This window comes from Brachyhypopomus gauderio, unplaced genomic scaffold (assembly GCF_052324685.1).
Source record: "Brachyhypopomus gauderio isolate BG-103 unplaced genomic scaffold, BGAUD_0.2 sc67, whole genome shotgun sequence".
In the NCBI taxonomy this organism is placed as follows: Eukaryota; Metazoa; Chordata; class Actinopteri; order Gymnotiformes; family Hypopomidae; genus Brachyhypopomus; species Brachyhypopomus gauderio.
In genome coordinates, this window is record NW_027506888.1 from 1,547,351 (window position 1) to 1,611,192 (window position 63,842).

Consider the following 63,842-nt stretch of genomic DNA (forward strand, 5'->3'; position numbering starts at 1 on the left):
CTTCCTCGAGGCCGCGTCAGCGACCCAAGCGCGGTTCAGAGAGGAGGAAGTCCGTGGTTGGGGAAACAACGAAAAATAAAAATAAACACTGTCCAAATTTCCGAATATGGATTATTTCACAAATGTGTTAGTCTGCGGATTAAATTTCATCGACAGGAATTAAACGTAGCATTGTACATAGCCGAAGTGGGAGTGAACCCGCCACTGGTTTCAAACGTTGCTTTCTCACCCCTCGCCTTCGAGTTAGCTGTAGTTGCTAACAAGGCGAGTAAGGAGGGAGAGGGTGAAGGGGGTGAACGGGGTAAAAGGGACGAGGCCGAGGGGAAGTGTTGGCGCTGTCAGCGTGTATTAAGAAGATACACGCAGAAACAAGTGGAGTAAAAAAAAAAAACAAATAGCACAACTCCACTTGAGCTCAAACAGAAATAACTCAAGTTCTGGGAGGCTCTCGGCCTGTTCTGAGTTAGCTGGGAAAGTTCCTCGCCGCACACACACAGCGCAACACGGCCGAGGCCTACCGCACCGCCGGCGTGTCGCGTCGGGAACACACACGGCAAACATGTCGGCCCAGGCGCAGATGCGAGCCATGCTGGACCAGCTAATGGGCACGGGACGCGATGGTGAGTACCGTTTCACCGACACGGGGTCGTGGTCGAGTCCTGTAACGCCAAATCGAAACCACGACGTGTGAAGTAACTCTGCTTGGCTGTAGGGGCGGCTCACGTTAGCCTAGCGAGCACGTTTAGCTTAGCTTCTCAGCCAAGCTAAATTAAATTAGCTAGCTAACTAGCATCCTTTGGTAGGTACGGCCGAGCAGGCAAGTTGCAACTAACTAATTAGTTAAGTAGTTATTTAGCTACCTGTAACAAAGAGGGCCGGTCATTATAATAAATAATAAGTATAATAAATAAACTTTGGACTACGGAAACTCGTTTAACTTTGTTTTAAAGATGGCTAGCTACATTGTTCAATATTGTGATGGGTTTAAGTGAAACGTTTCTGCTGTGGTCCAAAAGATTTTTTCCACCCCTCAAGCAGGCATTTGATAAAAGTTAGGTAAAATAAATTACTAAACCGAGGCGCTCCTCTTCAGCATCAGGAAGCCCATGTTTTCTTACCATGTGCCGTTACAGGAGACACGATGCGCCAGAGGATCAAATTCACGGATGAGAGAGTGTGTAAAAGTCATCTGCTAGAGTCCTGCCCTCACGATATATTATCAGGGACGGTGAGTCTTTATAAAGTGGTTTAGTTATAGGGAGTTTCTGTATTTTAAGTTATACCGGTAGCGTGGTCATTTTGTTTAAATCTTTCATTATTTATTCGTTTTCTATATCATTCCATTTATCTATGATCATTAAACCTTCGTGTGTGTGTGTGTGTGTATGCTCAACCAGCGCATGGACTTGGGGGAGTGCTTGAAGGTTCATGACCTTGCTCTGAGGGCAGACTATGAGATCGCCTCTAAGCACCAGGAGTACTTTTTTGAACTTGACGTGAGTATGAGTGTTACACCGTGAAATCAGATTACTTCATGTGAGTACTGGTTGAGGATCACACTGACTACTGTTTCCTGGCTGTCATGGCAGGAGTTAATATTTGATGAGAAAGTTTTTTCAAAACTTTATTTTAAATGGGATTTTGTTTATTGTATTCTAGAGTTTAAAATCACACATAATATAGCATCAGCTCTGAATGGAGAGTTGCAACCAGACTGAATGGGTGAGAGTAGGTTTGGTATGTTTTGGTGTTGCTGACCAATCACATTGGGTTGTGTGTCCATGTTTTGGTGTTGCTGACCAATCACATTGGGTTGTGTGTCCATGTTTTGGTGTTGCTGACCAATCACATTGGGTTGTGTGTCCAGGCTGCAGAACATCTGCAGTCATTCATAGCAGACTGTGATCGAAGGACTGAGCTCGCCAAGAAGCGATTGGCTGAGACACAGGAAGAAATTAGTGCAGAGGTGGCTGCCAAGGTAACCTCCTTAGGGTCTTCCTCTCCTGTTCCCACCCTATTTTGTACTCACTCACACTCTCTCTCTCTCTCTCTCTCTCTCTCTCTCTCTCTCTCTCTCTCTCTCATACCAAAGATAAATATATGTTAGGAAATCCCCAGTCTTGCCTCTGAAACGTTATTTTTGGCCTAAGTGCATCTCTGTTCAAACGGACATTTGAACACCTGGCTTGTTGGCAGCGGTGGTGAGTTTGCCACAGCTGACAGGAAGCTCACACTTGTTCCGGCCGTGTGTGCGCGTGCAGGTGTTGTTCTTTGAATACGTTTCTGTGGAATTGTTCACACTTGTAAGCACATTGGTGTACATGGGTTTCATGTGCAGTTGGGGAATTTTCTTAAATTGGTATTTACCAAAACCTCAAAAAGGTTTTTTAACAATGGGATACTGAAATATGATGTGTGTGTGTGTGTGTGTGTGTGTGTGTGTGTGTGTGTGTGTGTGTGTGTGTGTGTGTGTGTGTGTGTGTGTGTGTGTGTGTGTGTGTGTGTGTGTGTGTGTGTGTGTGTGTGGGCAGGCGGAGAGGGTACATGAGCTGAACGAGGAGATCGGGAAACTGCTGGCGCGGGCGGAGCAGTTGGGTGGAGAAGGCAACGTTGAGGAGGCCCAGCAGCTGCTGGAGAAGGTGGAGAAGACGCGTGCCCTCAAAAAAGAGGCTGAGGTCAGTCTGGGGTCGGAGGTCATTCTCATGCTGCCCCTGAAACCTCTACGTTCAGTATTCCAACTGCGTTCTTGGTCTTTGCATGACACTGTGTGGTATTCTTCAGTGAGGAACGCAGATTCTCCACGCATTTAGATGTAGGAGTGTCTGGTGTAACATTAGTGCTTGCCTTTCAGTTTGATGTGTGTGCAGATAAAGAAACGTGAGTTTGTGTAGGATCGTGCGTGTGCATGATGTTTATTGGTAACAGTGAGTGTGGTGTAACAGGAAGACTGGTCATTTGGAGACAAAAGCTACAAGCTACTGAGTCATGCCTGTGATCGGAATAGTACCGTGTGTGTAGGATATATACAGGAACTCCATGCCGGCGTCCAGCTTCCAGCAGCAGAAGCTGCGAGTGTGCGAGGTTTGTTCCGCCTACCTCGGTCTCCATGACAACGACCGTCGCCTTGCCGACCACTTTGGAGGGAAGCTACACCTGGGCTTCATCGAGATCCGGGAGAAGCTGGAGAAGCTGAGGGTGAGGAGGGGGCGGGGCTCTCTGGCTCACCAGGCGACGCGGCCATGTGCAAGTCACGGCTAATTTCATCGTCTCGCAAACACGGCCGTGTATTTTGGCTTGGCTTGCGTTATTAGCACATGCGTAGTGGAGTCGTCCAGGTTTCCACATTAACCCACATTAATGACTTGGTGGATGATTTTTGACCTCTAACTGAAGTTGTCTGAGGAATATTCAAAGCACCAAAATCATTAGAGGGTCAATATGTGTTAAGAAAACGCATGGTGTGTAATTAAATATCACTGGTGTTTAATAGATACCTCAGATAAGATTAGCACTTATCATTTAAGCAGATCTCATGTCACTTAAATGAGGGTTAAAAGTTGTTTCTGTATTCAGTTGCTAAACTTGTTGACTGTAAATTGTACAACTATGGCACTTTAGAAGAAAGAAAATGTGAAACGTCTGTCTCCACAGAGACCACAGTGTCCACATTTTACCTCAAAACAAACTAAAGTGTCTTTTCTCTGTTTCTTAGAAAGCGGTGGTGGAGAAACAGGAGCGGATGCGCATGAGGAGGAGAGAAGAAAGGGAACGTGAGGAGGAGAGAGAGAGGGAGTGGGAGATGGAGAGAGAGAGGGAGCGTGAACGGGAGAGAGAGAGGGAGCGGGAGAGAGAGCGAGAGAGGGAGCGAGAGAGAGAGCGCAGAAGGTGAGTTGCTGCGACACACATTTCTGATCTCACCACACACACACACACACAGTATTTACTGATCCGGTCATTTGTTTATTCAGGTCCAGATCTCGAAGTGGGGACAGACACAGGTGAGGGGGACGGTGATGTGTACAGTAGTTCCTGTAGCGTGTCACTCACTCACACACTTTGTCCCAGTAAACATCTGGTCCCTGGCCTTTTTCATCTTTTCTATTTCTCTCACCAGTAAAGCATATATCCATTCATAGTGCATGTGTGAGCAGGAGAAATCTTTTTTTCCTGAGACTAAATTTAGTTTGAGTTTATTGTGTTTTCTATAAAATGAGTGGATGTCGGAAGCAAAAGCAGCTTGTCTCCCTCCCAGGGATGGAGGGAGCTCGTCGTCCCATCGGTCACGGCGACATCGATCATCTCGGTCACGGGAGCGGGAGAGGAAGCATAGACACAAGGAGCATCACCGCTCTCGCTCACACTCACACCGCAGGAAGAAGAAAAGGTATAACACACACCCACACACACACACACACCGCAGGAAGAAGAAAAGAACACACGCACAGCCACCCGGCGTTTATTTACACCGTTCTACTTGTTCCCAGATCTATTACCAGATCCTTAACTTGTGCCAGCTCAGTTCGGAATGTCCTGGTTCCATGATCAAATAAAATATTCTTTTAGAATACCAGGTACGCTCGTACCTGACATCTTAAAGTGAACAAGTCAAAGGGTTGGAGAAAGCCAAACTTGTGTGGTTTAGAAATGAAAGTGTAGTCTGGTATTGAGTTTTATTTTGGTGAGATTCATGCCACTTTCATGTTCTCTCTCTCTCTCTCTCTCTCTCTCTCTCTCTCTCTCTAGGTCCTCACACAACAGAGAGCGGGAACATTCGGAGTCACAGGAGCAGTGGAGGGAGTGCGGCGGAGACGAGCGGTGGAGGGAGGACGGGCGAAGGGGGGAGGTGGAGCGAGAGGTGGGGGCGCGAGAGTGCTCACCCACGACCCCAGAGATGGCCAGACTACGGGGCAGAGAGAGATCTGTCTCACTGGAGCGAGAGAATCGCTCCAGCTCTGAGGAGAGGGAGTCAGGAGAGATATAGACAGCAAGAGAGAGAAACGTCTGTATTCTTTTACATGGCTTCCTGTCCATGTTCTTCGTTTGTGCGTTGTGGCTGATCTGTCTGTGACTGGATGGGCTAGGTGCTGTCAGCTGTGTCCAGTCAAGTCTGAATTTATGTACATAAAGGCATCATAAGCAGGCAGACCCAAACGCCCCATCACTTCCCACATACTTAATTATACAAGTCTGATGTTTTCTTTCTAACATTAAAAAGTTCAAAGCTCCTGTCCAATCACGTGTTTTCAGTTTAATTTTGGACCTTATCCTCAGTCGCGCTTCAACACATCTCCAGTCTGGATTTTGATGTCCGTCCCAATTTGATTCAATTCTTATTCTCGACGTGTTGGTAGTTCCCATGACTTTACGGATCAGCTGAGGTGGGGTTAGGCCTGCGGGTGGGGTTAGGCCTGCGGGATGAACACGGGGCTCAGACTGACCTGGGTCTGTAACATTGTGCCCATCCAGTGAAGTGTTGATCAGCGGAAACGCGTTGAACGTGGAGGGGAAGCTCGTCAAAAGTTGGTGTGTGCGCGTTTGAGTGAGAGATTCGGAACACATTTGGTAAAGCGGTGCGTGGTCATCTAAAACGGTCAAAAAAGTTATACATTCAGAGATGGAGAAGATTAAGTACGAACCGTCGGCCAGCCAAAGGAAGCGGAGGGGACGGAGACGTGGCCCTGCTCCGGGTCACGGTGCAGCTCGAGGGCTCGAGCTCGTGCTGAGACCGCGTTTCACGAGCAGGTCCCGTCACGCCTTTTCTTTGCTTTTTTAAGTCAACATTGATAAGTGATTACTGTTGCTGCTTTACCGTGTTTTACGGCTACCATGATCCTGGATACACGTTTTAGCAAGATGAACATAAAATTTAAATTTATGTTAAAAACAACCAAAAGCTGTCAGTATTCGCCGGTGACAAAAGCTTGCTAGCATTGCTGTGTGTCGACTTCACAGACTGAATATTAATGTAAAGGCCTAATTTGTACCCCATTCACTTTTACTAGGAGACAAAACATGTTTGTTGGCAAAACTGCGTGATGAAAAATACTCACCAATCGCACGGCCTTGTTCAAAATTGCTGAATGCAAACTTGTATGAAGGGTTCATTTAGGTTCGCTTGTTAATCACGGGGTCCAGTTTCATGGTATAGTTTGGTTTACTTTGGAATTTGTCGGGTGCGACGAAAAACTTGAGTTTTGAATTTGTTACCTACATAATTGCACCTGTGAATGCAAATTTGTTTTGTTTTTGTTTGTTTGTTTCCGGAGACGATACCACTTCTTTTTGACGCATATTTGTACGTTTGGTTACATCGCAATCCAACCGTTTCTCAACGTGTGCATATTTTTCCTTTTTATTTTGCTGTGTTAGAAGGTCTGGGCTTTCCCATCAAATATTATAAAATGTAATAAAGGAACATGAAAATCCCATCTTAAAACTGCTTTTGTGTTGTTTTTTGTATAGTAATTGTTCCCATGATCTTGAATGTCTGAAGTCCCCAGGTGTTGCCCACACATGCCCAACACCAGGGGGCAGCACCGCGTACTCCACTGAACACTCGCGGCGCTAACGGCGGCGCCTTTGAAAAGAAGCGGCGGGATCTACGCGCGTATGTGGTGTAGATTTGGTGTAAACTTAAGTTAGAAACCAAAATATTTAATATGGCGTTACTAACACCTTACAACAAAATTCCTGAACTAAATACCGCCACGATTCTCGTGAGTAGTTAACCTGCTTATCCGCGTTTCCTGTGTATGTTAACGAATCCTAGCTACGTTGTTTATTTGGAGATGGCCGTCAGCTGTTTACGAGTCGACCACGCTGTGACTTTTGTGTTTATCATCATGGCAGTTGATTGAAAACGAGGAGCATTTTCAGACGAAACTGGCCGACGCCATAGTTCAACAAGAAAAAGACATCAACGTGAATGTGTGAGTTGAAAAGCTGGCCGTTTTTAATTACAGTCGTTCGCACTATAATCAGGTAATCATGTCAGTATTTTCCACCGCTTCCGTATCCCGGGATTTGCAGCCTTCACGTATCAGTTTACGAACTAACCCGGCTAACGTCTTAAAGGTGGAATAGCTTGTCTTTTACGAAGTGTTGGTGTATTGCTGACGCGCATTTAAGCTAAAACGTGCTAATCCAATATTAAACTCCTTTCGTTTCAGGCGACTAGCTCGAAAACTACCTCTTCCTCTTGAAAACGGGGACACTCGTCCACGTGTTGATCTCGTTGTGTTCGTTGCCAGTCTGCGGTCTGAACGCAGGTACCGTGGCTACGAATGCAGGTTTTACATGCTTGTTCACATTGGTGTAAACCAGTGAATAAACCTCTAAATTCATTGCTAAAGTCATCTATATGTATTAATACTTAGTGTACTATTCGAAATTATTAACAAGAACAATGTTAGATTTTTATTATTGATTATTTATTAAGAAATATATCTCACGTTGGTGACAAGTTCAGAATCAGAAATTGCATTCATAAAGTTTTACAGTGAAACAGTTGACCTTTCCGGCACACACAACCAAAACATGTCGCTTACTTGCACAATACAAAAGAAAGGAAAGAGAAATATGAGCGCCGTAAAACTGTTTATGATAATTGACCCAAAAAAAGAAAAGAAAACAAAGAGATGTTATATGGGCAGACCATATGGGTTGACACCTATGGGTCTGTTTGATAATCTTTCCCTCTATATTGTCATACAGGCTGTATCACAGTTTCTTATACCTGCGATAGCATTCTCATGTGTCTCTAGTCTGCAGGCAGTGAAGAGCTCTCTGAATTACCTGGCTTCGGATTACTACCTCGGGAAGGTGTGCTTTGTGGTTACCGATGGTAATTAATGCGTCTTATTGAAGTTAATGTTGTGTCTTATGAGAATGACACCTCTCCTGTCAGGTTTATATGATTTATTATAGGAGTGTGTTCTCTTCGCATTTCAGTGAGAGAGGGTGTTTGTTTGTGTGTGTGTGTGTGTGTGTGTGTGTGTGTGTGTGTGTGTGTGTGTGTGTGTGTGTTTTTTCCCCAAGCGCGTTGTGGCACTGTCTCTCAGGAGCGTCTGTCGAGTGTGCGGAGACTAGCTGCATTGCACCACTGCCCAGTGCTTTGCGCAGAGCACCAGGTACAGTAAAACAGTCTCATGTGGTGTGCAGGTGACCCAACCACCGTAAACACCAGATTCAAATCATTACACAGTGTGCGGAATATGCAGCACCACAACACAAAGTGGAAATGCACCTAGGCTGTGCCGACACATCTCATGCACGTTACGAGTGTTTGTTCTCAAATATGGGTTCATGGGTACAGTGACGTACAAAGCCTGTGTATTGGAAGAACTTAATTATGCCTTGTGTTTCTGACCCTGCTCAGTCCAGAGGTTGATCATTAGCTGACTAGTTAAACCAGGTGCATATTGGGGAAGGGGAGGCACTTATTAACAGACCTCGAGATTTGTAAAAGCAATATCTCTCTCCTCCCCTCACACTCAGACGGAGGAGGGTATTGCCATGGCAGCGACGAGACTTCTCGCCATTCTGAAAGTGTCAGCTGGTGCGTCTCCCATGGCGACCACAGCCCTGTACCTGTCTACGCTGACCCGCTGCACTGTGCCTTCTGACCTCGACCACGACTAACCTTCCACCTTCCGGCTCTTTTGCTTATACTCCCCTTTTCCGGATTTTTCTGGATTATTCCCTGTCCTGTCAGCATAGCAGGGGAATGACGTTATGAATTTAAGAAATGTTTTCACATGCCATGAATTGAAATCTAGCTCATTAGTTGAGCTTATCTGTGTAATCCAAACAAAGATATGAAATGGAGGTGACACACAGAATGTCACGTGGATGCTGACATCAGTTTGGTATTGTGTGGGTATGAAACCATCAGAGCCGTCAGTGTTTGCGCCGTGCGCTGGTCTTCATGCCAGCCTCAAAGTCCCAACAGTTAACTCATCTGGCTAACGTCTGTGTTAAACCTGCCCGTGTGATTGAAATCAAATGGAGCTGTGCTGCTTACAAACCGTTATACAGAAACATTGCGCTGAATTCTTCTATTAATCTGAATATGTCTGATTTGACAGAAGGACAATACACTGTACGAATTTGATAGTGAGCTAGTTTCATACCCAACTTGGTGGAAGCCAGAGGTCCAACCAGGTTGTCCAGCAGGGGCGCTCTTGCTCATATAATGACTAGTCAAATTTACGGCATTACAGAAAGCCTGGCAGAGCGCCCGTGCAGCTTGGGGAAAAATATAAAAGTGTATGGTGTTGAACTTCAACAAAAAAAAATGCCTAGTGGGGTTTTATTTTCAATGAATACTGGTGAGCTTTATACTTCTCCGTGTCAAATATCTGTAGTGACGAGACGAGATCCGTGATGCTGCTGACAGCACAGCTGTATCTCGAATAAGAGCAAAATATCAAAGGCATTGTGGAGAAATAATGGACCCATGCCCCAAATCCTGCCATCCAGTACGTTTGAAAAGTGTTTTAAAATAATTTTGAAGTTATGTGAATTACCAACCTCAATATGTAAAACAGCCTTACATTAAACGATTGAATCAAATGATGCATTTGTAATACTGATTATTTTAACCAGTGCAACGTTTTCCATTGGCTAGGAAAGAAAAGTATTAATCTGCAACCGTTCATTCAGTCTCTTGAAATGCCTTATTCAGCCAGCGAGTCAGGAGATCTTTTTCGTTTGTGTCAGCAATTCTCAGGAAAATAATTTTTCGTGGGTGGATCCAGTAATCAAGTTCTTTCTCAACTTGCTCATACACGAACTTTTTTTAACCGCACCTTTCTGTGTTAAGCAATGTTTTTGAGTTAATCACTAGTTAAGTGGGAATTGGCACCGGACGGACCAAAGCGGACCGAAAGCGGGAGTTCGCTCAAGTGTTTGAGGAGGCACAAGTTTCGGTTTTCAAAAATAAATAAATAAATCTCTGTGGCTATGGTAACGATGACGTTTATTTGAAATCGCACCCCGTTTTCTTGTCATCCTCTCTTCCATTTACCGGTTTTAGGGTTCTCAAACTGATTCACCATTTTATTATTCTCGCCACTCGTTGAATCGCAACAGTAGGCCCTATTATATATTTTTGGACTCCCTCCGGCACTAAAGCTGCGCGTTTACTTTCAGATCTGATATGGCAGATCTGGTAATGCATCTAAATGACTAAATGTGAAATATGTCGTTTGGCATGAAGCTAATAAGATTAGTCTATATTATTTTTATTGTGTTTTTACCCATCATTTGATCTTATACCTCTTAAAGTTGTAAAGTTGCCGAATTCAGCACTCCCGCCGTGAGATGTGTCCCCTTCTCGAGTAGGCCTACGGCTTTCTGGATGGAGTTATGTATGTGAATGCTGTCCCTGTTTCAGTCTGTTAGAAAACCTGTATTGACGAGTCCTGACAGCAGTGCATCCTGTTATGTTTAATATTGAGAGTATTATAATTCAGCATCTTCTGACATGCATATACAATTAATATTTAATTGTATGGTGTTGCATCAGTAAAACTGGCTGTTTCTGTCTATATGGCTAAAATGATTTTGAAGTAGGATCAGCAAAATTTAAACGAAAAGTTGCAAGGAGATGCTTTTTTTGTCAGACCACCTGCCGAGAAATAGACCATTCTTAAATGGCTTACATTCATGAAACTCATGGAGTCAACATGAATTGGTCCCAACTATAGGCTATACCTCTGATTTTGAGCTAGGGGATTTATCTCACGGCGGGGGTGTTGAATTCGACAAAACACCTGTTAACAAATCTCACGATGTTAATAAAACATGTTAAAATCGAATAGCCGATGGTGGATTTGACCGTACTTGACCAAACTATTAATATAAAATGTATTAGAAGACTCCTCAAAAACCCTGCAACAAGACAACCTAGGCCTAATATTCTCGACGTAGAAGTTGGTGGGTGGAATTTTTACTCATGTGCCTTTAGCCTACAATAAACTACCCACATAGCTGTCAGCGTTTCACAGATAATCTTTGATAGATTTGTTATTCATTTAAAGCAACCCACCTCCAGTCTTTGCACGTTATCAGTAACGGAACATCACTGTTCTCTCAAGTTATTTAATAGAGTTGATATAGCATATTAGAAATGAAACAATACATTTATACGGCGGCTAGGCCTACTATCTCGTAAAGACACTCCATTAGAAACCCTTTAGTAGTCAGCTCGGCAAAGGAAAACGGCTGAGCTTTCGGTCTTCTATCCTACGGATGGCACTCTGACAACATTTCTCGGTGTTAGTGGTGCAAATGGTTTTTAAGGGACTACAGAATCCGCCGATCGCTTATTTGTTCTGCTGAGCATTATCTTATTGCTCCTGGGTCGATCTCGTTTTATGTTGGAAAAGAAAGGTTAGTAAAGACACTCTTCACCACTACTGCAACAAGAATGTTCAGCTTAAAAAAACTTTAAAAGGCTCTTCTTCGGCAGCGCCTTTCCGGGTTGTGCTGATTACGATATAGCGCCACACCGGATGCCGCCAGGAAAGCATGAAGATTTCCTCTATCAGTCTGGATACAGGAAACGTTTACATGGCGTCGATAAGAGTCCTTTAATTACACTCCGCCTCTTTCTCTAGTGGCCACGGCCATTTTGTTCGTGAGTAACCTTGTGGTGAAAATTTGCGCTATATTTTGTTCACGGCAACGCCTCACCCTGTGGCAAATTACTTGTAAGCCAGAACGGTATCTCGTGGCATATACCCCAATAAAAGGTTTATTCATAACACTTTAGAAGAGTAATCAAATTCATAAGTTTGCGCCACTCTTTCAGTTCAAGATTTTTTTTCTTACATGACGAATTTACATTTGTGTTGTCATAGAATTACACCCATCCCACATGGAAATTAAAATAATGATCAAAGGCGGTGCATAGGATATATCTATAACAATAAGACAGAATGTTAATTATAATAAAAATGACAACCATATTAAAGACAATATTGGTTATTAGCCAATATAGGCAATGTATTTATTACTAGCATATATATGTAATAACTAAATAAATGTTTTATATATATGTAGGCCTACATATATAAAGTGGGTGCATGTATGTGTAGTTCGGGGGCACGTTCGTGTGCTCGCGTGTGTCTGTGGTGTTGGGACGTGCTCATTTACGTGTTTTTCTTTGTCTTTAGTTGTCTGGGCCCCACTTCCCAAAATAACCATAGTGTTAAGAACATCTTGAATGAGGAAGAGGTTTCGTTTAATGCTCGTTCAGCCATTTAAAGATGCTCTTTGTTTCACGGTGCTTTTGGGAAACCCTGCCTCTTTATCTCCAACGGAATCTACTTGGCCAAGTCAGTGTCCAGACATCCTTTCTCAACTTCCATAAATAGCCTATACACATATGCATATGATCGCACGACCTTGAAAGTTATGTGTTGCACAGGCAGTATAATGCACACACACATGGAGACACGCATCTATATTAGAAAAATCAGCGCGGCTTCCTTCAGTTCTATGTTTTTATTTATCAGGGCCTAGATAATTGTACGGACCTCACCAACTTCCATAAACAAAGAAATATCCCCATGTGACAACAAAAACCAGGTTTCAACAGGTTAAACATTTTTACAGACGGGAAAAAAATACACAAACCTTTCCAAATTTCACAATAATTAATAGACCAATTAACAGCCAGTTACAAACTAAATGCACGAGATTAAGATCATCATCATCAAGAAGTGTGACTACTTCTATTCAAGCAGAACGTTTGGAAGTTTAGTCTTGGGGCATATTCCAAGTGTTTGAGTTAACAAATCTCTGCTCGTTACTAAAGTTTGTGGAAACTCAGGATTTTGCGTTTCAGAACCCAAGCTCAGAATGCGTGGTTACCTGCAACGTCAGCGTACACCGTGAAACTAACGTCTGAAGCAGCTTTACTGGACAAAAATCAGTTAATCAGAATAGCTACCGATTGCGCACGAACATTCCTAACACTGTTATTACAGGATTATATCGATGTTGTCGCTCTCATTCATTGCAAGGAGTGATTAAATCAAATTATAAAACGTGATTAGACCTTCGTCTAAACATGTCCCTGATGTTCACTAACGTTTGCAGCCGAATCAGTCCTTTGAACATTCTTCACCATCGCATTACAGGATCATGGATGCTCCTTTCGTTTATAACTACTAATTGTATGCAACAAATTTTTATTACTTTAAGCTTTTAACAGGGGTTGTAACACATAACGTCCATGCATGTTGTTTAAAAAGTAGACCATTGATTTACTTAGAATACATGAATCTGATTATTAACGTTAAGATCCGAGCAGGACTCAACCATTTTAACTTCATTTAAAATTGTTTTGCCTTTATGTGACAAGGCCAGTATGATGTATTTTCTGCCAGGGCTATATATTTCTTATAGAAAATATAGGCCTATAACCTCTGTGTGCTCAACCCACGCGCATATCTCGTCATAAATGTACAGAGCTTCACGGTGACGGTGCCTAACTCTCCATTAAGGATTTGCCAAACATGCTCCTGCTTAGACCACAACACTAGAGTCCCAGCATGTTGTTTTTCGACGTATATTTGTTCACTTCCTTTGTTTTCTCCATGTGCGTTTATTTTATAGACATCCTGAATACTGTTATTCGCGCGCATCTCCATCCTCAGACGTCACAACTATGCAGATCCACGTTCCTGTTCCTCCTTCATGTGTCAATACAAATCTTTCCATACCATTAATGTCCAGGCAATGACAAAACATTCCCTCTAATTCAAAAGTTTATTTCATAATATACTTGCTTTTCTCCACCATCAGTAATAGTTAATAATAGTTGTAATTATGCAATAACTGTCATCGTAGAATAAAAATAGGTTACGTGATGCTAAATTGTCTAAAACAAGCGTGCACATGGTGTGTAACTTAATGTTTTATAATCGCACGTTCCCTTCCATGTGACTAAGACAGGCGGGTTCCTTCTTGGGAACAGAGACCCCTCCTCCTGGTTGTCCCTGCTGACACCACATCCTGGTCCTGCTCCACTCCCTCCTGCTGCAGGACTCGAGACGGGTCAGCCCTGAGAAGGCAGGACTCTTTATTGTGGTTTTTTGGTACTACCCACTCCCTGACAACCACCACACTGACCCAGAGGAAGAACTACAACCACGGTAGAGACTGTGAAGTCTTTAAGATACACCGCTGCATCCAATTACTTCACAGCAAATGACCAGAGCCATCACATTCCCCCGCATAACTGTGTCCCTGCATAAATGTTCCAAAATGGCAGTGTCTTTTTGAGATAGGAAGAAAAAAGGTTTGCAACGTTGTTTCATGTAATTCGGGTGTGTAATCTCCCTGCAAAAGATCTGTGAAAAATACGACCCACTCGCATATGACCTTGACTATGTGCGATTGGTTAAAATCACATATGACCCTGACAATTGGTTAAAATGACATATGACCTTAACTGTGTGTTATTGGTTAGAGTCACATATGACCCTGACTGCGTGTGACTGATTAAAATCATATATGACCCTGACTGTGTGTGACATTAAAATCACATATGACCCTGACTGTGTGTGACTGATCAAAATAACATATGACCCTGACTGTGTGCAATTGGTTAAAATCACATATGATCCTAACTGTGTGCAATTGGTTAAAATCACATATGACCCTAACTGTGTGTGACTGATTAAAATCACATATGATCCTGACTGTGTGTGATTGGTTAAAATCACATATGATCCTGACTGTGTGCAATTGGTTAAAATCACATATGACCCTAACTGTGTGTGACTGATTAAAATCACATATGATCCTGACTGTGTGTGATTGGTTAAAATCACATATGATCCTGACTGTGTGCGATTGGTTAAAATCATATATGACCCTAACTGTGTGTGACTGATTAAAATCACATATGATCCTGACTGTGTGTGATTGGTTAAAATCACATATGATCCTGACTGTGTGTGACTGGTTAAAATGACATAACTGTGATTGTGTGTTATTGGTTAGAATCACATATGACCCTGACTGTGTGTGACTGAATAAAATCACAAATGACCCTGACTGTGTGTGATTGGTTAAAATCACATATGATCCTGACTGTGTTATTTCTGTGTGACATTTTTTGTACATATGCTGCCTTTCATTTACTTGCACCTTTGGACACCTGTGGATTTTATTCTAAATAAACATGTTATTATTCTGAAATACCAATTACAATTTTATTAGGACATGTACAGGCTACCACATTTATTATCTGAAGTACTGTAGATAGTTTGAGATATTTATTTTTTATTGTAGACACTTGCTTGTCAAGACAGATCTTGTGAAGCTTCTTCCCATGCAGCTAGGATGAGGTAATGCAGATGTCTAGTTCAGCTTGAGGCTCTGATGGACTACATTTTATCATTTTTATTAGACATATTGTATGGTGTCAGGATAACTATGAAAAAAATCTTACTAGGTGAATGAAACCATGCACTGTTTTAGAGATTATGTCAAACAAGTTATTTATGGAAAACCAAATAATTAGTAAATGTCATGCACATTAGTAAATGTCATACACAAAGCTGATATTATCTCCTCATTCTCAACTTCTAATGAATACCAACTTGATGTACTCAAAATCATTATATGACAATTAGAAATTGGCCTCCTTCCTGTGAAGCTGAGAGGAAAGTTCAACTATAATACCCACAATACACTCTACGCTCGCACTACAAATATGAAGCAGTGATGTGTAATAGGCCCCTCCCCTTTCCCCTGGACCACATGGTATGGCCCACCATGTGGCTGTGTGTTCCTTTGTCTGATGTGTCTCCACGTGCCTGGGAAAGTGGTAGCTTACTGGTTAAGGCTCTTGAGTGAGGCCCTTAATCCATAGCTGTTGAAATTGTATTCACACATAACTGTTAGTTGCTCTGGATGAAAGTGTCACCTAAATGCCACAGATGTAAAACCCTGCATTCACTGCCTTCCTAGCGGGCGATGCCAGTGTAGCGTCTGCTCCCGTGAATGTAGGTTGATTGGTTGAAATTTTGGATTATATGTCCTTTTCTGTTCCAGGCCCTGCACCCTGACCTTTCCCCCCAGAAACAGAATGACCAGCCTGGCTAGGATGCAGTGGGTCTTGGTGGAAAAGCTGTTGGCCGAGATGAGGAACCGGACGGAACTCCTTCACCATACTGAGCAGGCGCACGAGGGGAGGAAACACGCAGGTTTACATGGTGGACCAGGAGGTAGGGAGGGACTGGCTGGGCAGATACCCGATACCTGCCTCCCCCTGCTCATGCCCTGGCCACGGAGTAATTAAAAGTTAACCTGACATGCCCCATCAGTCTCTCAAGGAGAAGAAAACCAGGCCCGAGTCTGGTCCTGAGCTGTAGACATCCTCTGTGACCTGGCCCTTATGTAAAGCCCACAGTGCTGCGCTCGATTAGTCGTCCTGAGTACTGCGGCCCTCCGCTGCATGCCAGCACCCGAGGCTCATCACTGGCGATTATCTGTTTCAGATATCCAGCTGGGCTCTTTGTTTTGTTCCTTTTTTCTGTGATGGAGAATAAAGACTTTCCTTTCACACACTCGTGTCTCTCTCCCTCTCTGCCTCTGTCACACTTTACATTTATTTTTGTTGGTGTGCACTTTGTGTATTATGTGTGTGTTCCGTTGTGTATTATCAGTGCCCAATTGATGATGCCTGTGAACAGGAACATGCATCAATTAATTAAATCCACTCAGAGTGGACTTACCTTGGTCTCTTGCTGGCTGTTCTGTAACCAATATCTCCAGGCATGCTGCATTGAGTTAGACAACTTGGACTACAAGGTCCAGTGTAAAGTTTGTTAAACCTGCTTTCTCAAAAGCCCCCGGGTCTAGGCTACTTGGGTGTGTGTCTTAACATACCTAGTAGAAAGGCCTGGAGACTTCACCTCAGAGAACCAGCTCTGTGCACATCTGAAAAAGGGTCATAAGGTCATCTTCAAACAATCTCAAATTCACCATTCAACAATGAGAAGAATTGTTCATGAGTGGCCAGACTTCTCGGCAGCCGCGAGGAGCAGACATCCCAGCAGACTCAGCTCTAGGACTGTTAGAGTCTCAGAGATAAAAACGAAACAACCAAGCACAACATCACATGCCCACCAGGCCTCTACCAGCACATTAAATGATGATGGCGCCATTAAGACAAGGCTGAACAAGTATGGCTGACATGGAGGTGTGGCTAGGACAAAGTCCTTCCTCTCTAAAAAAGAAAATGGAAGCATGATTTAGGTTTGCACAATTGCATCTAAACAAACTTCAGAAGTTTTGGAACAGAGAGACAGAGAGAGAGAAATTCCTGTAACTGCAGTGTATCACAGTTAAGTGAAGTTGTACTGGTAGAAGAATTTTCAGTGTATTACACAAGAGTTTCACAGAAATATTTACCTCTTCTGTATATAGAGAGCATCATGTCAGTACACAAAGTTTCCGGAGAAACAGGATGTTTCAGACAGAGGTCATTCAACAGATGTGCAAGTAAAGTGCTTCATATACAGAGCTGCAATTCTCATTTTTTTGTAATAAAGGTTTTGCTGTATTCATCCCTGTCATAATAATGAACTTAAGATCAGCTGATGTTAGGTAAATCAGTAACTTTTTGTCTTTTGCTTAAGTGAGGCTCCTCGAGACCTGATGTTGGTATCCATTCCACGCTCGAGCGCCACACCTCCACTCCACCGTCTCCCTGCAGACCCGCCTTTTGTCCTGTGGCACTGCCCACAGTGGATTCTGTTACGGGATAATGCTGTATGCGCGCGCGCGAGCTCGAGCGCATGTGTGCATGTGCTGACAGATTAGTTACGCAGGTTTATAGAGGATACGTTATAATACGCACGTACCACTTTTCACACACACCCCGCCCCCATTATGTAGGCTTTACGTGACTGCACGCAAGAGTTAGGTATGTGTGTGTTGTCGTGCGCAGTTATAAGATCGATTTGAATATATGTTCTTCCTTGTTCTACAAACAGAATGTCCCACGACTAGCGCACAGCCACTGTTTAACGCAACCAAATAACCTTCAGAAAACAAGCTGCATTTTCGTGACTTTCAATGCGCGCGATAATCTGGATGTTCATTTACATACGCCAGTATATGTAAACATTGAAAATCATGAGAAATGTGCAGATGGCATAATTGTATGTGTTTTCCTACTTTCCCGTCCGTTTCTGATCTGTTTGCTACGTGCTGTGTGCCACTTGCATGGTGCTGGAAATCGGCTTTCCATCCCGCGTGCGACAGACTTAAGTCCTTTCTGGTGACTTAACATGCCGTATTGTTTGACTCGTATGAATGCCTTGTTGTTTGATTCTTGAGAAGCATGAACCCAGTCCTGTTATTTTCTCATTCCTATGCAGATTTGTCCTGTGGCGGAGGAAATGAGCCCCCACAGTCCAACGTTTCAGCACATGCGCAGGCGCAGATCTCGCTTTTCCTCGCGAATTCGTAAGAAACAAGTTGGGTTTTTTCCATGAAAAGTAACAATGTTGGTTGATGTTACTTTTTACACTGCGCGATGCAGTTCGAGTGATACACAAAGGACAAGGCAGTTTATCTGTGATATGTGTAAAATGTGGTCTTTACAGAAAACAAACGAAAGCTAAATTTGATATCGAGACGAAGGGCGTACAGACTGTAGTCGGGACTCAAGTTGCTCGTAAAGTTCAGAGTGAACGCCACGTCTGGTCACCATATTACTGCTAAGTTAATCATAAACCACCTGGAGCTTTAGTATTTAAAATTATCCTTAGGTATTTACACAGGAATGGGAGAAGTAATTATATATACATACAGCATGTGTGCAAGCAATGCATTAAAATGCGCTACGTGTGACATAACATGTCTACATGCTTGAATACTGTTGAAGCAACCTTTGATGTATTGTGAATGGTACAATTTTAGTTGTTGTTTGTTGAAATTACGGGGGTCTTTGACCATGTGGGAGTACTTCCACAATTTGCAGGGTCTCAGGGGTCAGAGATTGTGTGTGTGTGTGTGTCTGCACGATTTGCACTGTCTCAGGGGGTCACAGATGTCTCCGTTTTCCTGCCCTGCCTCTTCCTCACAAAAAACAGACAATGCATTTGGAGACACATTCCCTGAAGAACACACACACACACACACACACATACATATACACAACGCAACACATACACAACACCCAGTGGTTTGCTCCCTCGTGCATCCCCAAGGAACCCACAACAGACAGTTTCTCTCTCTCTCTCTCTCTCTCTCTCTCTCTCTCTCTCTCTCTCTCTCTCTCTCTCTCTCTCTCTCTCTCTCTCTCACACACACACACACACACACACACACACACATTGACGCAGAGACAGGAAAGTTTCCCTAAAGATCACAAGATCACACGCACATATGACACAGTAGATGGCTCAGAATGGCCAGTGATCAGGTGCTCCCTTTCAGACACAGCACAATGGACTCACAGAGGGAAGAGGAGCCTATCTGGCCCTCCTGAGTCTGCTCCAACCGCGACTCGCTTGTACGGACACAGACGCAAACCTTGTTCGCATCTGAATGAGACTGTTAGTGAAGGTTTTAGTTCATGGACAGAATCCTCTACAGCCAGGAGTTTTCACTGTAAACTAAAAGAAGAAATCAATACAGTAGTGTGTCCATAGAAAACAACTGTTAGGATACTACAGTGAGTTTCAATGCACTCATGTTAAAAATGCTCACACACCAATGACAGAGTCCATGGAGTGCCACAGTAAGGCTTATTTGTTACAATTTTACTCATATACTAAAAACATTAGTGACAAAAATAGGCCTAATAAAATAATAATTGTTTATTAGATGAAAAGAAATATCAGTAGATTCAGTAAATATAACAGATTTCATGAAGCCTATGCTTATATAGAGAGGTATTATATTCGAATAATTTCTAAAATGATTTAGCCCTGCACATAGCTACAATTACAAATGTAATGAAGATTTGTGAGGATAATAGAGGCAAGGTCAATCACGCATCACTGCCCTACTAACTAGGCAGTGTTATTGTGCTTTGTGTGTTTGTTGAGGGAGAGGGTTCCTTCACCACTCTATCTGAGCAGCATACCGGACGTGCCGGTCGCTCTGGCTTGCACCGTGATGATGGAGAAAGAACAGAGCTGCCACTGAACACACCAATGTCATATCAGTCAGTGTCGGTTGTGGTTGGCCTGCAAACAGAGCAGCTGACAACAAGCTCAATGACGTCATCGCTATTTTAGCAAACTAGCCAATCAGCAAACATGAAGGGTAGCGAACTATTGGTGAGACGATGGTAGATTTTAAAACAAAGATAATGCCCTGTCCCATATCAACAGCCTTATCTGTGATCGAAACTGGCGTCAGTTATCATGGAACCATCATGGCAGAGCAAGCTTAATAGTTTTGCTTCACTGACTTTAGGTGACTTTTCCCATCACACGACCTATCAGAGTCACATCTGCGATCAATCGTCGCGCAGCTCGGTAACCCAGAGCTGAAGAGGCACTACCCCCGGTACTGCGTCCTATAGACTGAGTAGTGTTGACTCTGCCCACTGATGAAGACGCCACACCGCAGGACTCCTGCTCTGGGACTTGGGTTACCCTCGTAAACCTGTCCCAGTTTGGCCAAGAACCAGCTGATTGGGCGAGAAGACGACTGGCAGTGCATTCACACACCAGAACAAAATGCCGGGCGAAATGTGTGTGTGTGTGTGTGTGTGTCAGCTGCTGAACATTTGTTCAGGTTTTTTCTTTTTCTTTTTTGATGTGAGGGGGGAGGGTTTTAACTTGTGTGTAAAGCCCCAAAACCCAGATGTCTCCAGAACAGTTGAAAAATGTCTGCCACACAGAAGGATTCTATTGCTCTTTTTTGCACAGAAGTAAATGTTGAGTGGAGATCAAGCGTAGTTGTAGACATAGCTTGTTATTTAAAGTAATGCACTAGTCACTGGAAAAACCTCATAATGATAGTGATAGCACTGCATCCGTGTGTCTGTGTATGTCTCTGTTCCTGTAAGGAATAAACCATGGAGACTTTTACAGAACTCTGGGGTTTGGGAGTTGTTTTCCTTTGACCTTGGAAAAATATCTTTACATTTTTGGAGGGAAAATGAAATTGAAAAGGAAATGAGCGTGAAGATAGGGGTGTCGTCATGACGAAGAGCTTGTGAGCGCGGTCACGTCTACCATGGTAGCCGAGTGAGCCCCTACCTGTGCTTAATGAACTCACTCACCTTTCCTCTATACTATCCTAGATTGCTTTAACAAAGGGAGTAAGCCTGCAGCCAGATCTGACCCATTAATCACCGCCCGGCGACAGTATTCCACACCGCTGGGGCAAATGATTCTGATTGGTTGACAAATGTCCTGTCACATCGGTTGACGAATGTCAGGGTCACTCTGAGGGTCATGGGTTGTTATGAATGCAGGTTTTGGCTAAGACAAACGAGAAGCAGCAGTTACCAATGTCCTCCAGCAGATTTTGTAGGTTACGGGGGTGGAGCTTACGAGGTGAAGTTTGGGGTTGGCTTGGGGGTGGAGTTTGGGGTTTGTCAGAAAAAAAACCACTCAGTTCTGTGCCTGTAGTCACGTCCACAATAATGATAAGTAGCATGGAAAGAGCAAGACATGAATAAAATAAACGGTGGTATCTATAGCTTGGTGTGTGTGAGTGTGTATGTGTGTGTGTGTGTGTGTGTGTGTGTGTGTGTGTCTGAGCATACATGCATGTCTGATTGAGACAGAAACATGGTCAGTTTTGAACTTTACCCAAAGTGTTTTGCCATAGTGATAAACTGTTAAGTGACAGGGTAGTGAAGACACAACACACACACACACACACACACACACACACACACACACACACACACACACACACACCGCTGCTTCTTTGCTGTGGTTTTGGTATTGTCATGGTTTGTCTGTACTGGCAATTTTGTCAAATTCTGTCCGTTCTTGTTTTATTTGTTTTCAAGATTACAAAGCGGGTTTAGTTGTTCAGTGAGGTCGTTTCAGGTGAGGTTTAAGGTAGACTGGAAGTAGTGCTGAGGTAACGTGAAAAAGCATTATGGGGCCAATTTCAAGGCGGCCTTAAACAGTGGCATTCATGAGGTGGTAGTTCAGGATCAATATGACTCGCTCATTCCAAAAAAAAAATAGCACATTTTCTTAATGAATCACACCTTTTATATTATCTCAGTAAAAAAGTGCTCTAGTTTGAGTTTCGGATTTCAGCTTTATCTGTAGTTTTTCAGTTGTGGCTGTAGTGTTTTATGGCTAATATATGAGGGGAGTCAGATTAAGCAGTTTTCCAGACTGATAAAGCACAAATGGGTCTGAGGCAGTTCTTCAGTAAAGGAAAAGTTTTTATTATTGATCAGCAATTAATTCAAGGAAACAATCAAACAAAGCGATTAGATTTTTCAAAGCAGGTTAAAAATAACAGAACTGATGAGATGGACAGACAGTCGTAGGACAGCATCCTGGGCTTTTTAGAAACACATCGCGGACACTCTGAAGGAGCTCCTAATAGTGCCACGTTCAGCAGATCTTTGCGAAGTTTCATTGCAACTTGCTTCTCAGACCATTTCAAAGCCATGAGCGGCATGTCACATACAGCCGGGTGTTGCTCATGGCAAGTGACTCAACGACCTGTTCCAACAGAGTGAGTGATGTGGAGGATTATGGGTAGTTTGGGCCAGCAGATTGTCCTGAGACCCTAACAGAGACTAGGAGGGGCAGTCAGTACTTTGATGACTTCAGGTGTTTGAGCAAACGTCAAACCCAACCTTTGCTGTTTCATCCATGTCACAATAAAGACACATATGCCTGGCTAATTAATAACATGTAAAGGCCTTATTAAACATTTCAGTTGCATTAATAACCTCATGGCTCATGATCTGTTCATCTTGGCTTCTTCTTCACTCTACTGAACTTTTAGTGAGAAGCTGATTTTGCATAATGTTCCACAGACACTAGACCTCACACATCCCGTCCACACAAAGAAAGTAAAAATGATAGGTACTTTGATTATAGTGTACTCCCATTGTCTATATAAAAGCTGGCTAGCTCGACCCCGGTTAGGATGGGGCCTCGACGAGTTGTCACGAGCTGCTTAACCGGCGAAGCCCAGCTCCTTGTAGTAACTGTCGATGTCAGCGGTGACCGCGGTCATCACTCTCCTAAAAGCTTCCGCGGTAGCTTTGTCGATTCCAGCCTTTTTCTGCAGCACACTGATGAGCACCTCAGTGATCAACTGTGGAGAGAATGAGGAGGGGGAGGAGTCTGGTTTACAGAACATTCAGATGCTCTCTATATCCATTATGACATCACACCATTTAGTGGGCATAATCTACCATTTCTGCCAAGTGACATTGGTTACAGTTCAGTCTGTGTGAGCTAGTGCAGCAGGTCCAGTGACTCTTAGCCACAAAATGGGTTTTGTGTATTTTGTCTTTTGGACCAGTCAGCGTTCATCATGTGCAGAGTTCACGCTTTCTCCCCCCCCCCCCCCCCCCAAATGTAAGTCTAATTAATAAATGCTTAAAGATAGGAGAGAGCCAGCACATGCTAAGACAGGAGCGGGTACCTTGAACATGTTAATGGGGATTTTGTGCTGGTTGGCGTGGGTAGTGGCGAGAGGTTTGAGGACGCTGGCGTGGTTCCCCTTCGCCTTCACCAGCTCACCAAGCTTCGTCAGCACTGTGCATCCATGAGCCGCAATAGCAGCATTTCCTTGAAGCTCACCCTGCGGGATATCTCTGAACTTTGGGAAGTATTTCTGGCTTTCAGGATGTTCCAAAAACAGACTGCATAGAGAGAGAGACAGACAGAGAGAGAGTAATGTCTCTTATTTCAATGCTCTACCACAATACTATAATACTAGAATGTACAACTATATATGATTTACAAATACAGATAGCAGATAAATAAACACATGTGCATACAATAAAAAATGGGTATATAGAGTAAAGTGAAAATAGTGTACTTTAGTTCCACTGGCATGGAAATCATTGGAGAGAAAGGCCTTCATTATCAAGACTAGAATCTTCACTGGCTAAAAGGCCCTCACAGCTTTCAAGGACAGAAAGAGAGAGAGAGAGAGAGAGAGAGAGAGAGAGAGAGGCTGAGAATAAGAGAGGGGGAAGAAGAGGAAGAAAGAACCCATTGTTTCTGGGGAGCTCAGTCAGCATCCTGTTACTTCTCCACTTAGAATGAGTGAGGGAGAAAAAGAGAGGAGATGAAAAGGCAGGTAGATGGATCGATAACCAGCTGCTCCTTTCCCAGGACAGCCACATTCAGTCTGCTTCAGTCCTTCACCACTAAAGCACCACAGCACCCTGGTCTTCTAAAGGGCTGGAAATGGTGCTTGGAGTAACCATTGCTCTGCCACTGCCCTACAGGGTGGGTTTGGCAAACAGGACCCAGATCCGGTTCTGGCTTTGTCCTGCTTGGTGTGATACTAACCCCCACAGCACCTCTCCTCCGTAATCCTTGAGGTTGGCTTCCACCTTTGGCCAGACAGCCAGGATCATATCAAAGTCAGACATCGTCTGTGTGGAGAGGAAACACGGAGGCTGTAACACACATGTAACCCCCAAACGCGTGTACGTGTGGAAATGCAAACACAAAGTCCTGAGCGTAACATTAACCCGCGGCCGGAAAACAAAGGTCTGGAAGGTCAAATGTTGATTCCTGCTCTCTGCGAGCTCCTCCTGTACACTGCTCTACTGCCTGCGTGTGTTCCTGGGACTTTCAGGTTCTCTGCACACCACAGGCTTGCGCAAATGTTCAATTTCAAATAAATAAATAAATAATTTGCCTGCTCAGTTAGTCTGCCTCAGCTACTTCAGGATACAGGGAGCGTTAGTGTTAGTTAAACTTTTTCAACTGTTCAACTTTCAAAAAAGTTGCTATATATTAAAATCTGTTGTTTCTAAAAAATTAATAACTAATGAAACATGTGCAAAATCTTCTGTAAAATAAACAGAAAATGCGTTTAAGGTTTCATTGCCTCTTTAAAGAATTTTTTTGCAAGGTCAGAATGGACAGAATGCCCTTGGGGTTAAAAAAACCCTCCAACACACACACACACACACACACACATTCTACTTGTACCCTCTGAAGTGCTTTCATTGCAACAGTTCATTGTTCTCAGCATATTCTTAATGATAATTACAATTAGCTAATTAATATTTTAATTGGTCCTTTTTGTTACTTTTTGTACAAAACATCACAAATGTTAATGTTAATTAAAGTGCAGTTTGCCAATGGTGTCTGAGTTCAGACGCATAAAAAAAAAAATCTAAAAACCAGCATCACCACACACACTCAAGCATTGTTCATACCTTACTGGTAGAGGGTCAAGGACTTCTTAGATGGCTGGGTATGGAGAGATGATTCTCAAGGCTCTTCAGAGTTACTCTGTAATATATGGGACTCCTGGTTTTAACTTATATACTTGGCTTTGGTGAAATAACACCCCCCTCACCTGTCAATCAAAAGTGCTCTCCTTGTCTTAAAATGTTAGCTCCGCCCCTTCACCCCCACCCTCACCCCGTGCTGCTGCCTGTCCCTCCCTGTCCTGCTCTGTCCAACTGTTTCTAATTCCCTCACTCTTGCACGTACACTTTCTCATCCTCTCCCCCATTCTTCCTCTCCCTTACTTCTCTTTCCACCCTTCTCTTTCTGCCTGGAACACACCCGCACCCTCTTTCATGCTCTCTCGTTCTCTCTCCTACTCCTTTTCTTTTCCACACTCATTCCTTCTCTCTCTCTCTCTCTCTCTCTCTGTCTGTCTCTCGCCGACTCTGATGCAGACAGTCCCGACTGTGCAGTTGTGTAGCAAAGTCTGCTGTTCTCTGATAGCATGTTGGCGTGCGGCCAGAGCCGTTCATCCAACCTCCTCCAGCTATGGAGCTGTTATTAACATGCTTCTCAACGCTGCAGTGTTTCACATGATCAAGGGCGAGGCGGCGGGAGCAGGTATGCTGGGAGAAGATGCACGCCTGCAGGAACACTCCAGCGCCAGCCCTCATGCTGGCTGTCTGGGCTACAACCGGCCGACTCTCTGATGTGTGTAAGTCAGTAGGCGAGGAATGCGCCCGCCTTGTGGAGACTGCTCCTCGCTCTGTCCTGTTATTCTCCGGGCCGGGCCGGGATCAGTGGGGGTCCTGCTGCGCTCTTCCCCAGTGAGGAGGGCCTGATTAATGGGTTTATTCCGTTTGAGTGGTCGCCATTCAGATCGTTTACACAAACAAAGGTCTCGAAGCATTGTAATGGAGGAAAAACAAACCAGGAGAGGAAAAAAAAACATCAAACACACTGATGAGGAAACCAGTAGACAATGCACACACACACACACACACACACACACACACACACACACACACACAGATGCTTTGGGAATGTAACCCTTTCAATAAATCAGTAAGTGGACTTTGGGGGAAAATGTGTTACATGCACGTGCCTCTAAATGAGCAGTGCAGCACCCTCCAGAACAATGCAGCTGCAACACGAGCGTGGTCCACCTGACGACCTTTGACCTCTGCTCCGCCAGCATTCCATTCCCAAAACCTGCGGGGAAACAGGAGGTCCGGACAAGTTCTGCAGGGACCACGGGCAGCAATACTCTGGAAGGCCTGTTCACTCATGTCATCTTAATCACACATCCTTCATGTACAATAGACTATTCTACTATAATCTGCCTCATAAGCTTTCTTTCTCTAAGGCTCTCTCCTCCCCCTTTATTCCATTCCTAAGCCTTTTTACACTCTCTCTTTGCATGCCTCTCCTCCTGGGATTCTCGATGTGTGTGTCATGGTGTGCTCAGGTCAGCAGACAGGTCTATTTATAATAGTAAATGTTGGCTGTTGTTCTGTGTGGTTCCTGGAGTGCATAGGCTTGAACGTGTGTGCCTGTGCGTATATACTTATCGCTCTATATTTGAGGGCTTCTGATGACCTCTCAAGGACAGCAGACCATGCGTTACAACATACGGAGTGGAGCCTGTGTTGCCAGGTCATGACTGTAACCCTTACAATTCGAAATGTTTGTTACAATTTCCCTCGTGTTAGTGCTTAGCTGGGGGGGGGGGTTGACAACAGCTAAGATTAGACTTGTGTTCAAAGACCTTTTAGGCTAGAGTGGAGCTTAAACCCACACACGGTCATGCTTATTTTAAGACTCGCAAGGGTGGGTGCACAGAAGCACTCTACTCTCCAGACAGACACAGAAACAGAGTTTATCTTTGAACAAGACAAAGACAAAGACAAGACGCACGCAGGTCGGGACAAAGCTAGGCGGACACGGCCATGTGAGCTGTTAGACCATGACAGGTGAGAGCAGAGAGGGAGAGCATAGGCTGACCACATGCGGTGTGTCTCTGAATGATCTGAACAGATGCTGGTCCCACAGTGAGCGTCTCCTCCTCCACTCATATCAGTGGCTTGCTTCTGTCTGTTCTCCTCATCCTACAGTGTGTGTGCAAGGCACTGAGTATTCATAGTGTCACTTCTTTCTAGGATAGCATAGTGCATAAAGGCAAATTTCTATTATCCATTTTTTTTTCCATTAAAAGTATTTATATGAATTTGCTTTTTATTTTATAGGTGGCACTGATTTGAACTGGAAGAAACATAGGCAATCTTAACCTACTCTACCACACACACACACACACACACACACACACACACTTCATTATTCGGTAACAGGATGCCATGTGAGTAGACCCACAGGACAAAGGAGGGTCTGCAGGGAGGGTGGAGGTGTGTTGGGGGAGTGGTAGAGCGGTAGCAGGTCTACACACAGGGGCCTCAGAGTCTCTGTGTCACTTGAGAGGCAGACCAAGAGAAAGAGTGAAAGAGAGAGCAGAGGAATGAAGGGGAGAGGGAGAGAGAGAGAGAGAGAGCTCTACTGTAACAGCCCCAGGCTCTCTGACTCCAGAGCAGGTCACTGGAGATGACATTTGGCAGAATGAAAGCACTCCCTCCATTAGCAGGTTAGTTAAATTATTCTGGAAGTGATCAAGGCACAATGATAACAGAGACACAGTAAATGGGCCTACGTGCATAGACAGTGTTGCACTGTACCTGTGCATTTAGTGTGTGTGTGTGTGTGTGTGTGTGTGTGTGTGTGTGTGTGTGTGTGTGTGTGTGTGTGTGTGTGTGTGTGTGTGTGTGTGTGTTTGTGTGTGTGTATGTGTGTGTGTGTGTGTTCTTCCAATGAATACTTTTCGTCTATATATGAGATCTTAATTTTTATACCACAGTCTATCACACGTTACTTAAATTACAAATGTGTGTTTGATCTCCCTCCTCGTTTCCTCAATGACCTTCCCAGGTAATAAGTACAGCTCGGATGTCGGGGGCGGTTTTAAAGACAGAATGGTAGAAATAGTAGAAAGCCTTCGGCCAATCTTACCGTTTCCTGCTAAAAACTTATTTTCTTTTCTATTCTTTATTCCTCGCTCCAAGCGCCTAGTTTAGCTTCTGCATAATCATGGGATCTCTGAATTTTAATAATAATCTTTATTATGGCGCCCTCTAGGGAATATAGTTTGAATATCACAGTATGTTAATGTTGTTCCTAGTTAAGACAACATGCAATTTCAAAGGCACCATATCATGCTCACGATACATAAGCGCTATTTATCTATTTATTTACTTGTTATTTATTTATTTTTCAATAAATGTTCAACTGTTTTCTGAGAGCCGTAGAGATTTGTGGATAAACCAAGGTGCCAAAATAATTTCACGGCCTCCAGGAAGTTAGCTGCAGTCGACCACATTCGAACTGCCACGAGATTAAAGGAGTAAAAGTTCAAACCATTTCTGTTTCCGCATCGTTTTGTCAAATTAGTTATCGACAACATTTACATATGTTGACATGTATGTTGTGACGAGAGTATAACATTTTTTTAACCACTAATAATTACATTCAAAATTATTATAGCTAATAGACTCCATATTTACAGGTGTATCTCAATAAATTTGAATATAATCAAATATTTTCAAATATATAATTTATCAAAATTATATTTATTTCAGTAATTCAATACAAAAAGTGAAACGCATATATTAAATAGATTCATGACAAACAGAGTGATCTATTTCAAGTGTTTATTTCTGTTAATGTTGATTATTATGGCGAACAGCCAATGAAAACCTAAAAGTCATTATCTCAGAAAATTAGAATAATTAACATAAAACACCTGCAAAGACTTCCAAAGCGTTTAAAATAGTCCCTTGGTCTGGTCCAGTAGGCTACACAATCATGATGAAGACTGCTGACTTGACAGCTGTCCAGAAGGCATTGACACACTCCACAAGGAGGGTATGCCACAAAAGATTATTGCTAAAGAAGCACAGTGCTGTATCCAAGCATATTAACTAAAAGCTAAAAATTAAAAGCTAAGTGGAAGGTAAAAGTGTGGTAGTAAAAGATACACAAGTTACCAGGATAGCCAGGATTGAGTCTTGAAATGATTGTCAAGAAAAGGCCATTCAAAAATTTGGGGGAGATTCACAAGAAGTTAAGTGCTGCTGGAATCAGTGCTTCAAGAGCCACCACACACAGAACATGAGCTACAACTGTCGCATCCCTTGTGTCCAACTTATGACCAAGAGACAATGTCAGAAGCATCTTACCTGGGCCAAGGATAAAAAGAACTGGACTGTTGCTCAGTGGTCCAAGGTGTTTTCAGATTAAAGTCAATTTTGCATTTCATTTGGAAATCAATGTCCCGGAGTCTGGAGGAGGAGTGGAGAGACACAATCCAAGCTGCTTGAGGTGTGAAGTTTCCACAATCAGTGATGGTTTGGGGAGCCATGTCATCTGCTGGTGTAGGTCCAAGACCAAACTCAAATTCCAGGAGGACTTTTAATAACCACAGTATCACTGCGCTTGATAGGCCAGCAAACTCGCCTGACCTAAACCCCATAGAGATTCTATGGAGTATTGTCAAGAGGAAGATGAGAAAACCTCAGTAGGCTGATCACCTCCATGCTGTGCTGCACTGATGCAGTAATTTGTGCAAAAAGAGCCCTGACCAAGTACTGTACACACGTTTCAGTAGACCAACATTTCTGAATTAAAAATCCTTGTTCAGTTGGTCTTCTATAGTATTCTAATTTCCTGTGATAATGACTTTTGGGTTTTCATTGGCTGTTCGCCATAATCATGAACCTTAACAGAAATAAATACTTGAAATAGATCACTATATTTGTCATTAATCTATATCATATATGCATTTCACTTTTGGCATTGAATTACTTAAATAAATTAACTTTCTGATGATATTCTAATTTATCGAGATGCATCTGTATATCCAAGTACATTTCAAAGTGTTGTTAGGAAACTCTTATTTTGGCAGGTCTTAAACAATGACTCAAGTCATTTTAATATCTAAGATTGATGAAACTTCACAACCAGTTACCGTTTCTGATTGAATACCAGTTAACCCGGATCCTGGCTTAGAAATTCACAACAAAAAGTCAAGTCAATAAAAATTCTCGACATTTTCGTGGAGAGGAGGTCAACAAATCAGCTTTCCCTGGGTGATATCAACAATGAACCCCGAAAAGTAAGTTATTGCTTAGTTAACTAATAGCAAATGTAAAAAAAAAATCCAAATTGCATTAGATACACAGACAGTTGTGTCGCTACTGTAGTTGTTTGTTGGTATAAAGTATTATCACAAACTGGTTAACGACTACAAACTCGATAATTCACCATCCTACTGTAAAATTTTTAACTTGAATAATTAACTGTCTAAGGTAGTTGACTGGACTACCAAGTTAATTAAGTTGTCTGGCTCTATCCATCAATGAAGAATCACTAATTAATTAAATTACTCTCTGTAGCTGCTTCTAAGAGGCTGAATGGATTAATAAACTGAACATAGTTCCTAATCATATAGGTAGCTAGCAGGCTTGTTTGCTTTCTGACTACATAGATAAGATAACCAAGCTCAATTAGGGCTGTCACCGAAATGTCGTTTTTGTGTTAAACTGCTTGCTAGGACGTCACACTTTCTAAACGTAAAAATAATTAAACTGATACAGTTGACCTTCTTAGCAAATAACCGTATACTAAATAACTTGTGATCGTTTTAAACGTGTATCTAGCCACTAGTGCTTATATTTGTTTTCTTAAATGTTCGTAAGGCTCCCCGTGTAATGGGTAAGCTGCGTATCCAACTAACTGATCGCGTCACTTTGAATCTTCATTCAGATCGATCAATAGGTATAACAGATCTATAGGATTGTAAGTCTTTAACAGGGAGACTGAAAGTACCTATTTTCCCTGCACCTGGAGGACAAAAGCTACCTAATCAACACAAACAACTGTTTATTAGCTAGGTTATTGTACACAGTCCTTGGCATTGTGTGTGGAATGTTGCTTTCTATTAAGTTAGCTTCCTGATCGCTTGATCTGGTCTGTTTAATTAGCTGTCCTAATGAAATTTACAAAAGAGGAACGCGTATATTACTTCGCATTACTAGAGCCGTTATTTCCCCCCTGGCCTCACAGATTACAGATGGAGAGATGAGATAGTGGCGGGCCTCAGCAGCGGTGAAGCGTGGAGTGTTGTGATGGTGGTGGTGATGGTCGTGGTGGTGATGGTGCAGATAGCCTGACCAATAACATCGTCTCTTCCAGCCTGGGCACGCATTTGTGATGTTAGCAATTTAGAATCTGTACCTCTCCCCAAACCAGATTAGTTTGTCTGCAGAGAATCTGGTTCTCCACACCGTCAAATACTTTGACAGCAACCAACGTGGTGTGTGAGGTTTGTAACATGCAGACCAACCGGCCCCAGTGGTTTTCTGTGAGGTCTAGTGGCAGGTGCTAAATAACTGCCATTATTTTGTTATAATAATAATGTAATAATGGCACCAACAAGAGTTCTGTTGTGAAGGCACTGGCACAAAATATTGTTTTTCAAAAATACCCCTAGTCTCACACACCACATGTCTCTCTTGCAGTGATCTGATCTACATGTCTCTCTTGCAGTGACTGTGCAGTATTTAAACTGCTACTGATCGGAGACTCGGGGGTCGGCAAGTCTTGTCTTCTTCTCCGCTTTGCAGTGAGTGACCGTCAAACACCTCATGGAACTACAGCTTCAGAATGAATATACTTTTATTTTTGTACCTTTACATGTTCTGATTTGGTGAGGGTTTTGTCCATGAACACATATGACTGAGGGTTTTGCCCATGGATACACATGGATACTGGTTCCTTGATCAGCACATGACTGATCAAGGAACCAATTTCCCTATGAGCACCTAAACAGCCAGATTTCAGTAATTAATCATAAGCATCTGCAGCACAGATGAAGTATGAGGGTTATGAATATGCATGTCCCATGGTCAGGACTCCTGTAGTCACAGCAGACGAGCAGACGCTTGCAATGTTTAGTCTTCCTGGCGGCTGGCGCATTCAGTCAGCGGAAGAGTGGTCTTCATGGTCTCTCTCTCTCTCCCTCTCTGACCAGGATGACACGTTTACTGAGAGCTACATCAACACCATTGGCGTGGACTTCAAAATCAGAACAATAGATCTAGAAGGCAAGACCATCAAGCTACAGATTGTAAGTCATCGAGCGGCTGAGGAGTCAGCCTACAGCTGGAATTCTGTTCAGTGAGCCGGTGGGATTGTTTTGAACTCTTTTGTGTGTGTGTGTGGGCATGCTGTTCAGTGACTCAGTCAGCATTTGTTGAACTGTGTGTGTGTGTGTGTGTGTGTGTGTGTGTGTGTGTGTGTGTGTGTGTGTGTTATGCAGTGGGACACTGCAGGCCAGGAGCGCTTCCGTACCATTAACTCCAGCTATTACCGCGGAGCCGACGGCATCATCGTTGTTTATGACATCACAAATCAGGTGGGCGGTCACTGGTCCTTTGTCAGCGTCACCATACTGCTAGGAAACCACTTCCATGGAGACCATGAGTGAAGGAAAGCCCACAGCTGATGAAGCAGATGGTTTTCCCGAAGCCTCCACCACACTCGGCACAGTCGGCACAGCACACCCAGCACACCGTTTTCCTGCTAGAAGAAAGTGTTCCAGGCAACTGCTCCATGGGCTCCTCCTGTCTGTCACGTGTCCAGTTGGTGTGCTGGCAGTAAATATAAATAATACTTGCAGGGTTGGTATCCAGGGTGACCGCATTTATCAGTGACAGCCTCGCGCTTCCCTGGAAACGTTGACGTGCGGCTGCCTGCCCTTGCTGTACCTGCTAGACCTGGTGAACTACAGCGGCTGTGTCTCTGTCGTATTGTCTTTGGACATATTCCACGGAAAACTGGTTGCCTGGCCAACAGAAATAAGAGTTTTGTTATGTTTTGTCACCATTATGTTTCTCTGTGGGTGGAGAAGTGCGTCTGTGCTTTGAGTTGAGGTGGTGGTGTGTTGCCGCGATGTGCTGTTTTTAAGGGAGACCTTTCCCTGTGCATCTGTTACCAGGAGACCTTCACCAACGTGAAGCAGTGGCTTCAGGAGATAGACCGCTACACCAGCGACAACGTCAGCAAGCTCCTCGTGGGTAACAAGAGCGACCTGACCAAAAAGAAGATGGTGGAGTACTCCATAGCTAAGGTCAGACGCCAGCGCCTCCAAGAGCATCGTGCTGATCACGGCTGTTCTGTCTGGCTGTTGAGATGCAGCACTGTCCTAACATGTCTGTCTCATTCTCTCTCTCCCCCTCTCACTCACTCAATCACTCTTTCTCTTTCAGGCGTTTGCGGACTCACTGGGTATACCCTTCTTGGAGACAAGTGCTAAGAATGCCACCAACGTGGAGCAGGTCTTCGTCACCATGGCAGTAGAGATCAAGAAGAGAATAGGATCAGGCCCCGGTGTGGGCAGAGATAAATCCAATGCTAAGATCAGGTGCTCTGGGAAATGCTGCTGAGACCTCTTCTGCTCCCCAAACAAACACCCAAACAAATACTCGGAGAACAATATGATACAGACCACTACGTGTGTGTGTGTGTGGTGTGTGTGTGTGTGTGTGTGTGTGTGTGTGTGTGTGTGTGTGTGTGTGTGTGTGTGTGTGTGTGTGTGTGTGTGTGTGTGTGTGTGTGTGTGTGTGTGTGTGTGTGTGTGGGAGAGACTGTATTAAGAATTATCAGAATTGTCTGATATATCATGCATGTACAAAGCTGCATGGCCTGACTAAAATGGCATCTCCAACAGTCTGATCTCAACCTCATGTCATGTCATTACATTCACGCTTGGGAGGAATTACTTAGCATCTTGATTCTCTTACTCACTTTTGAAACACTCAGGTGACAGCTGTGTACAGGATATCAGACAGGGATGTTAGGCTCCGCCTCCTGTCACAGCAGGGCAGCTGAGTGGAAAGGAGAGGGCAATCGTAGCATACTGGAGACGCTGTGAAGCATGCTGGGACACTGTAGTGCATGCTGGGAAGCTTTCTTCTCTCTCTCTCTCTCTGCAGTTACGGCAGTGAGTTGTCTCTTCCGTGAGTCTTGTTTCTTTTGGTTGGAGGTGTTTGTGTTTCAGGTTGCGTGCCAGTGTGGAAAAGGGTTCAGTGGTGGAATGTACCATCTAGAAACGTTTCCCAGTGGCAGTCCTGCTGTCGGTCAGTGGTTCGCCCGCTCCAAGACAACTGACTCCTGTTGACCTAACAAGTCACATCAGGTGTGTGTGGCCATGGAGGTTGCCACAGTGACCGCTGCATCCTCCACCTGGTCCTGGAGACCAGGTGAGACATGGCTGGGGAAGGCTGATTAGGAAACCTCAAACTGAAGCCAAACACTGGGTTGGGTGTAGGGACCTGTAGACTGGGCTATACACCCAAAAGCTATCTTCATTTTGTGTTGTTTCTAACACAGATTGGACATATCGAGGAAAAATTTTTATAATGTGCACATATGAATATATTCATATGACAGCCTTTACCTCTTACACCTCGTTATGTCCTACAGGGATTTTTGGATTATGAAGATTATATATGAGATTTTATATTTCTGTGCAAATTGCCAGAACCGATTTCCTCAGGCTACAGAGATGCAAAGGAAAAGTTCACGGTGGTAATGACCCCACGATGGGTCGGTCATTTCAAAACACCGAGCACTGATGTCACCACCTGTGCCTATATCATTTTTGTTAATGCTTTTTTTACTCTTGACATTTTTTTATGGAATGTAATGGAAATGTTTAATAAAATGTTCTTAATGGATGTGTTCTGTGTTTGTAAACGTCTAATCCAGAGATGTCAGAGAGTCCTGGAGGTTCATTTTGTGGTCCTTCCTGATCTAGTGGATAAACATAAACGGACTAACCAGAATCGGTTGAGGACTGGCCTGCAAACTTCCTGCTCTAATTATAGAAAAGAACACTGCACACCACCGGTGAATGGAGCAAAATGTTGAAAAATGTAATAAACAGAATAGTTTCTTCTTGCCATGAACAAGTGAGAACAAACATAACTTCAAGCTGACCAGTCGCCGGCTAATGGCATTATTTTTAAAAAGACGATGCCCCTCAACTTCAGCGTTATTGGGAAACATTACTAAGAATAAATTAGTAATCCGTACTATAACACATCATAACACGTTACAGTCTGCAGTACTGGCACATTGAACCAGTCAAATGGATAATCACATTTAAAATAACACGTTTGGTATCAATACTAAAACAATGTTCATTCTTGCCATTACACTGCTGGTTAACCAATCAGCTGATGTTTCAGATTTGCACATATCACCACTAAATGACGTTGTTTGCTGACACTGAAAATCACAGACACACCTTCCTACGCGACGGGTACGACATGGTATCCAAAATATTAAGAGCCATTTGCACATATGACCATTAGAGGGCGCTGTTTGCTTACATTGCTGGAGGATCACAAAAACACCTCCCTGAACGATGCAAATTGAGAGCTGATTCCAAATTACCAAAAATTTACAGAACTGAAAAAATTAAATGGTTGAAGTAACAATATGATTATCATGAATGGAAAAGAAAGAGAATGACGATTATACTGTTCTAACATTATTCTCGATTCGCTAACTCTCTTTCGTGTGCAAAATCAGTTGTTAAATAGCAACACTGTATTTTGCATTTATGGCCACTAAAGGGCGCTGTTGGCCAACCCTCGGACCGTCACATACACGGTGCTGTTTGATCAAATGTACGCTGTTGCATAGATTGTCATTCTGTCAACCTCAGAGTTGAAGTTCCTCATCCACACAATAAAGGCCTGAGCTGATTGATTGTTTGAACTTTATTAGCTCATCTCAACTTGACAGATCTGAGATCTGACTGTAAAGCTTCATTAAAAGCAAGTAATTTCCACAAACTATCAACAGTGCACTAGTGTCTATCTATCTATCTATCTATCTATCTATCTATCTATCTATCTATCTATCTATCTATCTATCTATCTATCTATCTATCTATCTATCTATCTATCTATCTAGCTTCAGTGGAACTCACCACATGTAAATGATTGTCATTTTTTAAAACAATGCCACATTGTGTTAATGCACATTAAGTTCAGTCATATTTTAATCAACTGCTGTCATTTGTGAATGTGTAGAAAACTGGCTGTCAGAGAAATACAAGTGGGATCAAACCTGCTGCAGTCATGAGTACTCACATACACATGACACATTCACATCACATGTACACATCACATGTACACCACACGTACACATAGCAAACATATGTGTTAGTGTTGAGGGGTTCCTTACATATTCACACAACACAGTAGCTACACAAACACACAACACACACACACATACTGCAGACATACATATTAGTGTTGAGGGGTCCCTTACACATACACACACAGCAGACATACGTGTTAGTGTTGAGTGGTCCCTCACACATACACACAGCACACACACACACACACACACACACACAGCAGAAATACGTGTTAGTGTTGAGGGATTCCTCACACACACAGTTCTGGACACATACACTGCAGATATACATGTTAGTGTTGAGATGTTCATTACACATACACAAAACACAGTACACAAACACAAAGCACACACACAGCAGACATACTTATTAGTGTTGAGGTGTCCCTCACACATACACACAGCTCTGTACACATACACACACAGCAGACATACGTGTTAGTGTTGAGGGGTCCCTCACACATACACACAGCTCTGTACATATACACACACAGCAGACATACGTGTTAGTGTTGAGGGGTACCTCACACATACACACAACTCAGCACAAAGGAACAGATGTTTAATGCAAGGGCTGCAGTAAGGTCAGGGTCAAGAACAATGCAGAAGTGTGTGTGGGGGGCACGCACACGCACACACACACGTGTATAATTTGCTGGCTGTATTCCTGTCTGCTCTGTAACAAAGGGTGGGTGGCAGGCGAGGACTCATTCCACATAGACTGTTTTTGGGGGTTGTGTGGGGTATGGACCCCCCCTGGGGAGGGGCGGGGCGGGGAGACGATCTGGGGGTGAAGGGGGATGGGTGGAGAGAACAAACAAAAGATTCAAAAGCCAGAATCAGTCACAGAATCAACAGCAAAGTTCCCTCAGACACTAACCACCTGCCTCATAAAGTTGTTTCTTTTAAAGGTTTTTATGAAGTCACATTCTACAAGTTACATTATGTTACCATAGAACACAGTAGTGCTCATTTTCTACTCTAACTTAAAGTAAAGGTGAAAAGTGTAATTGTCCCTCTGACATCAGTAAATACCACAAGTAGGAGTCAGTTACTTGAAGAAAGTTGCAATGATGTCATTTGTATTAGGAAAAGATTTCAACATTATTTGATCATATATTTCATTATAATGCATGAAAAAAGTTCTAGAATCATATGGAACCAAAGATAATGGAGATTATGTAAACAAATACAAGACTACAAAACCTTCAGAGGGACACTTTAAACAATCAAGAGCATGACTAAGTGATTAATCAGCAGCCATAAGTGTTTGTGAGCAAACGTCTGTCTCTTGGTAAATTAACAAGGTGTGAAACAGGTCATTCCTGTCCTATTGGGAGAACAGCTAGTTTCGTGAACTGTCTGAGAATACCATCATATTCAGTTACTATAGCAACGGGATAAAAAAATGTACTCCTCACTAACTGTTCTAAGAGTACATTGATGGTGACAAGCAGGGTGGTTGCAGCAAATTCTGGACCCTGTACACTCTCAATGTCAGTGGGCCCCTATAAATGCCAGTAAACGAGGCAAAATGGGCCCCTCTCCCTACTCGGGCCCTGGTTAATCAGGTCCACTTTCCCCCCCACTACCACGTGGTGACAAGTTATATTTTTCACATGCAGTATTGCTGAAGAACAACCAAGCGAGATTCTTATCAAGCAAATCAACAAAGTTTTAATGAATGTCTTTGATCCAAGTATCGGCAGAAATAAGTCGTTTACTCTAAATGTCCACGGTTTGAGCGGGTTGAGAAGCGGTTCTTATTATGCTGATGTGGAGAGGAAGAGTCATTCCGTTTCTGTAATATAATCTGTGGCGAAGGTATTAACTGGAAAAAGCATTTCAGGCACTTGTGCAAGATGTTGCTATTACTGGTCAATTTATTCCATTTTTTCTTCTACCATCTGGAGAAAATTATGTCATGCCTCGAGAGCGACAGAGCGAGAGGGAGAAAATAGCCTAAGCGACAGATGTCCAAGTTGGGTATAACACACTGTGTCGCTATGTACAAAATATACGGACCCTGAGCATGTGCAGCGTGAAAATGCGTTCGCGCGCGCGTGCATGCGCACAAGAATTTTATCTACAATAAGCACAATTGCTCTAATTTAATTAAGCGCATTTGCGCGCACGCGCACACACAACACACACTTTTTCCAAATAATGGCTACAGGTGGACGTTAAAATAAGTTAGGAAGTTAGTAACGACCACTGCATTCCTATGTCCTATGCATGTCTATATATAGCATATTACATACACACAGTCTAACGATCGCGCTTGGGAGTAAAGTGACTGTGTTAGCGGACACGTTCCTGACATACATCACATTTCTGCGGTTTTTCTCCCTTGACTAAAGGAATCATGCCTGGAAGTTTCAAAGTTACCTAAAGCATTTTAAAACATCACGTCCTCCTTCGATGTATGCCAGCTGGAAGTCTAAAGTCAGAGAGAGAGAGAGAGAGAGAGAGAGAGAGAGAGAGAGAGAGAGAGAGAGAGAGAGAGAGAGAGAGAGAGAGAGAGAGAGAGAGAGAACTCAGCGTACATCTCAGCCTTACGTCATTCTCGAAGACTGCTTGCGGGTTTGTTGAAAGGAAGAATAGACGAGACCGCCTCGACCGATGTCCGGAAGGAATAACTTTACGTTCCTTTCAGTTGCGTCAAGTAAATTAGGCAAAAGGCGTCGATAAACGATACCCTGTGACTATAAGCGAAAGAAACTGGCGAAACCATTCTGATGGTCGTTATAAAGTTACCGGTGATACTACATGTGGTGAGTTTATGTTTATTTTAACAGGAGGAGAATTCTACTAGCCTACTGTTTCCTTCTCTGTCTAATTAGCTCAAGTGTACTAACTTAGTCAGTACCCTGCTAGTCAGCCGTTATCTTCAGACCTGCTTTGTAAGAAAAATTTTTGCTACTAATTAACTTGTAGGTCGATGTTATTAAGGTAGCCTACTTGTTTAAGTATACTACATGGACCAAACCGAAATAATTTTAAAAAGGGAAATGTATAAATACGCAGTTGATTAATGCGATTATAATGTGAACAGCTCGCCTTTTCTCCAATTATTAAAAAGTTTTATACACAGAGACGAATTTGACGATAACTCGAGACAGTGTAATCGAAGTGTTGGTCAGCTCATTTTTAATTTAATTGCAGGTGATGTCCATTGATAAACAATAGCGCCCCCTGGTGTTACACGGCGCTGCTTTACTTCGTCCAGGCAACAGTTGCATAGTAAAATACATGAATGAATTCCAAATACCTACGCGAAAGGGTCGAATATGTAGTGGCATACCTGCTGCTCTCAAACTGTACTGAACTTTCATTTCAGTACACTTTTGAGTTTCACTTTACTTTTACCTGGTAAAAGCGTGCGCGTGTCAAAGGCAGTAGAACGAAACTAACGTGGAGCAAACTAGTAAATGCGAGTTATTACTAATACATTACTGAACTTTAAATTTTATTATACATTCATGAATATATTATACAGGTAATTGTAAACATTACACGCTACTAAACTAGGTTTAATAGCATGCTGAGTTGATGTCCAATTTTCTGAATTACAGTTTACGTTTGCATTTAGGGCATTTATCGCCTTTATCTAAGGCGACTTACAAAGTGCTTTGCCATCTTTTCACAGAATGCATCTTAGACAGTAGCATAGATAGGTCAAAATTCAAGATACCCTTGAACCAGACTACTACAGTGACTACTACAGTGACTACTACAGTGATTACTACAGTGACTACTACAGTGACTACTACAGTAACTACTACAGTGGCTACTACAGTGGCTACTACAGTGACTACTACAGTAACTACTACAGTAACTACTACAGTAACTACTACAGTGGCTACTACAGTAACTGCTACAGTGGCTACTACAGTAACTACTACAGTGACTACTACAGTGGCTACTACAGTAACTACTACAGTGACTACTACAGTGACTACTACAGTGGCTACTACAGTAACTACTACAGTGGCTACTACAGTGACTACTACAGTGACTACTACAGTGGCTACTACAGTGACATTACCTACTTCTGCAAATGAAGATCGGCTACAACGTAAACAACTGGGATTAAAAACCGATACCTAGTAGTGTAAATTAACATGTACAAATAAACATACAATGCGAAGTACAAGGACAACAAGTGCTATCTGCGGTGTTAGTGGTCATTTAAGTACCCAACAAATGTCGAGTACAAATGTCCTGACATACACATCAATGTCAATAATGTAGACTAAACTCTAGTTAAGTAAGACCGTTTTTAAGAGTGGTTATGTCGAATGGACCAGTCCACGTAATGGTGTTTAAAGTTGTATTACAGGGTTAGATCCTGAGTCAGCATTAATACTCTGAAATGTCTGATAGTACAGCTTGATCATACTTCGGTTTTTTCCACCATTAACTCCCCCCGCTTCCTTCTTGTGAAAAGGTCTTTTGTGGGTGGACGTTTTTACAAAGGTTAACTGTGACTGTTGACGATTTGGGCGTTGTTTATCAACCAGCTGAAGGAACTTTGAGTTCACTTTTATGATCTGCGCACGGTCACTTTTTCTAGAGTTTCAGAGGAAATTGGCTCTAGATTTTTGTGAGTTTCAGAACTGGACGAGTCGTGCATTATGTATCTGTGTAGCTGCAGAGGGTAACTTGATAACATGTCACCCAGTCAGTGCTGTTATCCGCTCGCTCTTCTTTCGCTATGAGTACTACGACTGCGTGAAAAGCGGATGACTTCTTTGAAGCACTGCTTTATGTGAAACATGGGCATTACAGGAAAACAGCCCGTCACCGCCACGCTGTTGTCATGACTGTAAAGTTACTTTGCTCCGCGTTAACTTTATTGCTATATGAGAGACCACAGTGCAGACGACTATATTGTTACTTAATACGATATTTATCTTTGACGTTTCAGACGTCGTCAAACCCCTGCGAGCTAAGTCATGATGTACAGTCTCGTCATTCTGTGAGTTTAAACATCTTTGCTCCCTCCTAGATATGCAGCACGTGACGTGTGTGGGTCTGAAGAGGAAGCTCGCGCCCGAGGACGCGCGCACGACGGAGAGTGAGCCAAAGATGGCGGCGGTGGCGGAGCAGCGACCCTGGCTGTGCTGTGTGCAGCGGCAGGTGGTGCTCCAGCTGTCGCTGCAGAAGCTCTGCTGCTCGGCCCCCCACGCGGAGACAGCGCTGGTGCGCCGTGTCCTCATCGCCAACACGCTCCGCCTCCTCCGCGATGAGCTCGGCCAGCAGGGGGCGCCGCTGGGGCCAAGTGGTACGGCGGAGGGTAGCCGGGAGGCGGAGCCTCAGTCACGGGGGGAGGGCACCCTGACGCCAGCGTGGGTGTTGGAGCAAGATGGAGAAGCGTTTCTGTCACGGCACTGCAACCATGACCTTTCACCTCCCTTTGTGGGTGGAACACCACCACCGTCGTCCCTCACCCCAGACAGCTTCTCCTGGGCTCTGGCTGAAATTGAGGATTTGTTTTCGGCCGCGGCCGCGACGGGAGACTACGCCACACCGCCCACCTGCCCTCTCAGTGCTTCATCCCCCTCGTCTTCCTCAATCTCCCAGCCAGAACACCGGCACCCGCTGGACCCAGGAAGCAAACTCACCGTTCCAGCCACCCAAACATCTGAGAAACAAACCCGTATTAGCTCGGGAGCAATTGGGCCAGCACCATGTGAGCCCCACCTGGACTCCTCTCACCACGCCAATCTCTGTAGCCCAGCCCCTTTTGTGGTTAACCACACCCCCTTATCAATTATGCCCCCCTCCTCGAGCTTTCTCCCGGACCTCTCATTGGACGATTTCCTCTTCTCAGACTTGGACAACTTTCTGTGTGAATTCAACCCTTGCAGCTCAAACCTGAGCCCCACCCCAAACCCATCACCGAAAGTCACTTCCATGGTGACGGATGACATCATGGAGCACATAATGGAGGTTCTAGTTGGATCATGAGGAACATGCCGAAAACCCAGCATCAAGTAACCAACAATGGTCAAACACCTTATAACACTGGTGTTTTTATTGAACAGTTTTGTCAAGATGAGATCTCCAGTTCATGGCAAGTCAGGGAGTTTTGTGAAGTTTTGCATCAACTTTCCACAAAATGGCATCCACAAAATGTCAGGTAAATTCTGTTACCGTAGTGTTGTGGAAAAACGGGATGTAGTCCAAAACACTTGCCATGAAAATGAATTCTTATTTATTTACATGTGCAAATATTTATTTCATGTGGTGTAATTAAAGTCAGGGATGTAATATATTCTGGACATTTCTCATCTCAGTTATGTTTTTATTTCTTATGGTTTGTAACACTTACTGCTATTAAGTTCACTGTTTTGGTACTAAAATTGTGTCATCCTGAAATAAAAAGGGAAGTGGTTGTATAGGTAAGCAGAATGAGACCTGAATGGAGGAGTAAATAGAGAGGACCGGAGGTGCAGAACATTCATCAAGACCAAGTTAATCACAGGGTCACACTCAGAACAAATCACACACCACATTTTCTTAAATTACTTTAATTTCATGTGTACGCTAAAAGAAAATTTACACACTTAAGAGATTCTGTTGTAGTCCAGAAGAGCCCGGGACATGCTCACTGGGACCTGGGCGGGGGAGGGGCTCTTCCCAGAGAACGGGTCATCAGTACGGTTTTTTTCCATAGGAATTTTCCCATAAAGTTTTTTTACTCCATTTTTTCTCTCTCCGTAGTCTCACTGTACAGTCAGAAGCCACAGTCAGCTATGCCGTTAAGTAGTACTTCCATGATACTGTATCTTTACAATGTGCAAAATCCCCCGTAGAGGGACAGAACGACACACAGTGGTAGAACCAAACAAGAAAAAAAAACGTAAAAAATAAAATAAAAATAGTCCAAACATAAATGAGAATATGTCAGAAGAACGAAGTCTCTAATGGATTGTTATCTGGACAACATTTCCCATTATGCATCGCTCATCCTACTGCAATGCCCAAATGGGAGGAGTTTACCGGAAGAATCCGGAAGACTATCGCAAATCTAAAGTAACAAACTTACAGCAGGGGAAAAACAGACATCAAGAAGCATTTCAATAACAGCACTGGGTAAAACAGCCATAGTTAAACGCATATATTGGTCCCTTATTCGCTAAGCATTTGAAGTCGATCATCATTTCCTTAGTCATCAAGTCGTTCATCTGACGTGATGACGTTACAGTTCAAAGTCAGTGGATCCAACTGTTAAAAAGCACCCCTCCATGTATAAAAAACAAAAAAGACAAAAACAAGCCTCCAGCAAGAAAGAGGAAGCAGCTCTAGGTTATTTTGGCCATTTTGCTAGTGGCGGACAGGTTTGGCATCTACGACGTCAGCAGGGAAGGCGCCGCTGTCAGTAATATTGAACCAACTAACCGAAAATGAAACAAGGCTAACTTACACTAGCTTATAATTGTGAAGAGCTAAAGAGCCAACAAAATAAAATCTAGACAATGATTATTTTCATAATAACCAAAGTGATTAAAAACTAAAAACTAAGGCCTTTTATTACATAATTGAGAAAATAATTACCCAGCAGAACTTTGCAGGCAGTACGGCTTCAAGTCATAAATGTATTTGTATGTGACTGATTTTTAACTTCACTCTGCCTTCGTTGAAGGACTTTTGAACCAGTGTTTCCTCAAAAGACACGCACGCACACAAGCAAACCATAAAAGAACATTTGAAAGACAAGAAAACTCCAGACAGAAATCTTATCCCTGAATATATACACACTGAAGCTCGAACAAGGCTCTGGCACGAGAGGACTTCACACATCCACCTGTCTTGGCTACTGTCCTGCACACATCCTGTTGTCAGTTTTACAAACAACACTGTTCTGCTTGAGCTACTCCACTTATTTAAACACACACACACACACACACACACACACACACACACACACACACACACACACACACACACACACACACACAGCCAACTTAAACAAAAACAAGGGAAAAACAAGAAAAGAAGTGACCTGAATAACAAAAACATCAGAAGGAAGAATGAAAATGATGATGATGATGAGAGAAGAGATGTGGGAGAAGGAAAGGGAGAGAGAGAGAGGGTGGGGGGATGGAGGGAGCCCAGTATTGAGGGATTCTCACTCTGGGACAGGAGAGGAAGAGGAGGAGAGTGGGAGGGGCGTGAGCGTGGAGGGAAACATCAACACTTTGGCCTGCATGAAGGAGAGGTCCGGCAGACCGCCGATGACTCGCCTCGCCTCTTCACTGAGGTTCTCCTCCTTACACACCCGAGCTCTCCTGCAGGAGAAGAGGGAGAGGGATGAGGGGCCTGGCCAATAGCTCATACAACACCACTCCTCGACCTCTGACCTCACCATTAAAACAGCAGCTCTGTAGACATGCTTTCTCTGAAATGATTTATTCTCTATTATTATGCTATTGCCTTTAGCCTTTCTAAACAGTACTTTAATTTTGGAGATCGTGGAGTAGCCGAGAGTGTGCTGCTGCCCCCTGGTGTACGAGTAGCAGTAGTGCAGCAGTGTTCCTCACCTGGTGGAAGTGTTGGTCTTCTCCACTGTAGACATGAGGCGGGCAAAGGCGTCTGCCACTCTACTACCCCCACCACTCACCTCCAGCTTCACCTGTGTCAGCTCGTACAGCTCTGGATCCACTCCTACACACACACACACACACACACACACACACACACACACACACACACAATTTCAGACTGCTTACTAGAAACAAGACAAACCAGTCTACGGTTACTGCAGGGGGTCATTTGTTAAAAGCTGCACATGCAAAGAAAACAGCAAGAAAGAGAACAGCAGATGGTGTTAATTGCTTATGGACAAACTTTGACCTTTAACCTCAGCTGACCTGGTATGGATGTGGCAGAGCTGGAGGGGGATTCATCCACCGGGCCAAAAAAGTCCAGATTCAGTAGAGATGAACCTCCACTCGCTTTGAGAAACGAGAGAGCGGGAGGGAGGGGGAGAGAGAGAGAGAGAGAGAGAGGGAGGATGATGGAGGAGGAAGAAACGTTAAAAGAAGAAATAAGTTGGCTCTGAACAGGCAGACAGAGAGAGTGAGTGAGAGACACAGACAGACAGAAGCTGCTTTTACACATGCATGTCTTTGTTAGAAGCAAAAGTTGGTTGTGTTAGTGAGCTGGTACGTCCCAGAGAGGCTGTGCTGGAGGGACAGACATTACTATGCAACAGCACGTCCAGGCTGGTGGACAGTTGTGTGGCTTCAGTAGAGAGTCAGAAGCCCAGGCCTTAGGGGCCAACCTACCGTCCAGAGGGTTAGTAAGGCCACTGCTGCTCCAGTCAAACTGAACAGGGGGGAGGGACTCCTGGAAGGGGCGGGTCAAAGAAAAACCAATTAGATCCATTCTGAGGTTAGCCAATGACATTTAGATATTAAGAGCCCTTCCACAAAAAAAACAAAAAAGTCATCAAGACGCTCACCTGCACCACGTCCGTGGTGGCCATCTCCATGGCGATGGTGGGAGACTGTGCTATGGAGGCGATCATCTCGGCAGCAGAAACGGGCTTGACAGGCTCCTTGGTGGGCTCCAGCATTCCCTACAGAGAGAGAGAGGGAGTGAGAGTATTGCAACACTGCAACCCCAAAGTGAGAGGGCGGGGCAGAGTGAGAGGGCGGGGCAGAGTGAGAGGGCGGGGCAGAGTGAGGGACAGATTCTCACCAGACTTGCAGCGTACATGGGCACAATGACTGGCTGCTTCTTCTGACCTGTGAACAGCTGAGTGAGAAACAGAGAAGGACACACACACACACACACACACACACACACACACACACACACACACACACACACACACACACACACACACAAAGACAGACAGAGAGATTGAGAGAGAGAAGTTAGTCTAACATATCCTAAACGCTTCTGTAGACACCTCATCATTTGCTAGACACTGTGATAAAGGGAAAGCAAGTGACCCCTGGTTTAATGGCTGGAAATGGCATCTGACTCCAGAATCCTCAGGCTTAGTATTGGCTTTAAAAAGCAAACTATGAACACCCTTCTCATCTTTGTTTAAACATACTACACAGCATAAATCTATCACTATAACAGAGTTTTTAACCCATATTTTTTTCTGACCTACAAATCAACTCACTATGTTTCTTGTGTCAATTCCCAGGGAACACAGCAGTGTTTTGTTGCTATGGGAACCGCCCCACTGGTACCGGAGTCCGAAAGCGTTGTGGATGTCCTGCAGCTGCCGCCAGACGTCCTGCAGTGCTCTGTGCAGCAGACAGGTGGTGACAGAGAGCAACATGTTATGTAACAAGCCCAATGGACACACTTTAGATAATAAATTCATGTTGGCTATAATTACTAGAGGTGTATTCAACTAAGGATTTTCATAGTCGAATCTGATTCGTCAGATTTTCCCTTTAGTCGACTAATAGTCGAATCGGGTTTTTTTTTATTATCTAGAGCACCTTAAACGGGATCCCGTTCTCATTCAGGACTTTTTTCCATTTCAAAATAAAAACCTAAAACACTCAGATAAATGAATAAACATGGTAAGTTGTCTTTATTAAGCTTTTATTTATTTACTTATTAATTTTTTTAATGAAACGTTAGAGAACACTAACAAAAAATATCACCGTCAGTGCGCATATCGAACTGTCAGACAGGCACTGTGCAAAATGTCAAAAATATTTTAAATTAAATATGCCTGCCTGAAAATATAAAAAACATTGCCCCACAACAGCAAAAAAATTATAAGGAAAGGTTCAAGTAACGGGGTTTAAAAAGCAAACAACAAAAAAAATGTTTATAGGCCTACTTGCCGAGACGCACCGACATAAACAACAAACGGCTGAACTGTTTTTTTTTTTCGCCTTACGCGTTTTAAATGGTATGCCATGTTGGTTGTTGTCGTGCAAAATGAAAGACGTTGATGACCTAACTTGCACTTTAATATGTTTGATTCATCTTTATCTTTTTCAAAATACTTTTGAAGTTTTTTTAGTAGCCATTATAATCTCGGCGGATGCTGACTATCCTGTAGCGTGTTCAGCTCCGCTCATTTGGATTGTGCAACTGCAGGGTGTGATTCATTAATGTGTAGTAAGGAACATGCAGATTGTTAATGCGCACACATCATTTAAAAACATTTATTAACAGAAATTAGGATGATTTTATTTGACAAAAGGCTATATATAACGAAAACAAAGACATTTCATGTAACAACTAATTCTTAGCAGCATCCTTGGGCACCCCCATGCAGTTAGAATGGTACATTCGACTATGACGTTCATACTCCACTAGGGGGTATAGTCGACTATAGTCCTATAGACCTGACAAAGGAAGGACAGAGGAAAGACAGTTGAGTATTACCCAGCGGCAGGTGCGGTGGAGTCTCCATCCTGCGCCGGTCCTGGAGGCTCCAGGAAGGCCCTGAGCGGGAGCACCACCCCTCCAGCCTGCTGCACAGACGCGTCGGGAAAGCTGGTCAGGAAAAGCCTTTCCAGCCTGCTGACCAGAGAGGCCTGGATACAGAGGCAGGACAAGAGGGGAGATGGTTAAAACACGCTGAGGTGAGCACAAAGCTGTGGACCGTGCCCAGCTGACACGCTCCGTTTAAGGTGGTCCTGGAACCTAAATCACTTGATTTCACCTCCTGCCACCATGAGAGGTGCACAGAGTCTGATAACACAGAGTCTGATAACACAGAGTCTGATAACACAGAGTCTGATAACACACCACATCGAAGAACAAGACAAGGACACACAAGGTCGGATTCCAGCTACTGCGTGATACAGCCCTGGTATCCCAGCATGCTACGGTCCAGGCTGAGGAGACAAAACCTGGCGAGGAGATATTCTGCAGAGCTAAAGAACCTGTGTGTGTGTGCGCGCTTAAAAGCAGGCCAGATCAGCTCTTCCAGCATATGGAAGCTCTGAGCCCAGTCTCTGCTTCATCAGAGCGCTGTGGTATGGAGGTGGATAGTCCTGTCTGGCAACATTCCTGAAGGCTAAAGCTGAAGGGAACCGCCCGGGTCACATTTCCTGGCGAGACGCACGCCAGCTTTGGGCTGCCTGGTTCCTCCGACTACAGCATGCATGCGGTACACCATCATAAACGACAAAACGGTCACAGAAAATAAGCTCTCGTGCATGTGTACCATTAGGCTGTTTTTCGTGCAATCCTCTGTGCCGTCAGCAGGGGGCGAAAGGTTGGCCTGGGATTCATGCCAGTCGTCTTGGCTTTTTTGTGGAAAAGTGGAGCCCGGGTCCTGTCCGAACGCTGCCCAGGAGCCCCCGGGTCCCTGACCTGGACTCGTCTCACAGAAAGCCTGCCATTCTCCCTCAGCACCAGCTTCACAGTCAAGAGGAGCTGAACTGAAGTCCGCAAAACTATCGCTGACAGGAAAACCTGCGAAGGTCGTCCCGTCATCTATGTCCTGTTCTGCGTGGCTGGGATCGTTATGTGCGTCGAAATCACCAAACTCGTCCTGGTTGGCACGCTCTGTTCCTGGATTGGCTTGAAAAGCAGATTCCGAAGGTGCGACGTGCACCGCCGCCCCCTGCTGGTCAAAATCGGCAAAGCCGGCACCGCCAAGGCAGCCAGCGTTGCCAAAGTCCCCAAAATCCCCAAAGTCCTCGTCATCGTCCTCAGCCAGCTGGCTGTGGTCGGCGGGTGTGGCCGTGTCTTCCTGAAGCGGTGGGGAAGGCACAGAACCTGTCGTGCTGAAGTCTCCAAACTCCTCGAGCGCGTCTGTGGACAGCGGCCGACCAAAAGACGTTTCCGTCTCGGTCTCCGTCTCCGTGTCGTTCCCCGACCCCCTCCCATCCATCGGCTCGCCACCTCTACCCCTCTCTTCTTCCAAGACAAGTGAAGCTCTGCTGTCCACTTTTTCCTGGACTTCCAAACCATTCTGGGCTACGGCCAGTGTCTCCGTGCCAACTGCTTCAGCAGTATTATAGTTGTGATGTGAATTGTCAGCTTCTAAATCCTTTTGTTCATGACCAGCCCCTGCAGGGAAACCCCAGTCCCCATTGCTAAGGCAACCAGAAGCATCTGCGGCAGACGCAAGTGAGGCAAACCCTGTAACACACGTATCCTCATCATCGTCGACCACCGCACCGGCAACACCATCCGCCAGCTCCCCCTCACAGGGTGGCTGATTAACGCCGTGCGTGAGCCTGTCCTTGGGGTTGGAGTTCTCCCGCTCCGCCCCCCCACCAGACCCCTGTTCAAAGTGGCCAGGAAAGTCCGCCTCTGAAAAAGCAGAGAAATCCGCAAAGTCGTCATCATCAGTGGCTGGGTCAGAGTGGCGGTCCACTGTGGGACCCGCCTCCCTGTGTTTCTGGCATGAGGGCGACGTGCCCTCTGTGTCAAAGGTCACAAAACCATTTGTAAGGGTCTCCGACCCCCCTACGCCGCCATTACAATCAACGACGTCGCCACCAGTCCAAGCATCCGCGGAAATGCTGGGAAAGTTTGTATAAGCTCTGCGTGGGCACTCCGTGGTTTTTTTCAGCTCTTCCATGGTAACGGTCCGACAGGGAGCACCATCGCCCCGCCCGTTTCCCGCCACACTGCCGTTGGGCTTGGCAGGGCCGTATCCCGCCGCGCGCCCGTTGCCCATCAACTCGGGCGGCGACGTGGCGTTCAGCGCCCGCAGCTGGTCGAACGTGGTCGGCGTGTCGAACTCCGTGAAGCTGATGCTGTTGGGGACGCCGGTGAAGTCGCTAAACTCGTCCTCGTCATCGTCACCGCCGCCATCCTCCATGGGTGGAGGGGAGGAGGAGTACAGGCGGACCACGTCCGGCTCCATTTACCGCCTCCGGATCAAGATCACGCAGCCTCACACCTGCGAGCGAACACAGTGATTAGTAATGACACTTAATATAGCCAAACTCAACAAAGGCTTTCGTTGAACTACTTAACAGATCAAACAAAATCTGACCAAGATAAAGAAATGTCAGATATCCATGTTCCACATAAAGGAACTAGAACAGCACTGTTTAAAGGGTTATTGTTCATTAATTAGTGGTGAAAGAAAAACATCTGTTTATTAAGAGCAACGAAGAGGTTGTGTTGCGTTCAGCTTCTTCAGACCTTACACTGCTAAACCACTGCATTTGCTAGGTGTGCCTTATTCCTGCACCTTATCCAGCAGAATTCATTTTTACTGCCTATCTCCGTTTACATTATGATACATTCTACATTTTACTTTAGGAGCGTTTAAAAGTACCTGTAGCTTGGCAACTTGCCTCATTCAGATAATGACATTCAGTGCAGTTAAATTACATTAACCTTACTCACAATACCTCTGAGAGCAGTATGGCACTCTGCATCACTATCAAGTATGTTTACCAACTTGCACCTTGTTCTTGAATTCAAATTAAATCAGCACCATCTCGGGGGCAGGTGGGCAGTTCTCGGATTGACAGTAATTAAGTGCTGTCGGGTGAAGGGCGCACCGGGCAGACAACTAGGCTCAGCGCTAATGAACAACGCAATAGGTAAGAACTCCAGTATTAAAATCCACTCACAGCACCGCTGATTCAAAAGACAGGTGGGGGGGCACAGAAATAAACGACTCACAGGATCTCTGGAAGCAGGGATTTTGTGTACAGTGTGTGTTTGTACAATAGTAGCCCAGCGAGAGAGACGAACAAAGCAAATGATCTGAAACCAAAAGCTCCACTTGTCACACGGACGATCAATTCAGCCTGGTAACCTTGACCCAGTGCGCCGCCATTCTGATGGAAAACGCTCCGTTCCAGAGTGTTCAGCTGCGACCTGCTCCTCTTAGACTTCAGCGTGTTCACACTGCACGAAGCGGGACTGGACATATTTAAAGTTACGAACTATACTGTCTTCTATGCAAAGCAATGAGCAGCCAAAATGCTAATTGAACTGAAGGAGGTAAATTGAATAGGCACTCTGGGCAGAGAAGAGGCTACTTTTGTAAACAAAAACAAACAAATAAATAATAAATAAAACTCCACGATGAATGATTACTCTTATTGAAGAGTACACACGCCTCAGTATAGACGGACGCTGTTACAACTGCAGATTACAGTCATGTTAAACACTTTATTAGTGTTTCTGAAACACTCAAAGATATTATAACAGCACCAACAACACCGACAGCTGTCATGAATGTTCCCTTCCAAAACACGTGTAGGATGTGATGGGAGACAGACGTGTAGGATGTGATGGGAGACAGACGTGTAGGATGTGATGGGAGACAGACGTGTAGGATGTGATGGGAGACAGACGTGTAGGATGTGATGGGAGACAGACGTGTAGGATGTGATGGGAGACAGACGTGTAGGATGTGATGGGAGACAGACGTGTAGGATGTGATGGGAGACAGACGTGTAGGATGTGATGGGAGACAGACGTGTAGGATGTGATGGGAGACAGACGTGTAGGATGTGATGGGAGACAGACGTGTAGGATGTGAGAGAGACAGACGTGTAGGATGTGAGAGAGACAGACGTGTAGGATGTGAGAGAGACAGACGTGTAGGATGTGAGAGAGACAGACGTGTAGGATGTGAGAGAGACAGACGTGTAGGATGTGAGAGAGACAGACGTGTAGGATGTGAGAGAGACAGACGTGTAGGATGTGAGAGAGACAGACGTGTAGGATGTGAGAGAGACAGACGTGTAGGATGTGATGGAGACAGACGTGTAGGATGTGAGAGAGACAGACGTGTAGGATGTGAGAGAGACAGACGTGTAGGATGTGAGAGAGACAGACGTGTAGGATGTGAGAGAGACAGACGTGTAGGATGTGAGAGAGACAGACGTGTAGGATGTGAGAGAGACAGACGTGTAGGATGTGAGAGAGACAGACGTGTAGGATGTGAGAGAGACAGACGTGTAGGATGTGAGAGAGACAGACGTGTAGGATGTGAGAGAGACAGACGTGTAGGATGTGAGAGAGACAGACGTGTAGGATGTGAGAGAGACAGACGTGTAGGATGTGAGAGAGACAGACGTGTAGGATGTGATAGAGACAGACGTGTAGGATGTGAGAGAGACAGACGTGTAGGATGTGAGAGAGACAGACGTGTAGGATGTGAGAGAGACAGACGTGTAGGATGTGAGAGAGACAGACGTGTAGGATGTGAGAGAGACAGACGTGTAGGATGTGAGAGAGACAGACGTGTAGAACTGCACCTGACAACGTCCTGTTTGCTAAACGGGCCCAACCCATTACACGAGGATTAGCTGCCTAGCTAGATAGCCGATTTGTCATTGCCTGCCCCCCCCCCCCCCAAAAAAACATACGGCTTATAAAACACGAGGAGAAACACGCCGACACACTTGAATGTCAAGAGTTTCATCGTTCAATGTATGAATTTTAAGAGGACAAACACTCACTCGACGCTAGCAGTGTATTCCTTCCGTCAGCCTGGCTCTCCTGGCTAACGCTAGCAGCACTTCTCGTTTCTAGCTAGCGTTAAAAATGTACTGGTTGTCACAACAGTACGAACTAATCCAACATACCTTAAGGATCTCGGCGACCAGCTCCCATATTTAGGAAAAACGTTGAGGCGTTTAAATAAATACTGCGGTCACGCGAGACAGACGTTAATAGTCCAAGGAAAACACAATTAGCCGCTAGCTAGCTACAGTAGCTCGCCTCAGCCGGCGGTGCCTAACGTTAATACTTCTCTTTCCGAGAATGATTACTAAGTATGCAGCTCGTTAGCTACAGGGTTTGTGTGGCACTCCCCGAACTCGTCCGTCGCTGAGTGTAAGGAGGATGTTGTAGTTTTGGGTACGTCCAAAGTACTCTGGACGGAATTTACTATTGGCATCGTTTACCAGGAAGTATTTGCTAGGTTGCACATTTTCGCGCATGCGCACCAGCTCGTCGGAACTACTGTAGTTAAAAAATTGAGTATTTAAACTGAAGTCTCAACGCAAGACGTGTTCTTCTTGGAAAACTCCTTATCAATGCAACCAAGTTAAAATAACACTCGGTATAACGTTGTTTTGTTTTAATAGGGAATCCGGCAGATTCTGATACCAACTGGTGGCATTCATTTTTTAAACAACAAGCGGTAACTTATGAGACCCATCGACCCATAGCAAAATGATCCCTACTAACCAGAGAGCAGGAAAGAAAGACAATCACAGGGACATAGATGAGTCAGCACCACGGAATACGTTCCTCGGAGTCCTAAAACATGTTATTTGCATTTAAGGAGACCCATAGAGCAGGTTCATGGTTATTGTTTGGCTTTTTAAAGCATCACAGCCAGGAACTGCAAAAACAGCAAGGCTGATGTTTGCTACTGCATCATCCACTGGATAGCTACAAGTTAACGCCACCCATAACACCTAGCTGTGTGTGTTTGTTAAGGACCCCAATTGCATACCATTCATGACAAATTTAGCTATTGGTTATATGGAATCTAAGAATGGTTTTAATTATACACCCATCATACTCGAATTCAGTCATGCGACAAGTGTTGATTAGAAATCTTTAATTAGTAATTGGTGAGCGAGATAATCAAACATTCGGGACTGGAGGGTAAATAAATGAAGATCACAATGCACAAGTAACAGAAATATCGATAGACCCCTGCAGAGTTGGAGCAGGGTATCATCAACATTTTGAAAATAAACACTCTGCATAATTTAATGTCTCATATCTCTCCTAGTTACAAAAGTGTTCTTTTAATGTGTTTTAAAATGCTTTCAATATCCATCACTTAAAAAAACCTAATTACAGTCCAGTATCACTATTTTCCTTGAATCATCACTAATCCTTGTGCACATTATTTATGACTCGAATAGCACAGATCATCATCATCATCTTCATCATATAATACTCAACCATCTCTATTTACAGTAACACATTTACAGTATGTTAGAGAAATAAATAGTTGTACTCCTGAGTGCCCACTCTGTAAATGAGCATAAATGTTTTTTTTGGAAAGTTATGGAGTTCAGGTTCTGGAGTGTACACTACTCAGGACCTCAGCTCTGCTTTTAATGAAGTTATACCAAAAATGCTCAATGGTTTACAACGCTGTAATGTTCATTTTACTCTGTTGCTGTTGAGAGTTGATCTAGGAGGAACGGCCCGTCAGGCACTGTACTGCCCGCCAGGCTTGACCTTCACCTTTAAGACAATATGCAGTTACAATCTCAGTGATTTTAATGGAGCTGTGTGCAGGGCAATGTAATGGGCTGTCTTGTTCTGGAATCAACTAGTTTTTGAAAACCAATCAAAATCCTTCATATACTGTAATCTGCACAATGCCATGAACCATTTCTCACTGTATAATAAATAATTGAAGCTGAATTACGAACAGCTACACAAGATACAATGAAGCATCATGCTTAATGACTAAGTGATTCATATAAGTTCACATAAATGAAATTTGTATCCAGAAACGTTACATAGCTTCTTTAAAAGCAATAGGATGGAAAGAAAGTGATGATTCATACCCTTCAATTCTCCATTCAGACTACTAGTTGGGGGGTTTCTATTATAGAACTCAAATATAAATTCTGTGCTTTACAACCATTTAGTCCTAAAGTCAACTACAGGTCTGGAATCCCAGTTCCAGTTACTGGTTAAACTGAATCTAGGGCTGTTCCAGTTGCAGGATGGAGACTGACCACACATGGTGTTTGAGTGACAGTTTGTGTTGCACCATTGGTCAGACCGGTGTTTGGAATGTGGAGCTTATAGCCAATGGGCTGGAGAAGGGAGGTGTTTGATCTTGCTCAGTTAAGCTTGGTGATGATCAGACTTCCACTGATTTGGATGGTGTCGATGGCCTCCAGGGGTCGCACCCGATGATAGAAATCGAAAAGTGGCTGGCCGTCCACAAGTATGCGAAACCTCTGGTGCTCACAATGGATCTCAATCTGGACAGAGAACAAACACATGCATGAGCATGCACACGCACATCACCTGGAGCTTCACAAAATTCTAAATGCAGTTCCCAAAACTGTACATTCATCTCTGAAAACATTATACCCACTGTGCAAGAGAACCTGAAACATTCCAAATTTCAACCACATCAATCCAAACATCCATCCATCATATGTACAGCTTAATCCCGCTAGTCGGGGTCATGGGGGGCTGGTGCCAATCCCAGCATCATCAGGAAAAGGCAGGGTACACCATGGTCACCAGTTCACCACACGGCCACACACACACACACACACACACACACACACACACACACACACACACACAGGAAATTTAGAGTGACCAATCAACCTAACGCATGTCTTTGGATTTGGACTGAGGGAGGAAACTGGAGTACCCGGAGAAAACCCACGCAGGCACAGGGGATACACGCAGGCATACAGTGGGATGTGAAAGTTTGGGCATCCTTGTTAATTTTCCTGATTTACCTTTATAAATCATTGAATGTTTGGATAAAAAATTCAGTTAAATATATCATAGGGGACAAACACATTGATATTTGAGAGGTGAAATGAAGTTTATATGATTTACAGAAAGTGTGCAATAATTGTCTAATATATATTGTTTTGTATATATAAATATATTGGCTATTATATTTAACTGAATTTTTAAATCAGGAAAATTAGCAAGGGTGCCCAAATGTTCCCACTGTAGAACGGCCTGAATCGAGAATTTTACCCAGACCACCTTGCTGTGAGGCGACAGCGCTAACCACCCCACCACCATGCCACCCCAATGCAAACATCAACCATTCATATTATTGATTAAATATCGACACAATAAATGTGTAAAACCTACAAAACTATACCTATACAGTGCTGCTTAAAATACAAATATGTAGATGTTATGATGTTGAGTGGTGCTTACAAATACTTAAAAAAGTCTGAATAAGGAGTGGTAATAGTGGTGGTGATGATGATGATGATGATTATGGTGGTGATTATGGTGGTGACAATGGGTGGTAGTGGGGAGGTGATGATGGTGGTGGTAGTGCAATATTCACCCTGAATGGCTGATCCGAGATGAAAGGGAAGAAAGAAATGGCTGACTCTTCCTCGCCCCAGGAGCCGGAGACATAAGCGTTCCGCAGGAACTGCCGATCCCCAAACGTCACACTGAGTCCCAGGGCCACGTCGCCACACCCACACGTCAGACTGATGTCAAAGCTAGCCAATGAGAGGAGAGGAGGTGAGTCAACTGGTTCATCACCATATCATGAGCTGACTAGTCATCATGGCAAAACACTAACTTGTTCTTCAGTAAACGTAACTGTCTTACAAATATAAAAATTCCCATTTGCCTTATACACTGACTTTTATTATGACACAGGATCTGGTGTGATTGAGCAGGACGGGGAAAGAATTGCACAAATGGACGTTTGGAGGAATATTGAGCCATGCTGTGTGTAGGTGCAGGATTTGGGCTGATAATGGACCTCTCAAACACGTTAAGACGTATAAACACATGAATGCTCGACTGGACTCATCAGACCACACTACATGTTACCAAGTCCTCTAGCGTCCAGTTGGCAAGCTCGCGAGCCCAGGTGGGATACCGTGTCTGGTGTTGGTGTTAGAGTCGCTCTGGAGGGTCTTCTGCTTCTGTATCTCAAGGAAGCCAAAGAACGCTGACCTAGGGACAGGGCTGTGGCCAGTGCTGCTTGTCTGTTCACACGTATAGTTCCAGCTAGGCACTATCGGTCATGATTATTACGCACGTGTGGATGGCCACTGCTGTCCACTGTGGTGGAAACACCTTCTACGATGTATTCACGGTACACATGCGACACTGTGTATCAAGAAGTGTTAAATGTCCACACAACTTCAGACATGCAACATCCCATTTGTCTGTCATTCCCAAGAAAAAAAAAACCTCATATCGTATTCATGTGTGGGCATTCCTAAGCTGTCCCCTGAGGTAACACCACTGCACATCAATGTATATCACCAATACGATTTTGCTCTGCAAAAGATCCTATCATTTCATCTTCTTAGTTTTGAATGTTTACTGTCTAACATGTCAATAATGGAAATTACAGAATGCAGAATTATGGTCACTATGGAATTACACTCTGCAGGACTTACAGAAACATTAAAGTAGATAAACACTATACGTGGTTGGGTCATTTGACTCTTCTGCAATGGGTAAAGGTAGCATTTAGGTTGAGCATTAAGGTTTTGTTTTGAGTAAACATGTCTCCTGGTTTTAGCCATAAAAGACAACGTCAAAATTCAGTATGAATCTGTGACAGACATTACATCAGACAGTAACGTCACAGCGAACGATCAAGATCTAAGAAACAATGAAACACCAAAAATAACTTTATCTTAAAGATAACACGTTTCTTTAGGTGTGGCTCCAAGTCATTCCGTGTGTGTGTGTGTGTGTATGTTCTCACCTGTCTGGCTCCGAATCCACAATGCCCATGATGGTTATTTTCTTGCCTGGTCTCATCCCATCTCTGATACTGCCACAAAACGGTACCGCCTGGCCAGACACGCGAGCAACAAAACCGCAACATTAGATGTTTCAACCACAAACGAGCGACTTCGTACGACGCCGTTAACTCATTATTACCAGTAGCTGTTGGTCGTCGTTACTGGGGGAAACGAACGCGCAGTCGTCCAAAGAAGTGGTGAACTTTCTGGAAGGTGTCCCCGACTTCTGTGAATATGACAACGAACAATAAAATCAAAATAAAATAGTCTTTTCGAAACCTATTAAGTTCTATGAACATGAAACACACAGGCTATATCCTGTCTATTCAGCTATATGCGCTACCTTACACTATATAGCTAGGCTCGTATCACATAGTACATTATACATTTTTTTAACTTACGCGAGTTTGTAATGATCTAATTTGGTTTAAAAAATTCAGCAGGATTAGAAGCCGATGCATGTCCCGCAGTTTAGGCCTCGCTCGTTTTAATTAAGAGAAACCCGAAGTTGGACAAGACCACGAAAGTCTCTTTGCGGTGCAACTTGGTCAGTTCTCTAAACGAATTCGCTATAGATTGCTTTCCATTGTCAAAATACTCACAAGTTCCTCTCGTATTCCAAGCTCCGCCATCTTGAAAGAAACACAAACAGGAGCCGGAGCACACACACGGTACACTGCCGGTTGTGACAGCGCCGTCCCGTGCGGTGGAACGTCAGGTGACGAGGAGAAGTTCGCGCGGTAGGCTTAGGGAATTCCGTGGCACGCGCTGTGCGTCCAATCATCTCGCCCGGCACGGGCTGTGCGTCCAATCATCTTGGAGTTGGAATGCTTACGTAATGAGAAGAGGTTAATTCACACCTCACTACCAGTTGAACCTAATGAGTTATAAAATATATATAAAACGTTCACTGATAATTAAACCATTTGCCTTCTATATATAGATAGCGTAGGATAGTATGGTTTCAACAGAAGCTGATGATTGCAGATAAACATGGCAGAATCACTTACAAACTAGGAAAACTAATGATGAGGTTATCACAAAGTAACAGAAAACGTATAAACAAAGTTGTGTAAGAATGTTTCCGAGAGATTAAAAAAAGTTCTTCCGTCTTCTAAATGGAATTCAGCATTCCGGAAACAACAATATCTTGCAGCGACTAAATTTAGCACATATTTCTCAGTAAAGAAGTGTCTTGTTCAGGGGCGATTTTAGGATCTGGTCTTTAGGGGTGCCCAGCCCCTAGTGCTCACAGAGGCACAATACTAAAGTATTGCGCAGGTACAGAGCAAGGTTTTTGCATAATATAATATTTTTAAAATGTGTTGAGCCAGGGGGTGCTGAGCAACTTCACGGTGGTGCTCTAGCACCACTAAAAATACCCTAGCCTCGCCCCTGGTCTTGTTTAACCAAGATAATTTCTGCGTGCTACAATTTGCGCAACCTGTCTTATGTAAAATGTTAAAATTTTGATCGCATGTTGACCAGATATGTCCAACAGATGGCACTGCGATGCACTGTTGAGGAACCCGTTTCTCTGTGGTCCTCTCTCTCCCTCACAATGTCTGTCCATGTTTTTGTACACTCCACGTCGCACAGTCTGCAAGCATTTCAGGAACCCGGCTTTAGTCACACTCTCCTCGTCACCCATGGGAACCACTGTGTATGTGACCTCCCCATTACCAGGCAAAGCCTTCTGTGTGTTTAGAGGAGTAATTACGTACAGTGACTCGTTTATTTCTACCTCAGCAATGAACATAATAAAAGTCTATGAGCACAGCAAGCTCATGTCACCCACCCAGCATCATGGCACAGGCTACAGTGTGCAGCTGTGTACCAGTATAATGCACCTATAAGATAGCTGTGCCTAGCACGGTGACCAGAGCATGGAGATGCAAGAAAGGTGTCATCGCAGCAGGCCACGGAGTACATCTTGAAATGTAAATACTGACTGTTTCCCTTCATACAGATGTCATGGCGCCTTTCTGCACAGCTGAGGAAGAACCCTTGTCATAACCGTGCACTTCTCATAAATCCTCAAAAACACTTTTCCAACCCGGAGCTGTAAGGCGGGTTGCACTTACCACTGCTTCCTGTATTTACATATGTTGTCAGTACACGTTTGAAGTTCAGACGACGGTGCGCAGCAGAATACAGCAGAACTTGTCGGACTGGGCAGCCGGGGCGCATCGAACAGAAACACCTGCACCTGCTTTTACAGGAAATATCCTCCTTCCCGTCCATTATCCTGTAGGGCGTGGCACATGCCTTTATGCACAGTAAAGTCATAAAGTCTCTGGGAAAGCCAAACTCCAGCATGGTTCAAGCATGGAACCTCCAGCATGGAAGGAGATGCCACTTCTAAATCATTTTCTAAATCATCTGAATAAACTCAAGCAAATTTGGTTTGCAGCACCCATTAGCCAGAATGTGGCATAGTTATGCTTAAGGCTAGCATTGATTTGTAATGAAAATGTTATTTTGCCATATGATACATAAATGTAGGCCATGGCACCCAGCAAAAACCAAAGGCATTAGTTTATTTGTTTGATGGTATTCTTTACTGAAGAAGAAGAATGAGAAGAAGAAGAAATGGAAGAAAACAACATCCCTTCAGTGAAACGGTTTTGGTTGTTCTGAAGTCAACTCTCCCACCTCGTCTGGTGTATAGTCACCGTCTGAGCCACACTCCACCGCATCCTAGCCCAGCTGGTGATTACTGTATCCCAGACAAAGAGAATCTGTCTCTAAAACAATACTTATCTATCTATCTCTCTCTCTCATCTGCTCCAGATCTTTCTCTGCCTCACACACACTTTCTCTCTCTCTCTCTCTCTCTCTCTCTCTCTCTCTCTCTCTCTCTCAGACACACACACACGCGCGCGCGCGCACAGAGGCATCTGGACGCTGGCCAACCACTGCTTTTGTTCCCCTCCCAAGTCCGAGTTCAGGCCAGGGTATTTAAAACACACTGTAAACACACTGGTGCGCATGGTAACCGTCGCCATGACGGCATGACAACAGCCCGCAGGTCGTCTCTCAGGCACTTGGCAGCCCGGGTAACTTAATATTTGCCTGGCGTTAGCATAACATTTTCATTATGTAAGGCGAAAGGGCTGCGCAACGGGGCGCGCCCCCATTGAAGTTCAGAACACTCCGCGCGAGACGGTTGCTATGTTGCTGTGTTGGGTTTGCAACGGAGGCAACAAACCCTGCGCTAGACTACTTCCTTGAAGGAACATCTGGTGAAAAAAACATTGTCCCCGGGGATAAGCACACTTGCGGGGAGTGTGAGGGGGAAAGACGAACAAGAACACATTCGTCCTTTTTGCTGGCCTGTCAGACGGACAGCATTAACTTTATAAGTGGAGGAAAAGTACAATTGGATTTTGGTGTCACGATTTTCCTTCTGTTATTATCGAGACTGAATCATTTAGTAAGACTTTTAGTGGTTTTATGTAATTGAAGAAACATCATAAAACTATGTGAGTAAACCCTTGTCTTCCCTTATTTACGTCTGTTTATACTACATCCATGCCAACACTTGTCCACACAACACCAAATCACAGTTGGCTTGGCTAGAAAAGCAACTGACCCAATAACGGATAAAAGATGTGTTACATGTTAATATTCGAAACATATTACATATTAATAATCAATATATAGGCTACTTTACTCCTATTCTACAATAAACAGACTGTAGACTAGTTCGACCTCTATGACGTTTAGACTGTATCTTATAGGTATAGTCACAGACTGTCCTTTGTTGTATATTTAGTTGTTGCCTAAGTGACACTTGGCAAATTAATCGTTCGTTATAGGCGGTGGATTTATACTGTGCCCTGCCGAACTATAGTATCCACAATCCTTTGCGAAGTCATTTGTGACGCGCCCGTGTGGGTTAAGGAGAGACAGTGATAGAATCTAAATAACATGAGTTACACGGGACGTCCACTTAGGCGAACACAAAACCTAGCGCAGACTGCAAAGCCCACCGTACAATTTTATTAAACATTTTCGTTTATTTTGGTTTTCTTTATTTCTTTATTGGAGACAAGGACGCTCCACTTTTCGAGAACCGTTGTTTCTATAGTTGCCTATTATTTAAACAGTCCAACTGGAACATTGCATAGTACAACTACACTCGCCCAAAAAGAAAAGTTGCTGTTCAAAGACAGGTAAGATTCGATGCCAATAATGTCTGAAAATGCAGGCAGCGCAGGTATATCTATTTTTAATTCTGTTTATAACCTAATACAAGATACGTGCCATAGTTCTTTAAAACCTGAGATTTGATTAGAGCAGTTACAAAGGATGAGAATGTAAGTTATGTAATAGCAAAACAAACGTTAATATTATGGCAAAGTATATGCTGATTCAAAGTTATTATTAACAGGCATGAATAAAAGAGGAACATGTGGTGCATGTGTATGCCTTATTAAGCTTTGATTTAGAAGCAATTATATGTCCGTTACAGATTTTGTTTAAGGTGACAGTTGTTTTTTTTTTTTTTTTTTTTTTTTTGTAGTATTTATTTATTTTTCAGTTTGGCAGCCTCCGATAAATGAGGCCTGCATTGCATTTCTGCACATAGAACTATCTGCGTTTAATCGAGTAATGAAGAACGATTCTACAAAGACGTCACTCGTTTCGGGTCGCTTTGTTTCCCACGCGGTTCTTCCAAACAGTTTTAGAATCCTTCTGCTCATGATCGCGTGGATTTATAAATAACCGCGTCGTATTACATCGTCTCTCTGTTTCCATTCCTCAAAAGGCCGAGATCTCTTTCTTGCCCGGCTCACTGCGTTTCTGGGGCTCCCAGATAAAAGTGCGTAAAAGCGCGGTTTGCAGAGCGCACGCGGCCGTTAGGTCGCCAGCTGCAGGTGTAGACTAGTCTACATTGGAAAATCATACTTTGGCACTACGGAGGAAAGTTGTTTAATTAATTTAATTTAAATATATATTTTGTATTATGTCTGCAATAGCACAGATAGCACGTCCTCATCCGTGACAGCTCCCGTGTGGATGAATGTTCAGACAGTACTTGACAAATCAATTTGGTGTTAAAATGAGTGACTAGTCCTGTGCTTTAATCAGAGACATTTAGACATTCTAGAATCTAGACATTCTAGAGGAACCAAAGAGTTTTCTGGGGGCCTAATGAGCACACACACACACGCACACGCGCGCGTACACACACACAATGCATGAATGCATGCATATATACACAAATAAAAAAAATCTACAAATCAAAATGGAGCAAGAAAAATTGTTGCCAAAACCTTGGAAACTTCATTTAAATGATGTTGGAACTTTAAAATGACAAGCATTAAATGTTGTGTAATGTAGACTGCATGTAACTAATCAGTCAACATACTGTAGAAATGTTCGGCTCAGACGGATGAAGATCTAGTCATAGGCTGTGTGGTCTAGTGTCGGTGAGTTTCGCACAAAACATTATCGCACTGTGGCCGTTTATATGGACTAAAAGCAAGTGCTGGATTTTAACACTCGACGATTGAAGTCTATCTAAAGAAAAATAATGCTTGCATTTATTTATCTATTTGTTTATTTTGCTGCATCATTTTATCCAGTCCCGGCCCACAATGCAACTGTGCTGAGATGGATTTCCTGAAAGCTTCTTGGATTTGCATCCTACATGTCCTACCACAGTCTGCGTTGTGAGGATGAGCAGGCTCCATTTGCTACAAAAGCACTTTTGTGG

At 43.8% G+C, this 63,842-nt stretch overlaps 8 protein-coding genes across 15 annotated transcripts in view; 5 read left to right on the forward strand and 3 right to left on the reverse strand.

Annotated features, from left to right (window-relative positions):
- Positions 1-6,428, forward strand: part of LOC143490822 (putative RNA-binding protein Luc7-like 1) — a 6,433-nt gene extending 5 nt beyond the window's left edge. Inside the window, exons 1-10 of the mRNA XM_076989328.1 lie at positions 1-620; positions 1,134-1,228; positions 1,398-1,496; positions 1,868-1,978; positions 2,532-2,675; positions 3,019-3,195; positions 3,713-3,885; positions 3,969-3,998; positions 4,253-4,384; positions 4,744-6,428. The exon at positions 1-620 is cut by the window's left edge and continues 5 nt beyond it. Of these exons, the coding sequence (XP_076845443.1) occupies positions 560-620; positions 1,134-1,228; positions 1,398-1,496; positions 1,868-1,978; positions 2,532-2,675; positions 3,019-3,195; positions 3,713-3,885; positions 3,969-3,998; positions 4,253-4,384; positions 4,744-4,981 (1,260 nt within the window). The 5' untranslated portion in view covers positions 1-559 and the 3' untranslated portion in view covers positions 4,982-6,428. The remainder of the gene's footprint in view (positions 621-1,133; positions 1,229-1,397; positions 1,497-1,867; positions 1,979-2,531; positions 2,676-3,018; positions 3,196-3,712; positions 3,886-3,968; positions 3,999-4,252; positions 4,385-4,743) is intronic.
- Positions 6,429-6,528: 100 nt separating this feature from the next.
- pane1 (proliferation associated nuclear element) lies at positions 6,529-9,584 on the forward strand. Of its 3 annotated transcripts, none has more exons than XM_076989334.1 (6): positions 6,529-6,716; positions 6,850-6,929; positions 7,170-7,289; positions 7,764-7,843; positions 8,038-8,129; positions 8,497-9,584. In XM_076989334.1, exons 1-6 carry the CDS (start codon positions 6,660-6,662, stop codon positions 8,638-8,640), a joined length of 573 nt encoding a protein of 190 aa, XP_076845449.1. In that variant the 5' UTR covers positions 6,529-6,659; the 3' UTR covers positions 8,641-9,584. The 3 variants fall into 3 exon arrangements, with proteins under 3 accessions (XP_076845449.1, XP_076845451.1, XP_076845450.1); XM_076989335.1 differs by having other exon boundaries at positions 6,539-6,716; positions 7,170-7,268; positions 8,497-9,582; XM_076989336.1 differs by lacking the exon at positions 7,170-7,289 and having other exon boundaries at positions 6,530-6,716.
- A 12,797-nt stretch (positions 9,585-22,381) lies between these two features.
- mb (myoglobin) lies at positions 22,382-25,543 on the reverse strand. The gene is made up of 4 exons (XM_076989340.1): positions 25,385-25,543; positions 24,504-24,589; positions 23,626-23,845; positions 22,382-23,292 (listed from the first exon to the last, which is right to left on the reverse strand). Exons 2-4 carry the CDS (start codon positions 24,584-24,586, stop codon positions 23,152-23,154), a joined length of 444 nt encoding a protein of 147 aa, XP_076845455.1. The 5' UTR covers positions 24,587-24,589; positions 25,385-25,543; the 3' UTR covers positions 22,382-23,151.
- Positions 25,544-30,458: 4,915 nt separating this feature from the next.
- On the forward strand, positions 30,459-35,242 carry rab1aa (RAB1A, member RAS oncogene family a). Of its 3 annotated transcripts, none has more exons than XR_013124995.1 (7): positions 30,459-30,618; positions 32,052-32,127; positions 32,536-32,631; positions 32,824-32,919; positions 33,502-33,633; positions 33,773-34,765; positions 34,989-35,242. XR_013124995.1 is itself a non-coding variant. In XM_076989333.1 (6 exons), exons 1-6 carry the CDS (start codon positions 30,605-30,607, stop codon positions 33,947-33,949), a joined length of 591 nt encoding a protein of 196 aa, XP_076845448.1. In that variant the 5' UTR covers positions 30,459-30,604; the 3' UTR covers positions 33,950-35,242. The 3 variants fall into 3 exon arrangements, 1 of the variants encoding a protein (XP_076845448.1); XR_013124996.1 differs by having other exon boundaries at positions 35,047-35,242; XM_076989333.1 differs by having other exon boundaries at positions 33,773-35,242.
- A 3,985-nt stretch (positions 35,243-39,227) lies between these two features.
- On the forward strand, positions 39,228-43,127 carry sertad2a (SERTA domain containing 2a). 2 transcript variants are annotated; one of them, XM_076989331.1, is made up of 2 exons: positions 39,228-39,490; positions 41,728-43,127. In XM_076989331.1, exon 2 carries the CDS (start codon positions 41,730-41,732, stop codon positions 42,687-42,689), a length of 960 nt encoding a protein of 319 aa, XP_076845446.1. In that variant the 5' UTR covers positions 39,228-39,490; positions 41,728-41,729; the 3' UTR covers positions 42,690-43,127. The 2 variants fall into 2 exon arrangements, with proteins under 2 accessions (XP_076845446.1, XP_076845445.1); XM_076989330.1 differs by lacking the exon at positions 39,228-39,490 and adding an exon at positions 40,633-41,322.
- Positions 43,128-43,253: 126 nt separating this feature from the next.
- Positions 43,254-53,588, reverse strand: aftpha (aftiphilin a). Of its 3 annotated transcripts, none has more exons than XM_076989304.1 (10): positions 53,231-53,588; positions 48,883-50,574; positions 48,096-48,247; positions 46,864-46,990; positions 46,428-46,484; positions 46,189-46,305; positions 46,013-46,073; positions 45,596-45,679; positions 45,266-45,389; positions 43,254-45,013 (listed from the first exon to the last, which is right to left on the reverse strand). In XM_076989304.1, exons 2-10 carry the CDS (start codon positions 50,536-50,538, stop codon positions 44,854-44,856), a joined length of 2,538 nt encoding a protein of 845 aa, XP_076845419.1. In that variant the 5' UTR covers positions 50,539-50,574; positions 53,231-53,588; the 3' UTR covers positions 43,254-44,853. The 3 variants fall into 3 exon arrangements, with proteins under 3 accessions (XP_076845419.1, XP_076845420.1, XP_076845422.1); XM_076989305.1 differs by having other exon boundaries at positions 53,105-53,239; XM_076989307.1 differs by lacking the exon at positions 45,596-45,679.
- A 611-nt stretch (positions 53,589-54,199) lies between these two features.
- On the reverse strand, positions 54,200-60,348 carry lgalsla (lectin, galactoside-binding-like a). Its single transcript, XM_076989338.1, has 6 exons — positions 60,202-60,348; positions 58,720-58,947; positions 58,257-58,343; positions 58,078-58,166; positions 56,683-56,845; positions 54,200-55,612 (listed from the first exon to the last, which is right to left on the reverse strand). The coding sequence occupies exons 2-6, from the start codon at positions 58,747-58,749 to the stop codon at positions 55,469-55,471; spliced, it is 513 nt and encodes a 170-aa protein (XP_076845453.1). The 5' UTR covers positions 58,750-58,947; positions 60,202-60,348; the 3' UTR covers positions 54,200-55,468.
- Positions 60,349-61,950: 1,602 nt separating this feature from the next.
- The window catches only part of peli1a (pellino E3 ubiquitin protein ligase 1a), an 11,271-nt gene continuing 9,379 nt past the window's right edge, over positions 61,951-63,842 (forward strand). The window contains exon 1 of the mRNA XM_076989324.1: positions 61,951-62,295. The gene's annotated coding sequence lies outside the window, so the exon portion shown is untranslated. The remainder of the gene's footprint in view (positions 62,296-63,842) is intronic.

Excerpts from the sequence above, each read along its gene's own strand:
- mb (XM_076989340.1), bottom strand. The coding sequence starts at position 24,586 with ATGTCTGACTTTGATATGATCCTGGCTGTCTGGCCAAAGGTGGAAGCC. Across the intron at positions 23,846-24,503 it reads GGAGGAGAGGTGCTGTGGGG|TCTGTTTTTGGAACATCCTG; the intron begins GTTAGTATCACA and ends CTCTCTATGCAG. Across the intron at positions 23,293-23,625 it reads TCCCCATTAACATGTTCAAG|TTGATCACTGAGGTGCTCAT; the intron begins GTACCCGCTCCT and ends TTCTCTCCACAG.
- sertad2a (XM_076989330.1), top strand. The coding sequence starts at position 41,265 with ATGATCTGCGCACGGTCACTTTTTCTAGAGTTTCAGAGGAAATTGGCT. Across the intron at positions 41,323-41,727 it reads GAAATTGGCTCTAGATTTTT|ATATGCAGCACGTGACGTGT; the intron begins GTGAGTTTCAGA and ends GCTCCCTCCTAG.
- pane1 (XM_076989334.1), top strand. The coding sequence starts at position 6,660 with ATGGCGTTACTAACACCTTACAACAAAATTCCTGAACTAAATACCGCC. Across the intron at positions 6,930-7,169 it reads AAAGACATCAACGTGAATGT|GCGACTAGCTCGAAAACTAC; the intron begins GTGAGTTGAAAA and ends CTTTCGTTTCAG. Across the intron at positions 8,130-8,496 it reads TGCTTTGCGCAGAGCACCAG|ACGGAGGAGGGTATTGCCAT; the intron begins GTACAGTAAAAC and ends CCTCACACTCAG.
- rab1aa (XM_076989333.1), top strand. Across the intron at positions 32,128-32,535 it reads GTCTTCTTCTCCGCTTTGCA|GATGACACGTTTACTGAGAG; the intron begins GTGAGTGACCGT and ends CTCTCTGACCAG. Across the intron at positions 32,920-33,501 it reads TTTATGACATCACAAATCAG|GAGACCTTCACCAACGTGAA; the intron begins GTGGGCGGTCAC and ends ATCTGTTACCAG.
- lgalsla (XM_076989338.1), bottom strand. The coding sequence starts at position 58,749 with ATGGCGGAGCTTGGAATACGAGAGGAACTT. Across the intron at positions 58,344-58,719 it reads TTGGAATACGAGAGGAACTT|AAGTCGGGGACACCTTCCAG; the intron begins GTGAGTATTTTG and ends TCATATTCACAG. Across the intron at positions 56,846-58,077 it reads GTGGATTCGGAGCCAGACAG|CTTTGACATCAGTCTGACGT; the intron begins GTGAGAACATAC and ends CTCATTGGCTAG.
- aftpha (XM_076989304.1), bottom strand. The coding sequence starts at position 50,538 with ATGGAGCCGGACGTGGTCCGCCTGTACTCCTCCTCCCCTCCACCCATG. Across the intron at positions 46,306-46,427 it reads CCATGTACGCTGCAAGTCTG|GGAATGCTGGAGCCCACCAA; the intron begins GTGAGAATCTGT and ends CTCTCTCTGTAG. Across the intron at positions 45,680-46,012 it reads CCTTACTAACCCTCTGGACG|CGAGTGGAGGTTCATCTCTA; the intron begins GTAGGTTGGCCC and ends CGTTTCTCAAAG.